This window comes from Oryx dammah, unplaced genomic scaffold (genome assembly GCF_014754425.2).
Source record: "Oryx dammah isolate SB20612 unplaced genomic scaffold, SCBI_Odam_1.1 HiC_scaffold_12, whole genome shotgun sequence".
Lineage (NCBI taxonomy): Eukaryota > Metazoa > Chordata > Mammalia > Artiodactyla > Bovidae > Oryx > Oryx dammah.
Window position 1 is genome coordinate 66,505,325 of NW_024070196.1, and position 70,796 is coordinate 66,576,120.

At 52.9% G+C, this 70,796-nt stretch overlaps 1 protein-coding gene across 4 annotated transcripts; it reads right to left on the reverse strand.

The window, feature by feature from the left end:
* Window positions 1–2,653: 2,653 nt before the first annotated feature.
* MN1 (MN1 proto-oncogene, transcriptional regulator) lies at window positions 2,654–53,820 on the reverse strand. 4 transcript variants are annotated; one of them, XR_005723022.1, is made up of 3 exons: window positions 46,630–53,820; window positions 3,985–5,591; window positions 2,654–3,234 (listed from the first exon to the last, which is right to left on the reverse strand). XR_005723022.1 is itself a non-coding variant. In XM_040251362.1 (2 exons), exons 1-2 carry the CDS (start codon window positions 50,372–50,374, stop codon window positions 5,410–5,412), a joined length of 3,927 nt encoding a protein of 1,308 aa, XP_040107296.1. In that variant the 5' UTR covers window positions 50,375–53,820; the 3' UTR covers window positions 2,654–5,409. The 4 variants fall into 4 exon arrangements, 1 of the variants encoding a protein (XP_040107296.1); XR_005723020.1 differs by having other exon boundaries at window positions 2,654–3,647; XR_005723021.1 differs by having other exon boundaries at window positions 3,394–5,591.
* Window positions 53,821–70,796: the final 16,976 nt, after the last annotated feature.

A 70,796-nucleotide genomic window follows, 5' to 3' on the forward strand; every position in this document is an offset into this window, starting at 1 on the left:
TCTACGGCTTTGCCTTTTCTAGACATTTCATATAAATGGAATCATATGATCTGTGGACTTTTTGTGTCAGACTACTTAGTCTAATATTTTCAAAGTTCACACGTTTCTATGGCTAAATAATACTCCATTGTATGAATCTACCACATTTTGTTAATCCATTCATCATCCAGTTGATGGCAAGACAGTGTTTCTGTTAATATGGAAAGACCAACCTGCCAGATGCACCAGCCTGAAGCTTGAGTCCCACCCTGCCCTCCTCGGGGCCAACACACACCTCAGCGTGAAGCCCCATCTGTACCACATGACCCCATGCCTTCCCCTCAATACGCCAGTCGGTGGCCCTTTTGGTTCACGAATCCTCGGAGACGTGAACCCCTTCACTTTCTCATCCGAAGGCTCTCAAATGCCCACACCTGTCTTGTCATTCTCTCATCTTTCTTCCCTTCCTTGGGTACCAAACATGGTCACGTACCACTGCCACTTTGAACAGAAGATCTTTCAAGCTTGAAGAGATTTTTGAGCTCCTCCAGATTATAGTGAATAGAGAGGCCACCGTCTTAAGACTACATTCTGACAAAGACACTGTTGTGTAACAGTTGACCCCTGAACCACAAAGGATTTCGGGGTGCTGACTTGTCCTCAGTTGAAAATCTGCATGTCGTTGGTAGTCAGTTCTCCTTACATCTGGTTCCTCCAAATCTGTGGTTCTGCATCCATGGATTCAACCAGTTCCAATTGTGTAGGACTGTATGTAGTATTTACTATTGAAAAACATTTGCCTGTAAGTGGACCCACACACTTCAAACCCATGTTGCCCAAGGGTCAACTGTATAAGAAAACTTTTAAAACTGAAGGGAAAAAAAATACAACAAAATTTCTGCCAAATTAGGGTTCGTTGTATGCTGGGATGAATAAGGTGAACTCCTATTCATCCTTCAAAACCCTACCTGGGCATGACCGTTGGAGGAAGCCTTCCCTAAGCCTCCAATGTGGGGTTCATGGATCTCTGGGAGTGACATCCATCCCTCGTCCTACAGTTGGTGACTGGGCATATTCTCCTCACTGGTACCTGTCAATTTATTTGTCATCTGTCTCCTCCCCACCACATTTCCCCCTTTGGAGACTAAGGGTCTGCTGTGACCTCAAGTCCAAGGCTGTAGGTGCCAGAGTGAACCTGCTGCCCAAAGGGAAGCCCATGGGACAGCCAGAGCTTTACAGGGCCTGTGAGCTAGTGCTCCTGGTAACCTTCAAGCTAGATGTGATTTACTCCATTTTATTTAATATTTAAATTTTTTTAAATCTATTTTGGCCATGCCTTGCAGCTTGCAAGATCTTTATTCCCAGACCAGAGATTGAACCCGGGCAATGGCAGTGAAAGTGCAGAATCCTAAACACTAGGCCACCAAGGAATTCCCTCATTTGCTCCAGTTCAGACATAAGAAAGGGCTTCCCTGGTGGCCCAAACGGTAAAGAATCTTCCTGTACTGTGGGAGACCCGGGTTCGATTCTTGGGTTGGGAAGATCCCCTGGAGAAGAGAATGGTAACCCACTTCAGTATCTTGCCAGGAAAATCCCACGGACAGGGGAGCCTGGCGAGCTGCGGTCCACGGGCTGGCCAAGAGTTGGGCACAACTGAGCAGCTAACACCCACACATACACACAGATAAGAAAATGGAGGTGGGGTAAACCACTTGTCCATGGCCCAGGGCTGCCGAATAAGCAGCCCCCGAGGCAGAACCGCCCACCTCCAAAACACCATCAGCTGCAGGGTGAGCTGACCGACATGACGCTAGTTTCTGTATATGGAGCCCTCCCATGCGCTGCGTCCACACAGACCGTCTCCTAGAACGACTCCACGGGCGCTCACATCATGGATGAGGAAACGGAGGCGCCGAGCACCTGTGAAACCTGCCAGAGGTTGACGAAGCTTCCTGGGATCTGAACACTGGGACCCAGAAGAATAACCATCACCCAGCACAGCCCCGTGCCCCTGTCTCCCTCCTGCGCCAGTGGTTCTCAGCTCCAGGGGGTCACGTCCTGCACAGGACATTGAGCAATGCTTGGAGACATTTGGAGCTGTTGCAAGGGAAGTGGGGGGAGAAGAGATGCTGCCGGCGGTTAGTGGGTAGAGACCAGGGACGACGCTAACTACCCTACAGTGCACAGGACGGCTGCCCCTCCCCCGCCAGAGTCTGAGATGACCCAACTTAGAACAGCATCAAGGCACACATGGGCACGCGTGCACACTCGCACACACACACACACGCGCACACACACACACACACACACACACACACACACACACACACACACACATGCGCGCACGCGCGCGCGCGCTACAGCATCCAGACCCACATTCCCATCCCCCATCCTGAGTCATTCGCTGGTGACTCAGAGGGTGAAGAATCTGCCTGCAATGCAGGAAACCTGGGTTTGATCCCTGCGTCAGGAAGTTCCCTTGAAGAAGAGAACAGCAACCCATTCCAGTATTCTTACCTGCAGAATTCCATGCCTGGACAGAGGAGCCTGGCAGGCTACAGTCCATGGGGTCACACACACAAAAAAGAGTGGGACACGACTGAGTGACTAACACAAGGTAAAAGGGGAGGGGATGGGGAAAATAATGCAAGCCCCGCCCACAAATGTACCACAGTCACCATTAACGTCATATTTATTGTTATTTAGCTGCTCAGGAAAACATATACAGGTATATACAATATGCATGAATACAGAAGACTGCACTTTACATATTTTTTTAAAAAAAGAAAGAAAAAAATAACACTCAATTTCATGAGCTATTGTCACAGTCTTCCAACCAAGCATTTCAGAAATGAATTTCTTTTAAGAGTCAAAAAAGATTACAGGATTGCCTAACACACAGCAGAGTTAAGTTTCCATATTTTACATGTGCAATAACGTTTTCATATTCTTTCCCGAAGAGTTTTGCTATGCAGTACCGATTACCAGTGTTTGTGGAGTCTTGTGGGTTGGGTGTGTTTTTAATTTGCTTTTATTCTTTCCATTAAACCAAATCTAGTGAAATAACATCCTTTTGCTTAAGGCTATTTTTAAAGCTGTTCCATTCTGGGGTCGTGGGGAGCGAGAAAGTTGAAAACTTCAGGGGTTTCCGAGGTTGCCAGGACCATGAGCTGATGGCCTCAACGCAGGGAAAGTCAAAGACAGAAGTCAAGACACTTGGCTCCCCGGCCTTAAGCAATTAAGGAGAAATCATTCCTGTTTAAGAAATAAAAGGATGAAGCTCTCAAACAGCTGTACATTGCAGAATCAGAGGGGGCGTGGAGTTTCGCTCAGACTACGGCTGGCCCTCCTGCAGCCCACTGCGGGAGGGGAGATTCCCTGCCCCTTTCCCTCCTTTACTGGGTGAGCTCCCACCTTCTTCTCTTTGATCAGTCCACACCACCTGCTTCTGCAGGGGCCGGGGTCAACCCAGGTCAAACTGCCCATGCAGGAACTTCGGACGGTCCAGACTCAGACCCCGAGCCAAAAGGGCCAGCAGGAGGAAAGATGAGGAGGGGGAAGTGGAAAGAGCCAGATTTTTCTGGATGCTCTTCTCCCTTTGCTAAAAAGTTCTTTGAAATAAACAATGTGGGTGTTGTATGGTGAGCTCAAAGCCTTCAGGTCACTTGCTTAAAAAAAAAAAAGCCGGGTCTGCAAATTCTGGGGACATGGGGCGGAGGTGGGGGGAAGGATGGAGGGGGCGTGAAGCTCAAAATGGAGCATTTAGCAAGATGCTCAGAAATTGAAATTGAGCAGAAGAGTTACAGATTTGGGTGACGTGGTGTCAGTCACTCCTTGTCTGGCCCACCCTGGAATCTGGGCCACCTCCACCACCCCCGTGAATCACACAAGCCCTTTGCGGTCATCAGCAGCACCCAAAGAAAGCCTCCCCTGCCAGTGCCGGGCCTCCACTGACCGCTGCTCTGGGAATACCAGGTAAGAGGCCTCAGCTGGGTCCCTGCTCACCCAGCTTCTCCTTCACCTCTGCTCAAAGAAGTCATTCCTTCAGGAGATGCTCAGGACACGGCTCTGGTTTTGCAGCAGGCTGAGATTACACCAAAAGCAGGAGGGGGGATTCAGGGGTTTAAAAAAAGAAAAAGGCCCAAGAATCAAAGTCACTAGTTGCAGCCCCTTTCTCTCCTCTCTAGCCCTTGGGAGTCTGCAAACTCCTCCTTAGAAGACACACAGGCTGGAGGCGGAAAGGGGGCTTGGCCGAGAGAGCCTGAGGGCTCCTTTACTCAACAAGCTCCTCCAAAAAGTGCTGGTCCCTCCCAGGGATGTGGGGGCGGCCCAGAACGGGGAGAAGTGGGGGATGACCCAGAAACCACTCTTTCTTGCCCTGATGCCTGGTTGGCAACAGATGCTGGGAAAGGTCAAGGCTGAGACCTGACCCTTAAGCTCCAACACGCCAGACCCAGCCGACCTGGCCCAGAGCAGAGCAGGAGCCTGCCACCATCCCCGTACAGACCAGGGATGCTCCGCACAGCGTGAAAATTCAGGGCCTGGGCGTTGGTGCAGAGGCCCAGAAAAGGAGAGAAAACACCACAGTCGAATATTCCAACTGCTTCCCACAGAAGCGGGCTGGACACGTCATCACCTCCATTGCAGTGAAAGGCAGCTCCCAGCAAAAAAGAGAACGGAGCTGAAGGCTGAGCGTGTGTTTGTAGGAACGAAAATATATATGTCTATTTTCTTAGGGAACAGACAAAACAAAATCTCAGGCGGAATACCTAAGGGGGGCATTAATTGTTTGGCTCCTGCCTGACTGATGACAGTTGGGTGTCAATATATAATATTGTGATGACAATTTGACTCTCACCCGGCAATATTCCAGAACTACTATTCTCCAGGATTTCCATTTTAATAAGCAGTGAACAAAGCAAAAGGAAAAAGGAAAAAAAAAAAAAAAGGAGGTGGGGAGGAACAAGACTAAAAGAGAATTAAAAAGGAAAGCAACTCTTGTCTTATTATGAAATAACAATACTTGGACATACAGCAGCACGAAAATAAAACAAGGAAATAGGTCATCTAAAAAAATGTATGCCAAGATTACAGAAAAAAAAATGGGAATTATCTAGCAGGAAGAAAATGCTTCAGCAAAAGTTTGCTAACTGCAGAAGGGTTAACACTGGTAACATACCGTGGCAGACGAATTTCTTTTAAAAAAAATTTTTTTTGAGGTTTTTTTTTTTCCCCTTTAAATTAACCCCTTCCGGTCCATATGCCACTAAGCAGGTACCAACCTAGAAAAAAAAATCACCCACTCAGCAATAGTGGCCCTTTCGAATTCACGTGGTGGGGGCAGGTAGGGGTGGGGTCAGGTGAAGGGGGGAGAGGAGAGAGAAAGGGGGAAGGGAGGGCCTGGTGGGGGAGGGGGTATTTCTTGTCACTTCAAGTCAGGGCGGCCACGAATGTCCCGAATCTGTTGGAAATGTCGGAGTGCAGGGACCGCCAGGTGGGCACAGAGGCTCGGGCCTTGGCGTCACCCACATCGTCTGTGCAGTGGACAGACAGGCACTGCAAGTGGCTGCCGGGCTGGGGTGCCGAGGCCTTGTTCGCAGGGAGGTCGTGGGCTGCAGAGAAAGAAGGAAGAGAGAATGTTAGCTGCTTGCTTGACTCTACAAGAGGCCCTGATGGGGACAGAGTGGCAGAGGCAGGAGAAGAGAGGACAAGTCCAGGCCCTTTTTTTTTCATGCCTAAAGATAGCCTAAGGAGATCGAAAGTCGCTTGGTTTGAATCTCATGCTGTTGCCTTTGACTTGGGCTGTCATGCTTTAGCCAAGGGAAGACCCCTCCCTCTTGGGTCTGTTTTTCCCCACCACCTTGGAAAATAGAAGAGTTAGGCAGGATAAACTCAGTGTTTGCCCATCTCTGATGGACTAGAGTTCCCAAAAGATTAACTGCTCCTGTAGTAAGTTAGGAAGGCTTTCTGGAGGAGGCATATCTCAACTGGGTGTTGAGGGATATGTAGGAGTTCATCAGATGCAGTGAATTAAATGAGAGTGGGGAGGATCATCCAGGTCTAGAATATAACCCATTCTCTTGTCATCCGCTAGACAAACATTTGCTAAGGGGCTGCTATGTGCTGGGAACCCCCTTATGAAGTGCCAAACTGCTCAGAGCAGTAGAGACTAAGAGTGTGGACTCCCCAGCCACATGAGTGCCTTTGCCCATCCCCAGCTGCTGCAGGAAAGGACTTTCGGTAATAGAGGTAAGGGAGTCTACTCCTCTCCTACACCCTCAGTGAAAACCCCCTCAAGTTCCTTCTCATTCAGCCATACAGCACCAGAAACAGCACAGACCATAGCCATGCTTTGATTAGACATCCTTGAGGGGAAAGAAATTTGACAACCGTTCACACCTGGTTTAAATTATATTAGAAGACAACAGGAATTGGGAGTCCTAGGGCAGGGAAGGAAGAGAGCACTCAGTTCAGAGGACTTCTAATTTACTGTTGCCCAGTGACCCATAGTTCTGTTCTGAGGCCTATTAAATCATGATTATTCTCATTGTTCCATTTTCAGAGCCTGACTCTCAGAGAGGCAAGGTGACCTGCCCAAGGTCACACAGCCAGCCAGGAGCAGAGTGGGGTTTGAAGATAGACTGATAGTGAACTTCTGACTCAGCAAAAGTGAGAAGAGCCGGAATTGGGGGTGGGGGCCCAGCTCCGTCCCAGGGAGCACACCCAGATACTGAACTCCATGACCGGCCCGCCCTCTTCAGCACACTGTGCAGGCCCAGCCTGGGCCCTGCGCCAGGCAGGGGTCACCCCACCCATCCCGCCCTCTGGGATCTGGGGGGGTGGAGGGGGGGAGGCTTCCCCCGAGAGCTGAGCCACGGCCTGCAGAGAACAATCCTCCCAGAGGGACGGGCCCAGGCAGCCAAGGCCAGGCGTGACTAACTGGGTTTGGGGTCCCCACCCCGAAGCCCCAAAGACATCCCGCCTGGGGACCTGCGTTCTTGGGAGGAGCTGGGGCTGGGAGGGAAGACTCTCTCCCTCTTCTTTCCTTCATTCAATCACGAAGCCTTCACTGCCACCCTACTCTGTGCCAGGCGTGGTGGTGAGCCTGCAGACTCCAGCAGGAGACAAGGCACTTTCTTGCCCCTCCTCCTCCTTCTGCATCTGACAGTGAGGCTGGGAAAACGGCGCCAGAGCCCAGTCACTCTGGAGTCAGAGACTGCAGCCTGAATCCCAGCCCCACCGCTGTGTGCACAGGGCCTGACACTTTTCCCTCTCTGACCCTCAGTTCTGTTCACTGCTCAAGTGGGGGTGATGCCATCTCCCTCGGGGCCTTGTCACAGGTGTCCTGGCACACAGACACATCTCCAGGCGGGGCGGCCGAGACTGTCACTCATGTCTGGGGTTGGGGAGGCAGCCCTTGCAAGCATCTAGAAGCCTTCAAGCCTGGTCCCCTCCTTCAGACTGGCCAGCTGGGCGTGTCCCTGACCATGAAACGGGAGTCTTTGCCCATTTCGTGGGCAGGGAAGCTGAGCCTAAGGTTTCAATGTCAGTTAGAGCTGTGATGCTGTGACCCCAGGAAGCTAGAGACACCAGATTCGGGGTTCCCTCACCCCCAGCAGGCCCTGGATTCCAGCCACGCTGATGCACAGCCCTCACGTCTCCGCTCCTGAGCCCACACTCGCCTTGCTTCCAGTGACACCCTGCTGCTTAACACCGTTGCGGGTATTTTGTTCTGAGCATTGCAAGATCTGGATTTGGGAGAAGTAGCATCTATCAGAGGGTGGGGAGAGAGAGAAATTCTGAAAGGGGTTCCTTATTTCACTTTACACATTATTTCAAACAGCCAACACAGCAAAGCTTGTGCCCATTTTACAGGTAGGAAACGGAGACCCCTGCCAAAACTTGCAACAGCTAAAGACAGACAAGACCCAGACGTGAGCTCCGAACACCTGGCTTCCTGGCTCTGTGGCTGACGCGCCAGAAAGGCAGACATAGGAGGGCTGGGACTCTCACAGGAGCTGGGTTGGCTCAGCGGTGGTTCCAGATTGCCCCAAATGGCCATGTTTCCTAAAGATGCTCTCTTCCCAAGATAACAGACAACTCAAACGCACGCCATGCGCCAAAACCAGAGACAGCTGCTCTTTTTACTTGAGGTGGATTTAATGAGGGCGTGGCAGGCACACAGCTGAACACGTCCGTGTATTATCTAATTCCATCCCCCAGCAAACCCAGCAGTGGGGGGACCCTTCTCCCCACTTGAGAGGGGGCACCTGTGGCTCAGAGAGGGTGAGGGGCTTGCCTGGCATCACAGAGCATGGGCGTGGGAGGAGGTCTCCCGGCCCCTCTGCCTGGGACAAGTGAGCAAGTCTGGTATCCACGGGGAACGTTTCTGGCAGAGAATATGACTCTTCAGTTCTCGACAACCCAAGCATGACCAAACTCATCCTCCCGCCGGGTCCATTCCAGCTGGGGGGACCCAACACGCCCTCAGACCGCGGCTCCCCTGGGCTGCCGATAAATCAGTCCTGCAGGAGCCGCCTCAAGTCAGGGCCTGCCCCGGCCTGGGGCAGGGAGGGGCCCTCTGTCCACCCTCCTCGGGGGCAGCAGATGGGCCAGCCCCCACGCCAGGACCCAGAGATAAAAGCCGGCCCCCTCGCCCAGCTCCCAGAGTTGGGAGAGACCCTGGGGTTACTCAGCGCCCGGCACTGGCAGACACTGCAGAATCCGCTGGGTGTTGTCCGGTTGGCTGTCAGCCTCCCCCAACAGACTCTGGCTGCGTGGGGGAGGGGCGGGTCTGGCCTGTTCTGCTCAGCTGGGCCCCCGGCATGCTGACTGTGAAGGGACTTTCAGCCCTATTTGACAGGTGGGAAGACTGAGGCCCCAAGGGACAAGGAGCTGCCCAAGGCTCACCCGAGGCCAGGTCGCCAGCTCTGGGACCCAGCTCTCCTTTCAGCCTCGGATTCCTCGAAGGGTCGAGTTGAGATGGAACCCCAGATCCTCCAACCTGGGCCACTGGCCCCCTCCTGCAGGGCCTCAGTTTCCTCATCTATAGCTTAGGGGAGTGGGGGTGATTCCCATAGGCCTGGCTCTAGGCTGCTGGAGGAGGCCATGCAAGAGAAAGAGCTGGGCTTCCCTGGTGGCTCAGTGGTAAAGAGTCTACCTGCCGATGTAGGAGACACTGGTTCGATCCCTGGTCCAGGAAGGTCCCACGTGCTGCGGAGCAACTAAGTCCACGCCCCACTACTGAGCCTGTGCTCCTGAGCTCAGGAGCCTGTGCTCCCGAGCCCAGGTGCAGCGACTGCTGCAGCCTGAGAGCCCTAGAATCTGAGCTCCACAAGAGAAGCCACCGCAATGAGAGGCCTGCGCACCACAACTAGAAAACCCCCCGCCCGCTGCAGCTGGAGACAAGCCCACACGGCCACGAAGAGCCAGCACAGACAAAACTAGCTACAGAAATAAAATCGTGTGTGTGTGGGGAACTTACTAAACATTCTTATATAAAAGAGAAAGAGCTGATGACGCCCTGCCTGTGGGGGTCAGCTCCTGAGGCAAGGGTGGCATCGACTCGAAATTATAACCACGAGGTGCCTCACCCTGGGCAGCCACAGGGGCTGAGATGAGGGGCTTTCCGGCTCACAGGACAGGATGGCGTACCTGCCCAGCAAGGAAGGACCGAGGGGCAGTTTTTAAGGCCATCCCCCTAATTGGCCAGGCTTCCCAGGTGGTGCAGTGGTTAAGAATCTGCCTAGCCAATGCAGGAGACACAAGAGATATGGGTTAGATCCCCAGGTAGGAAAGATCCCCTGGAGGAGGAAATGGCAACCCACTCCAGTATTCTTGCCTGGGCAGAGGAGCCCAGTGAGATACAGTCCATGGAGTCACACAGTCAGACATGACTAAGTGAGCACGCAGGCACTCTAACATTCGTAAGGTACCACCTGAGTCCGTGCGCACGGGGCAGGGCCTGAAGCTGGGTCGCCTCGCTTCTCCTCTCCCTAAAGGTTCTCCCCACCCCTTCCCCTGTGCACAAGCCCTGGCTGAACTATCCAGCCCCTTCCCAGCCATCCCTCCCTAAACGCCACTGACCTGGTATCACCCTACCCAGATACCAGCTGCTTCGGGCTCGCCCTGACGCCAACACAAGGCCACGTCAGATTTTGTCTTCGGCGCTTCCCCATCCCGTAAATTCCACAAAGGGAAGAAGGAGAGAACCTTGAGCCAGTGCCCAGAAAGTGACCACGTGAATAATGGGTGGAATTCCACTCCTCCGGTGGGTTCTGCAACCGTTGTAGCCTGCCAACTGCAGAACGTGGGACTTTCGGGCACATCACCCCTCCAGCTCTCAGAACCTCAGTCCCAGGAAATGGGGGAAATAATAGGACTGGCCGTCACGGAGGCAGGGACGCGGATTAAGTGAAATGATCCATGTAAAGTGCTTAGCACACAGCATTCCCGCCATCGCCAGGAGGACTGCCCTGTATGGTTGTGGACCGGCCCTGCAGGGACCGGCAGGGCTGGGATGGCTGGTCGGAGCGCTAACGGGGACGGCTGGGTGACCCTTGGGCTGGCCGGCCGCAGCTGGGGTGAAAGGGAGAAGGGAAAAGATGCTCCTGTCTTCGAAGTCTGGTTGTTAATTTCACTTCCGGAGGTACCGCCCATGTAAGGGGGACGGGTGTTTCTTTTTTTAACGTCAGCAAAGCAGGCCTTGTCACTGCTTTGCTCTGCACTCACTATCCTCGGGAATGGGTTCCAGTCTGGGTCAGCCATGTGCTCAGGCATCCAGAACTCTGGAGGGTGGTAGCTGCCTCCCACCTCCCACCAACCCCCCTCAAATCCCCCATGGCAACTTAACTGCTGCCTCGGCAGTACCCACAGCCACCACTTTGTTCTTGAACCCTCAAAGAGGGGACTTTTGACTGGTCACCTCCTGTTCTTCAGCACCCCCTCCCCAGAAGGAAGACCAGATTATGGGGATCAAGGGTGGGCTCTAGATAGCACCCGGGTCAGGGGCCCCACTGGATGCTAATTCAGGGTGTGGCCTAAGCAAGGTGTTAACCTGGGCTGTAAAACGGGAAACTATTCACGGGCTTGGAGGACGAGAAAGTGTAATCCCACGGTGAAGACTTCAGCACGCCATGCGCTCTCAGAAAAGGTTAGCTGCTCTTAGAATTTTTATAATACTCAACATTTCAACAGCCCAGGGCTTTGGAGGCAGGCAGAGCTAGTACGGCCAGGCGCCAGCCCTGTGCCGTGGGGCAGTTTCTTTGTCTCCTTGGGGGCCAGGGGCCTGCCCTGCCCCCTGCCCGCCAGAGGCTGGGGGTTGGGGTGCCCCTCCAGGGTACAATCCCAGGCAGAGAGGCGAATTAGAATTCCATGCGTATTTTTAACTCGAAGCTTATGTAAGGAGCAGTGTGGGCCCCAGAGCACAATAGCGAATGACTCTCCCCGGCTCACCAGCTCACCCTCGCCGGATTCCGACAAAGGGAAATGTATTTTGGTTTTTCCTTTATTTGGACCTGGAAGGGATGGGGGGGGCGGGTGGAGGGGGTGAGATGCCGGTGTCTGTGACAGCTGTCACTCAGCTAGGGACTGGGGCCGCTGGGCCTTGAAGCAGAGCCAGCAGGCCTGGAAGGCACAGGGCTGAGCCGCTGAGCCACCTGTTCTCAGCACCTTTGTCCTGAAGCCTGGGAGTCCCTTAGGGCCCCTAGACACATCCACGTCCCCCCACAGACGCTCCTAGCTCCTAGTCCGAAAGGTGAGGCCATTGCACCCAGGCTAATGCTGGGCATCAGCTTCTCCAAGCTTAAAGTACAGCACCAGGGAAGGAAGAGCCTGCCTCCAAACTTCACCACCCACTTCTCTCCCTCCCTGCTGCTCCCACCCCAGTCCAGGGCCCCTACACCTGCCTGCAGGGACCACCTTGCCACTGTCTGCTTCCACACGGGCACACACACTCCTCTTCCTCGAGAGTCAGGTGAGAAATTCTAGAACACTAACCAGAACAGCCCCTCCCCGCCTGCTGAAACCTTCCATGGCTCCCCAGTGCCCCCAAGATAAAATCTCCAGCGTCCCATGACCTCGCCTGCTGCCTTCTTGGGCCTCCAGCCTCATCTCTCAGCTATAAAGCCTCTCAGAGAAGCCCGATCTTTCCCACCGCCACCCCTCTGCTCCTGATATTTCTTTTGCCTTGAACACCCCCTCTCCCCCACCGCGCTCCTCACCTCTGCTGACTCCTACCATCGACCTGGCTTGTCAGCCTCATGGTGATGTGGCCCCAACTCCCCCTGCTTGCAGACAGCACCCCTGCCACCAGCCACAGTAACAGGAATGATGCCACCGGCGACCGCCCCACCAGCTACAGTGAAGTGGCGACACACCTCCCCCAGCAGAGAGGGAATCCTGAGTTCCCAGCTCCTTATCAATAGGTCACCAAAGATGGAAAACACCATGCAGAGACTTGGGAATCAGACGACCTGATGTCTGCATCTCAGCTCCTGGCACTTTCCCAGGCCTCCACTTTCCCATTTGTAGAAGGGGTAACATTCCCACCAGTAAAGTTCAGAGAAGCCTGGCCTGGACAGAGACCCCCCAGAGCCAACACACCCAAGGGGCTCCCCAAGGTCCCTCTGGGGGCTGGCATGCAGTAAGCACCTGACAAAGATTCGTGAAATATTTAAATGAATTACTCACATTCAGTGAAGGCAGAAGGGTGACGTAAGTGCCCTCCGAAAGCAAGGGACACCCTGCGTGCTGTGTGACCCTGGGCAAGTCACTCCCCCTCTCTGGGCCTACCTGGTACACTCAGAAATGGATAGTGGTGAGTAGATGTACTAGACAGCATATTAAAAAGCAGAGACGTTACTTTGCCAACAAAGGTCTGTCTAGTCAAAGCTATGGTTTTTCCAGTAGTCATGCATGGATGTGAGAGTTGGACTATAAAGAGAGCTGAGCGCCGAAGAATTGATGCTTTTGAACTGTGGCGTTGAAGAAGATTCTTGAGAGTCCCGTGGACTGCAAGGAGATCCAACCAATCAATCATAAAGGAAATCAGTCCTGAATATTCATTGGAAGGACTGATGCTAAAGCTGAAACTCCAATACTTTGGGCACCTGATGTGAATAACGGACTCATTGCAAAAAACCCTGATGCTGGGCAAGATTGAAGGCAGGAGGAGAAGGGGATGACAGAGGATGAGATAGGTTGGATAGCATCACCGACTCGATGGACATGAGTTTGAGCAAACTCTGGGAGCTGGTGATGGACAGGGAAGCCTGGCATGCTACAGTCCATGGGGTCGCAAAGAGTGAGCGACTGAACTGAACTGAGTAGATGTACAAGGCCCCAGATCTTTCTATCCCTTTGGGATGGTCAGATTTTACATTCAATGAAGGCAAGAGAGTGAGGTAGGTGGCCTCCTAAAGCAAGAGACACCCTGACATACACTGATCTTGGGCTCTGTTCGGACCGGGCCTCGGGCCAATCTCACTGGCCCAAGAGGAGGCATTTTACAGGGGAGGAAGCTGAGGTTCAGAGAGGGAACGTCACTGGCTCACAATCACACAGCTGGCCTGCGGCAGAGCCAAGGCCACTCTTGGGCCTGTCTGATGCCAGAGTCACAGGAGAAAGCAAGACCTCGCGGCCAAAGGGCGGGGACACCCTCTCCGTCTGCATCACTCTCTCGTTCCCACCCCTCTCCTTCTTGGTCTCTCTCTCGGCCACACCCTCCTCGCTCATCCTCGTCTCCTCTGCCCCCTCCCTCCCTCCCACTCTCTCTCTCTGGATCAACGCTCCCCCTTTCAAGGAGAGGACCCTGAAAGCACACAGACGGACTGAGAACAACCCCCAGTGAGTGATACAGCAGCCCCGGACAAGACCCGAGACCCCATTCAGTGACTTCTCCGTGGACGCTGACCAAGCGTTTCCACATCAGCCCCTTTGGACTGGGGGGGCAGGCAGGACACGGCCCTGCATGGGGGGCTCCTGAAGAGGAAGGAAGGGCCTCCTTCCAACAATCAGGAGGCCCCACGAGTGTGAGGAAGGGGCCTCACTCCAGCCGCTGGGGCGGCTCTGTCTGGGGAGAGGCTCAGCCAGGCCCCTGGAAGCCCTCGGAAATTAATTGGAGTTGACTTGGCTGAGGGCAGCTGTCATTTAGATTGAGAACTGGCCGAGGGCTCCACTGAGGCGAAGCAGAGAGGGCATCGCTGGGACCAGGCTGCTGAGAGCTGGCGGGGGGCAGGGGCTGGGACTGGGGTGGGGGGCTGAATTCCGGGGACCCTCCCCAGCCCCAAAGGAGGAGGCACCAGGGCGGTGTGTGAGCCCCAGAGCCCTCTCCCCAGCCTGAGCATCTCCTCCGGGTTCTTCCTCCCTGCATCTGTGGCCACGTGGCCAGTGACCTGTGACAGATGTAGCCCTGTGCACCCCGGGCCTCTCCCAGCCTGCCAGCTGCCAAGATGTGACAGGCTGGGGGGGCGCTGAGCCCACCCCTCAGCCTGCACCTTCCTTCTGACAGCATCCACGGGGGGCACACCAAGGCTGCTTGTGCATAGCCCATGCACAGCGCTTGTCTTCAGGGATGTTCACATCTCCCTGCCTCAGTTTCCTCATCCGTGGAATGGGGCGGGAGACAGGATTCTTCTCACAGGGCTGTTGGGAGAGTCCAATGATAATAACGAGCAAGGTGCTTCAAACACTGCCACTCACCAAGGGTTCCCAAGGAATAGTAGCTGCTGTTAGTATTTCAACTGTGATTATTCCCTTGTGGCTCAGCTGGTAAAGAATCCGCCTGCCATGAGGGAGACCTGGGTTCGATCCCTGGATTGGGAAGATCCCCTGGAGAAGGGAAAGGCTACCCACTCCAGTATTCTGGCCTGGAGAATTCCATGGACTGTAACGTCCATGGCGTCGCAGAGTCGGACACGCCTGAGCTACTTTCACTTTACTTCTTCACTATGGTTATTACACTGGAGATTCACTCCAGCCCTGTCTCCAACACAGCCCTTCCCACTCTGTTTTCTCACCTTCTCACCCACAATTCACCCCCCTCCCCATGACACTGGGCCCAGTGCTGTGTGCCCCTGGGCAGGACACTGTCTGTCTCTGAGCCCCAGTGTTCCACCCGTACACTGGGGGCAGCGTAACACCAGGGGCAACACCTCGCTGGGCTCCCCCACTCTGCCCGGTGTGCGGTAAGCCATTCAACCATTATCTTTAGAAAACAAGACAAATCTACACCCATGCTTCTAAAGCATTAGAACCACGATGCTGTCAGCCCATGGGAAGAGAAACCAGATTCAGTGACAGGTCTCAATTTTTAAAAATAAGCTTTTGAAATGAGGTTGCTTTGGGTAGAGGATCTTGGGGGCCTCTGCCCTGGTCACCCATCCACCGGAGAAGCTCTGAAATCTTCCCATTTTGGGTCAGCGGGGCAGCAAGCGGCCCGCATGGCCAGGAAACTTCCCATAGCGCTGCTGTGTCCCGCAAGAGGGCTCTGCTTGGGGGTCAGTCAAGGGACAGTCATGCCCTTTGGAGACAGAAGCTTAGGTTCAAACACCAAACCTGTCAGTGCCGGGCTGTGTGGCCCACGATCAGCTGCCTTGACTCCCCAAGTCTCCTAAAAACTGTCTTCCTCACCTAAAAACAGTCTGGTCATTGCTGCCTTGCAGAGAGGGGATGAAATGCCTGGTACCCAGGGTATGCTCCATATCTGGTTACCACGATCATTTCCCCAAACCGGGCCGGGGGCAGCCAGTAAGAGGGAGTCCTTGAGATGGTGACAAGCTAAAACATCACAAGCAAATGCATGTTCCCAGCTGTGTGCTGAGTGCTGGGCTCAGAGAGCCCCCGGAGATGTGCTGGAAAACACGTAACTGCAGAGCAGAGACGATCCCTGCGGGACGGATAGGGACCCGGCAAGACTTTGCAGAGCAGGGACACGCTGGGGGGCTTGAGGATGAGCATAAAGCTCTGCCTGAGGGGAAGCAAGAGGGGAGCTCCAACCCCGCCATGATGGCTTCAGAAGAGTAAGAGGTCAGCCCGGGGACCCTGGTTTAGGGCCTGGGAGACACAGAGGAAGAGGAGGCTGCAAAGCTCAACTGGACTCAGTTGTGGAGGGCTGGAGACTCCGAGAGAGGAGCCTGGCTTTGTTCCTACAAAGGAGACCCGAGGAAAGCTTCCATGCAGAGGAGGAACTTCGAGAATTAATAAGAGGCTTGCACCTTCTCCATCCCAGCCCTGACACAGGACACCCAACTAAGAAACTCTTTCCCTCGTTGGAGACGAGGTCCCTTGCTCCCCAACTCTAAGCAAGCATGTGGATCGGATGGCAGCCCCATGAGAACGATACTCCAAGAGAGCGCTGGTCCAATTGGACCTGCCATTCCTCCTCGGCGTCTTTTGAGTCAGACACCTGTAACCCAAGTCCGGCAAGGAGCCCAGCTCGGGTCCTAATGCCAACCCTGCCATGCCTCAGCTGGTGGACCCCCACGAGACTCCACCTCTCTGTGCTTCCACATCCCCTCGGCACAATGGACGTGATCATTGTGCCTGTGCTTTTACATCACTGAATTCACCTCTCTGAGGATACAGGTTGGGAAACTGCACAAAGGGGCAGATTGCACCCCGGGTTATCCACTGATGAACAGAAGGGTTGAGGGCAAGTTACCTGATCCGTCCGCTTCCCAGTTTCCCTATCTGTGAAATGAGAGCCTATACCAACTGGGCGGTGCTGCCGGGTGACTGACCTCTGATAGAAGCAACTCACAGACAAGAGCTAGTTGGCACCCATCATGTGTTTGTTCTTTTAAACTGACTCCTTCCTCAGCGGAACCCTGGAGGGCAGCTTCTATTCTCGTAGCCCAGTGCACAGATGAAGAACCAGCCAGCGTTAGCATGTTGCAACCCCTGGGGTGAGTCCGGCCCACTGTCTGTTTTTATAAATAAAGTTTTATTGGCACATAATAATGCACACATGTCTACATCTTGTCCATAGATGCTTTCATGCTATAGTATCAGAGCTGAGTCATTGTGACAGAAGTCGTACAACCCACAACCTAAAATATTTACCATCAGGCCCTTTACAGAGAAAGTGTGCCAGTCCTTGGATCTAAGGCTTAGAGGGGTGATATCACCTGTCCAGGTTCACACAAGTGGGAAGGAACAGCCAGCTACCCAGTAGGCGCTCAATACATGCTCCCAAGAAAAGTATTTGTGTACCAGCAACACTGCTGATCTGTGAAAACGCATATGGTGACCCGTAGGGAGTCAGAAATGCCGTCCCCATTCATGTGGTCTTGGTTTACCTTCTCTGGCCATGGAAGAAACTGATTTAAAAATTAAAGAAACAGTAAAAATGCTGCTTGTAGGGGAGAGGAGCTGTTGTTAAAAAAAAAAAAAAAATTTTTGTGGGAAGTTGCTGTATAGCACAGGGAGCTCAACCCAGTGCTCTGTGACAACCTAGAAAGGTGGGATGAGGGGGTGGGAGGGAGGTTCAAGAAGGAGGGCACATGTGTATACGCGTGGCTGATTCACACATGGTTCATACATGGTCCATTCACGGTTGTTGGATGGCGGAAACCAACACAACACTGTAAAGCAATTATCCTCTAATTAAAAAAAAAATCTAGAACAGAAAAAAGAGATTTCTTTCTTTTTTTGATAAAGACATTCTCAAGAGCATCCACAAACGCAATGAGAGAAGAGAGAGGCGGGCTTTCCGAGGAAAGGTGGGTCGTCCACATCAGACCGGAGGTGACAGGCAGCCACCCAGCACTCACGGCCCACTGAGGACCCGTCTCAGCTCAGCCTTGACTCGGGGAAGGACTGAGGGACAGGCTGGGCGGGCGGGGCCTGATGGCTCTGGTCGGCAGAGCTTCTGCCCCGGGGCTGGGCCGGGACCTTCTCTCTGGCCGATCCCTTTTGTCTCCGAGACAGCCCCGTGAGGACCGAGGTCACACCGCTAGACAGTGGAGAGCTGGAACCTGAACCCGCGTCCATATCCCTTCGGCCACCCCGGGGCAACTGCTTGGCCCAGGGAGGGAGGCAGGTGGAGCGGTAGAAGCTGGTCAGGGCCTAGGAGAAGCTGGCTGGTCACCCTCATTCCCATGCAAACAACAGGGACCAGAGCTCCTGGGATGCCTGGGCTGGCAGGCCCACCTCCCAGGGAGGGGTCCGGCACGTCCAGGCTTGGCTTCCTGGGAAGAGGTGTTTCCACTGAAAACAAACCCCGACCTGCTTTTCCCTGCTTGCTGGGCTCTCCTCCAGCTGTGTGACTTCAGGGGCATCACTGGCCCTCTCTAGGCTGCCATCCCCATGGTACGTATCAGGAGTCCCCGCTGCCAGACCTGCGACCCTGTGACTTGTGACCCGGTGACCCTGGCTTCTTAAAGAAGCCACCCAAGTGTGTGTTCCTCACTTCACATTGCGCTACAGGCTGATGGGAAATGTTAGCCAATCTCTGCCTCGGAGTGATGGAGGGGACTGGCTTGGCCCTGAGCATTCTCACAGGGCCTGCAACGCCCACAGCGTGCCTCTGGGGTTGACCTGCCAGGTGGGGGCCGCCGCATTCCTTCCAGGCAAGGAGCGTGGGACGCGGCAGGCACAAGGGTGGGGGCTAGGTGACTAAGCCGACCCCAGTCTCGCCTTCTGTCACATTTTCCCTGGTCTGGACGCATTTCGCAACACTCACACTCCACCTCTTGGAAGCCTTTTCTGGATCTGGTTTATGTCTCAGGTATGGAGAAGCAGGATTAAGACTCACTGCCTCAATTCCCGTGGCAGAGGTCACAGACCCTCGTCCCTGTGACCTTCGGGGGAAAGCAGAACGGGATTCTAGGAAGACCGGACTGACTGGCGCCGGGCACTGGAGAAGCTGAGGCCAGAGAGGGCAGGTCCAGGGCAGCAGTGTGGCCCCGGGTCCGGGCCTGCCTGCCTAAGCCGGCACGTGGTCCTCCTTTTATGCAGAAGGTTCCAGTCACGTCTGCAGCACGCGGTCACCAAGTGTGCCAACACTATCATGCCAGCTCTCCCCTCCTCCTGGACCCCTCCTTCCTTCACTTAAGTAATAATTCCACATTCTCCTTACTCACGAAGGTCTCTCCCAGCCCCTCAGGGGGCTCCAATACCCCCCAGACTGTAGCATCTGGGGCTAACCATGACTTCTCAGAATTGTCCTGTTCTGGGCTACTGCCTCCAGAAGGGGAGTTCCATGAAATCAGAAGTCCTGACTCTCCTATTTACCCCTGTGGCCCTGGCACCGGGTACATGGTTGACTCTCAAACCATATGTGCCGACTGCAACAAACTCTAAAAAACAAATCATTAAAATAAGGAAGACTCGAATCACATCACCTGGGCCTCCAGACAGACCTGAATAAGGGCTTTTCAAGGTTTCCTGGATGACAGAGGAGTGAGGCTTTGTTAGGAGGTCTGCCCACTGCCCTTCCCCAAAAATCTATTGAGAAGGACCACTCCCTCCAGACTCTCCAGAAATGGAGGGGTGGCATCCATTTAACTCTCCAGACTCCCAACCCAGTCAACAGACTTCCTTCAAAGAGGAAGTTAGAAATCTCACCATTTATTTTAGGCCCCGCTGGTGTCTGAGAAAGGCACAAGATGCAGGTGACTTTAACGGAGAGAAAAACTCAAGGGTCAGTGGACAAACACCAGCAATCTCCTGCCGGAGGAAGATGACCCAGGGAGGTCCCCTCTCCTGACCCACGCCCCCACCAGACACCCTTCCTGCCTGTGGATCCTGAGCCTGGACCCACTGGAATAACCTCTGAGATACGCTTTAAGTTCACACCAGGCATGGGAATCAATTAGGTTACCTGCCAACACTTTAACACCATTTCTTTTTTTTTTTCCTTTTCCAGGGAAAGGAACCACATCCCAGACACCATTCTATGCGTTTCTTGCACGTCTCTGTATTGGGTCCTCTTGTTAACCTTTGGAGGGCAGGGCTGTTATTCCTTTACTTTTCCTTTTTTTCAGCATTTGCCCTTGAGTTTGGCTCATTGTGTGCAGGTGTTATTCTTTTAATGGATGTTAGGAACAGGTTCAGGGAGGTAGGGAGACTTGCCCAACATCACACAGCTAGGGAGTGACCAAGTAGGATGAAGTCAAGTCATTTTCCAAAGGCTTGCTACTTTTACCCCACGCCAGAAAGAGAGGGAGAGGAAGGAAGGAAGAGAGAAGAAGGGAAGGAAGGAATAAAAAATGATTCTCAGTCTGCTAAAGGCTGTCGCCTGGCCTTTGGTCTTGGCCCATCCACTCTGTTCATTAGAAAGACTGATGCTAAAGTGGAAGCTCCAATAGTCTGGGCACCTGATGCGAAGAGCTGACTCATTGGAAAAGACCCTGATGCTGGGAAAAACTGAGGGCAGGAGAAGAAGGGAGCGACAGAGGACGAGATGATTGGATGACATCAAAGACTCAATGGACATGAGTTTGAGCAAACTCCGGGAGACAGTGAAGGACAGGAGAGTCTGGAGTGCTGTAGTCTGTGGGATCACAAAGAGTCAGACACAACTGAGCAACTGAACAACAACAACCCACTCTGTGTCTGGGAACACCTGCCTGTTTCCTGGGGTGCCATGGGATGAGAAGAAGGTGGCCTTCATGTCATGGCCTGAGGGGGACAACTGATCCAGGCCAGGCCTTGCCCACTGCAAAGTCTGAGCCCTGGGGAACCAGGACCCCTGGGGAAGGCAAAGTGGAGCGGAAGGGAAGAGCATTTATCATCCTGTACAGAGCTCACCCACCTGAGCAAAGCTCTTGCAGAGGTGGTTTCCAGCTGCCCGGGGGCAGGTACTGTTGCTAAGCAACAGGCTTTCACCCGACGACCTAGCCGAAGTTCACGGCATGCTTGGGGTATAACAAGTTGATGACCTTGGGGGGCCTCTCTAGGAGTCTAGAAGCAGGCTGGCCTACATAGTAGCCATGATACGTGTGATGTTTTAAATTTAAATAGAACATAAACATCAATTCCTCATTCAAAAGTAACCACAGCCATCTGTACAGTACAGACACAGGAATCCCCAGAAATCCCCATCACTGCAGAAGGTTCTACTGGACACAGCGGATCCAGAAGTATAATCTACCAAGTCTCTCCCGATCTGTGCCAGTGGCCGCTGTGACCACTAGCTTTCTTACAAAAGGAAATTCCTATCGCCTCTCACACAGGAAGCTCCCATAGATGGAGGCAAATTCTGAGCCAGAAGGAGCCACAGGGGTCATCTTTTCCAGGACTATCAACCACCTGGGACTCACACCGAAACATATTTCCTCTTGAGCTCACAGCAGACATCGCTTGTCAGCCTTGGCACTCCGTCCTGTGGAAGCCGGACCCAGCCTCAGAGTCTTTCTCAACACAGTGCTCTAGGCAGCCAGAACTAACCCATCCAGAGTAGCACTGACACTGAATCGGTAAGTCTGACCCAGTCCAATCACAGTCACGAAGGCACTGAGGCTCCGTAAAATAAAGTGACTTCCCTGGGGTTAGACGATGGGTCAAGGTCACGTTAGGATTAAAACTCACATCTCCGGCTTCCTGTTCTCCCCACCACATCCCCACCCCCACCCCATGAAAGCTCGGGAGAGTCCAAGTTCAAAATCTTCAAAAAAAGAGGCCAGGAAATGCAGTGACCAAAGCCTAAGAAGAGTGAGGTAATATTAGCAATAATAACAATAACAATGTCAGGTTATTGATCACCTGCTCTGTGGCTGACCCCAAGCCTCACTTTTCACCAGGACCTTCCATTATTCTCATGACAACCTGTAAGGAACACAATCACTCTTCCTGTTATCCAGAACAATAGCAAAAGGAGACTGGAAGACCTATGGGGACCCGCCCAAGGACTCATCATCACTAAGTGACAATCACACTCTGATATTGGTAACTGGCATTCAGAGCGCCTAGCGCTGATCGTGTGCACTGCCACAGTCCTCACTCCAACCCAAGATAAGCCCTGATCTCCTTTCACAAGACTCTCCCCCTAGTCCTCTCTGGCCAGCACAGCAGATGGATCCCACAACCCCCTGCCTTAATTCATGGAATGATCAAAACTGCCCCCATTTTACAGATGAGAAAAACTGAGGTTCAGAAAAAGGAGGTGTTCTGGGTCAAAGTCCCACAGTTGGGAAGTGGCATTGCTGGGACCCGAACCCTGGGGAGAGAATACTAAACCTCCTCGGGTTCTGTTTCTGGAGGTCCACTGTTGGGATCTTCCAGGCAGATTACAGGACAGGATGGATGCAGGGCCACCTGCTGGAAAAATCAAGCCTGGTACTGCTTGCTGAAGCTGCTCAAACATAAAGTATGCAGAAGGGGCTGTGTATGTCCAACTGCTTGGACCTCAGCAGGGCTCACTACCTTGGGAGAAATCACACTGCGGGTTTAAGTCCTGGTGATGGGGACACTCGGGCAGTTCACATCTAGCCACCGACAAGCCAGTAGAACCCGGCCTAGCGAGCACCAACCCAGCCTGCTCTCCCTCCCGTGCTTCACCACCTCCCAGTACAGAAATTGCCCAAGACTAATTGTAAGTAATATTTAATTTTATCAGGGATAATTACCTGAAATTAACTCAGCTTCTACCTGGAAGCATTTTGTTACCATTGGCTTTCCCAGGGAGCTGGGGTGAACACTGAGCCCCACCTCCCACAAGCAACCAGGGGAGGAGAGAAGGGAGAGGGCACTGGGAATAGGCAGTGGGCACCACCAAGTCATCAAGCAGAGATAACAGCTAGCACTAAAGTGAGCGCCTACTATATGCTTGACTGAAACGCTCCTTGGATGATATCACTGAGCTCCCCACAATCCTGGAGGTGGGCATGTTAGACCACACCCTCCCCAGGGCCCCCATTTACAGAAGAGGATCCCAAATGGAATAGGAGCAGACACCTATGAGCTGTCAGAGAGGGAGCCGGACTCTGGCTGAAGCCCTGCCCGGCCACCTCCTAGCCGTGTGATCTTGGACAAGCCAGCTTGGGCCTCAGTTTCCTCATCTGTCAAATGGGAATAAGGAGAGTAAACTGCCCCAGTGGTTTTGAAGAGTCCATAAGACAGTGCAGACAAGACTTGTGGCACAAGTGGGCGCTTGATGGGGGCTCCAAGGATGCTGCCGGCACGTTCACCATCACCTTCACCTGCAGCACAGCTTTCAGGCTGGGCCTCCTGCCTCCACTGGCCCCCGTTTGAGGCCGGGTTGGGGGAGGATCAGGAGAAGAATTTGAAGAAGGAAGGCCTGGCTTTTTCGGCCTCCCCAAGGAGGCCTCACACACAGAACCTCTGAGCCAAGAAGTACAAATGGGCCCCCGAACAGACTGAGAAACCCAGGCCGCCCCTCCCCAGGCTCCAGCCCCCCAACCCAGCCCTCCAGGAGCCCCATTTAGGGGCACAGGCTCCCCCGGGGCACCAGGAAGAAAAGGGGGCCCCTCTCCCACAGCTGCTACCCTCGCCAGCCTCCCCAAGGCCTGAGGGGGGTCTGGAGCGGCTCTGAAAGGCCGCCGGGCGCCGGGGGTTCATTCCGCTGTTTTCGGGTGGCTCCAATGAGTTCATTTTACCACGGCAGAATATTAAACAGCTCCTGGGGAAACAGATGCTGGGCTTTGGTTTCAGAGGGAGGGAGGAAGGGAGGCCACGGGCCGGCAAGGGGAGAATTCAAGTTCCGCTTCAGGTGGTTCCAAGGACGTTTTCAGGCTTAGCTCAGCCTGAGTCTTTGTCACGGTGACTGGGGCTTGGGGACCAAGTGCATGGCATCGTGTGGGGCGGGGCGGGGGAGCAAACTGGCACCTTGAATGCCTCACTCAGGTTTCACAGCCACCCAAGGAAGCGAGAGCTCTACTATGCCCATTTCACAGATGAGAAAACTGAGGCACAGGGCGGCAGCATGACGCACTCAAGACCACGCAACACAAGAGGGCACCAAGACTGGAACTCAGGCCCCCAGACATCACTTTGGTCCTTTTAGCTATGTCACTATCACTCACTGCCCCCATGGTACCCGCCCAAGGGCAGATACTGAGCAAACGGACCCCTGGACAGACATGGAGATGCTGGGTGCCATGCATCCCTTGTGCTCCGATTTCCTTCCACTTCCTATCATTTTAATAATAATAATTTCCCACATCTGAGCAGCTCTCTCAGAGGCTGCCAAACACATCTGGGAGGATCATTTCCTCCAAGCTTCATAGCAGCTTCCCCATTCCAGATGGGGAAACTGAGGCCCAGCCAGAAGGGCGAAACACAAAGCTGCTGCCGAATTAAAGGCAACATGATGGAGCCCACCCTCCTCTGCTCCCCCTGCAGTGTCAAGGTCCAGATTCATCCCACTGCCCATTGAGGAGGCTGGCATTCTCTCCCCACCGCCAGAGCACAGAGAGGGGAGCAGGCTTGCCCAGAGCCACATAGCCGGGTTCAGAGGTCCACCCTTGAACCAGGCTGGGGCGGAGCCCCTCGGTCCCAGCTCTTGCTGGCCCCCAGCTCTCTGCAGAGGTGCTGGTCATAATATGAAGCTTCTTCCCTTTGAGACTTCATTGATGCCTACATTTTTTCCCCCTCTGTGATTAGGAATAAATAATAATGACAGTTCCCTGGAGAAGGGATTGGCAACCCACTCCAGTATTCTTGCCTGGAAAGTCCCCGGGACAGAGGAGCCTGACGGGCTACAGTCCATGGGGTTGTAAAGAGTCGGACGTGACTGAGCAACTAACACACAGTGTGTATTGAAGCTTACCAGGTACGAATCACTGATCATAAAGCTTAATGTATACGAACCGGTGTAGCCCCCAGCTACACTGGACCCCCACAAGGTGGACACTGCCATCATCCTCACTTGAGAGATGAGGAACCGAGGCTTGGGGATCAACACTGTATGGTCTCCCAGTTGCCCTTGGGCAACTCCATGGGTGATGGAGGCCAGGTGGTCCCAAGGCATGAGCTCGGTACTGTTTTTCCTTTTTCCATGAACTGGCAGTGTCCCCGTGCTTAGGGCAGCCTGGCCCAGTGGGCAGAAAGATGAGTTAGGAGGTGGGAGCAGATCTGGCTACACCACCTGCCGGCCACATCCACAAGCAGGTCCTTCACCGCTCTGCACCTCACCCTTCTCATCTGTAAAATGGGTCAACAGAAGGAGCTGCTTCATAGTAGGGTGAGGGTGACTCAGAAACTGGCACAAGCTCAGCTCTCAAACTGGCCCCCTGCCCTTTCCATGGCTGTAGAGTGGTTAAGGAGTCCAGATACCATCCTAGAGCCAGGACTTTTCTCTTACTGGACCATAGAGACGGAGGGGGGGACTGGCAGGGCTGGGCAGTCTCCAGTAAATAGGAATCAAAGGTTCAGAACAAGAAGCGCTGAGCCTCCATCGCATCCCTACCTGCTATCACCAGGCCTCCTGGGCCTCAGGCTTCCCATCTGTGAAGTAGGAAGCCTTCTGGGATGCTGACCGGGTTGCTGTTCAGTCCCTCAGTCATGTCCGACTCTTTGCAACCCTACCGACTGCGGCACACCAGGCTTCTCTATCCTTCACCATCTACCGTAGCTTGCTCAAACTCACGTCCTTTGAGTTGACGATGCCATCCAACCATCTCATCCCCTCTCTTGCCCCCTTTTCCTCCTGCCTTCAAACTTTCCCAGCATCAGACTTTTCCATCAGAGTCACACTGATGGAGTCAGAGCGATGAACGTGACCAGACCTGCCCCACCAACCCCGTTTCCAAACGGGCACCATCTTGAGTCCAGTTTCCAGCACAACACAGGGGCTCATTACGTGCTCCGGGGACCCCAGACCCAACCTGCATTCTTCCAAGGGCTGCTGATGTGACTCATCTGCTCCCCTGCCCCCACCAACACCATGGTGGGTGGGCGGCGGGGGTAGTTTTCAGCATGCTAGGTGCCTGCATGCTCAGTCATATCCACCTTTTTGCGACCCCGAGGACTCTAGCCCGCTGGACAGGCTCCTCCGTCCACGGGATTTCCAGCAAGAATAGTAGAGTGGGTTGCCATTTCCTCCTCCAGGGTAATCTTCCCAACCCGGGGATCAAACCCGTGTCTCCTGCATTGCAGGCGGATTCTTTACTGCTGAGCCACCGAGGAAACCCCTGTTTTCAGCTCGAAACCCTAAAAAAGAAGTCCTGGTGACAAAACTCCCCTGACTCCAGTGAAAAGAGTAAGAAGAGGCGCCTGGAACCCGCAGGCAGGGGCTGGGCTCCAAAGGGTTAAGCTGAGCTCTGATTTCTCCGGATGGCAGAGACAGCCACAGGCTGCCCCCTGCTCCCCGCTGCCTGAAGCCTGACCCCTGACATTTCCACTCCCAGCCGCACTTGCATTTAAAAAAGGGAAGGAAAAAAATTTAACCATCCACACAGACAAACAGTTTGGGTAGAAATGTGGGGGGCGGGGGGTGGGTGGGTATCGGGGTGTGGGCAAGGAAGGAGGGAGACTGCTGCAGACTTCCTTTAACAGAGTTCAGTTCACCAAAAAAAAAAAAAAAAAAAAACACATTTTTTTTTTTAAAGAAAGACCTAGAAGGGAGGCAGAAGGGGGGAAACAGAAGAATGAAAAGGTGGCAGACAAGTTCTCCGGAATCACCGGGCACCACTACATTTTCTGATTAATTAACCCTGAAAGGGCCTCTCTCTCCCAGCCCTTCCTGGGGGAGGCTCTGGCTGGCGGAGCCCCTCTCTGGGGGGGATTCACTTAGAGGTCCCCGGGGCAGGGGGGTGGGTGCTCAATACCCTCTTGCGGCCGCATTGCAGCTAAAGCCAAGGATGATAAGGAATTTATCAAATGAGATTTACACAGGGAAACCCTAATTAAGAGGTTGGTCTCCAGTTTAATTGCCTTCAAACCTAGGCAGGCGGGCCCAGGCAGATGGATTTTCAGTCTGACCTCATTAAAAAATAATAATAACCAAATAGAATACAGAGGAAAATCCGAAGTCTACAATGTGGCTAGCAAGTAGAGGGGGGCAAGGGGTGTGAAGGGCCGGGGTCGGCCTGACCCAGAATCTGCTAGCTGGCGCCCCCACCTCCTTCTGGCTCCTGGGCAGGCCTCACACCCCGAGCTTGTGGTTCTTCTCTCTCCTCTCTGGAAGTCTGATGGTTTGGGCACCCTCTCCCCAGCTCCTTGAAGTCTCTTCTCCCCTAACCCTTGCTCCCCTGGAAGCTGGCACACCGAATATAAATTGGAAGCATGCATTTCCTCCCGCCAAACCCAGGCGCACGCCACACACCAGACAAAACGACTACAGCCTGGTCATCTGGGGTTAAGAATGGTTTTTGTTTTTGGCAGGGAAGGCGGAGGAGCCCAAAGGAACTGGCCTGGACAACTGTTCCAGGCATGAAAGACAGAAAGGAAAGATGGGGGCGGTGGGGAGAGGGAGATGGGCAAACACCTGGGGAACCACAGCCAGAGGCGGTTTCCTGTTCCCCAGGGGATGACATGCAAAGTTTTTAAAACACAAGGGGGGACGTGGACGTACCCCAACTCTGGGCAGATAGAACCTTGCTCTCTACGTGTACGCTTTTCACCGCCCCACCCCCAGCTTTGTTTGATTAAACCATAAATTAATACATGAAGTAGAAAATCAGAAAAGATTTCTTTCCAAAAGCAAAATCTAGGGAAAAAAGTCTCCAGCAAACCGGCTTGCTTGCTGTCACATGGATCGGGGAGAAACACAAGCAAGATGCAGACTCCTAGAAGGTGTCCGTCTTTTCTGCTCCAAGTAGTTGCCCCAGGCCAATGACAATGTAGCAAGTCACAGCTAAGGGTGCTGCCTTCCAGCCAGGCACAGTTATTTAGTTTCGTTTTTTAACATTCCACTCAAGTGTTTATTTTAAAAAAATTTTTTTCGGCTGCTCCACGGAGCTTTTGAAACCTTAGCTCCCCGACCAGGGATCGAACCTGCACTCCCAACAATGAAAGCAAACAGTCTAACTCCTGGACCACCAGGAAGTCCCCAGGCACAGTTTTGAAGGGCAAGTCGCAGTTTGTTTCATAACTGCCCATGGAGAACACATCGCTGCCATCCATACACAGTGTGATTAACGTGCTTTACACATTATTAGCATCGCTGCTATGATTTTTTTTTTGGAAAGTTCCCTAACGTTAGCAAGCAACTGATTTTCAAAACCCTACATAAACAGAGACGCTCAGATGTGGGTATGCGGGGCGGGGGTATTGAAAACTCTAAGGGGCTTTGGAAAAGGCACAGTTTTTGCCTCTGAGCTGTTTCTCACCGACTTGCCTTCCAAAACATCTAGCTGGCTGTCTGGGGAGTTTCTGCCAGCTGCCACCATGGCTACCATCCACAGCACCCAAGATCACCTCCAAAACTCTACAGGTGGATTTTTCAGGGCCCACAGGAAAGAAGTGATGCTGTCTAGGGGCACCCCACTGCCCACTTTTCTGTGGCATGCCACTTCTTCCCCTTGTAGGTCCCCGACTCGTCCCGCCCAGAAGGTGGAAAGCACTGTATTTATGTCAGGGTTTTGTGACCACTATGATGCTGAGAGCTTCCCTTATCTCCCCTGATCCTCACCAAGGCCCTTGTTTAACCCAAAACCAGTCGAGGAGACTGAGACCCAGGGCGTGAAGGGATGGACGAGGGGGTGGGGCCACTGCAGCCGCTGCCTCCTGCACTGTCCTTCCCGAGGCCTGGGATGCAAACGCCATCGGTCCACGGTCAGGGCACTAACAGAGGAAGCTCCGGCCTCCTCTCCAGGGTCAGGCGAACCCTGATGTCTGTCCCAAGCCTTGGGTGGGACAGAGGCTGTGTCCTGGGCCCCTGGGCCTCAGGCAAGCACAGCCCATGGAAGAGAAGTGCTGGTGAGGACCAGTGTCCGGGCGGGAGGGGGGGGGGCGAGTGAAGTTGGGACAAGGAATTTCGATGCCCAAGGCTCCCTCCCTTTCCCACTCAGCCCTGCAGAGATGAGGGCTGGGACTCCTGAGCCTGGAGCAGCCCCACCCAGCTCCTCTGCAGGACACCACCATCACTCCTGCTAGGCGTCAGGAGTTTTGGGGTGGTACTGACCCCCAGCACTGGGACCAGACAAGGATGCACCCCAACAGCTGACAAAGCCCCCTGCTTTCATTCATCCAATCTCTGGGCACCCACTGGCCATCGGCCAATGCGAGGTGCTGCGGAAAAACTGCCTCTTCATCTTCATTCTCCATTTACACAGCAGAGCCCCTGCTGTCCTGGCCAGCGGGCACGCCCCAGGTCCCCTCTCCTCACACTGGCCAGTGTTGTGTGAATTATTAATGCAAGTGTCCCTTGTTTCTATATATTTACTGGGTATTTCCCTCTCTTAACAAGCACGATGCCTGTTTTACTCACAGCACCGATTCTGGCACGGTGCGGGACACAGGCCATATGCTCCCCACTCACAGGGCTCCTAGGAGATACCAGAATTGACCCACCTGACAGACAGGCAGACTGAGGCTCAGCAAGGGTGCCAAGCCTCACCCAAGTCACACCAAGCCACCTCCTGGCCCCCAAGCCTGGGGCTCTGCCTGCTGCCCCTTCATCCCCAGGGAACAGACGGCGAAGATCTGGACAGTCAATGACATGACTGACAATTGTCAGGAGGGGTGGTGCAAGACTGGGAGCTGATTTTTGTTTGAGGTTCTCTTTTTTTGCTAATCTCTATTTTTACTTTTCTTTTTTAATTGAAGCATAGTTGATTTATGGTATTGTTAGTTTCTGATGCACAGCAAAGTGATTATTTCAAGCACCTGTCAGTGAGAAATCAGCTTCCTGGTTCATCCTTACGGGTTCTGAGCACGGACTCCCAAGTCAGATAGGCCCAGGTGTGAATCCACTCTCTGCTCCCCACTTCCCAGCTGGGTGACCTCAGGCAGGTCTCTTGCCCTCTCTGAGCCTCAGTTTTCTCAATGGTAAAACAGGGTTTGGTGTGATTGGTGCTCAGTGACGACGGCCTGTTACGACTCCTTTGCAACTCAGAGAGTCAGGGAGGAAAGCAAAAGAAAGGCTTCCAGAAGGTGGACGCCAGGCCCGGGTCACCCGGAGGCTCAGTCCGGCTGGTCCTACGCCTTCCTGTCCTGTGACCTCTGGAGAACAATGCCTGGGAGAAGAAGGAAACAGTCTCCCTGGGCTAGGACGTGAGCCATGCCCCGCCCAGATCAGGGAGAGGACAGTCACTCCCCCGACGGCCCCCCACCTTCGGCAGGCTGAGTGCTCCCTGGGGCCTGAGGGCCGTCTCCTGGGGGAGGGTGGGGACACCCCTGTCCCAACCTATGGCGCGGGTGCTACCACGCTACTGGAAGAGAGTTTCTGCCCCCTTGGAAGGGACCAGACAGGAAGAAAGAGAAGGGAAACAGACATTTCTCAGCTACTCTAGGCTCAGATGCAACCAGCATTAATCACTCACCTGCTCTGTGCCCTGAGCTTCCATCCTCTTGTGCCCAAGGCCCTTCCCTGGCCCCTCACTCCATTATTCTCAGAATCAAACCCATCCTCCTGACTTGAGTGTGATGACAGTCCTCAGCGGTCCGGCCCCTCTTGCCTGGACAGGCTTCACACACACACACACACACACACACACACACACACACACACACACACAGCCCCTCCCTGTTCCTGGAACTTGCCGGCTCAGGCCTGCCTCGGGGCTCCTGCTCTCCAGCTGCCTGGAACACCCTTCCTGCAGAGCTGGACCGGGCTGGCTCCGGGGTGTGGGAACCTATTGTTAAATACTCAGGAATTCTGCAAGCTGGCTGACAGCTGACGTTACAGCTTGACATGGGTCATGGTGGGAGTATTTACACCACGGGAATCGGCAAATGCTCTAAGCAGAACTTTTCCCTTCCTGGAGAGCAGGCTGTTAAACAGTTACCAGCACACCACGGGCTGAGTCCTTCTCATCACTCAGGGCCTGCCTTAACCATCACCAGCTCACAGAGGCCTCCCCAGTAGCCCCGTCTAGAACCTCTCATGCCCGTTGCCTTCTGATTCTCTGCTCCTGGCCCTGCTCACTCTGTGAACTTCTTATTTGTTGTTTGTCTGTTGGTCTGTCCCCTCCCTTAGGATGTAAACTCCTCGAGGGCAGGAGCTTCTGTCTATCTGCTTCCCCACTGAATCTCAGCGCCTAGCACAGCGTTGCCGTGTGCTAAGCATTTGACACACGTTTTGTGAGGCAGTGCTGTGAGTTCAGACCTTACTATCATGTATCCAGTTTTGAAGCTCACCTCAATCCTTCAGTGTAGTTCAGGGGGTCTCAATCTCGGCATTTTGGGCATCTAGGGCTGGTTAATTCTTTGTCAGGGAGGAAATGGGGTGAGGACAACGGTCCCTGAGTGTTGTAGGTTGTTGAGCAGCATCCTAAAGGAAATCAACCCTGAATATTCATCGGAAGGACTGATGCTGAAGCTGAAGCTCCAATACTTTAGCCACTTGAGGCAAAGAGCCGACTTATGGGAAAAGACCCTGATGCTGGGAAAGATTGAGGGCAAGAGGAGTAAGGGGCAGCAGAGGATGAGATGGCTGGATGGCAACACTGACTCAGTGGACATGAGTTTGAGCAAACTCTGGGAGATGGTGAAGAACAGGGAAGCCTGGCGTGCTGCAGTCCATGGGGTTGCAAAGAGACACAACTTAGTGACTGAACAGCAACTAGACTCTACCCTTCAGATGCCAGGAGTGGCCTCCTTTCCTGTAGTTGTGACGAGTGGACACTGGCAGGCATCCCGGAGGGAGGGGAGGGGTTCTATCACTCCAGGGTATGGACCACGGCCAGGGCCCCTCAGGGGACTGTGTCACTTGCCTCAGTTTGCCGCTGACAACACTGAGGCTGGGAGAGGGGCTGGGATATGGCCCAGGGCCCCCTGGGGGAACAGAGGATGAGTCCCCTCCAGTGGATCCTAAAGTCCTTGCTTTCACAACCTTCCCCTCACTGCTGCTCACTGCCGCCACCGCCCAGGGCTCAGCGACCCTCTGAGAGAGGTCCAGGGATCCTACCTGTGTTACGCGTCCTGGAACCTATGAGTCACTGGTCCAGGGTCACGCAGCACACAAGAGGCAGCGCTGGGATTCGAACCTGGGCCTGTGTGACAGCTAAGCCCTCCCACCCTTACCAGGGGCAAGGGGTTGCCCACTCCCTCCCAGGCACGCTCGCTCTCTATTCAGCCCGAGCCTATCAGGTTCCCAGGGCCCCACCTGAGGTGCCAGACAGCAGGGAGTGGGTGGGGAGGGGTCTAACTTCTTCATTGCCAGCACCCAGACTGTTTATGGCTGGCACAGGCTCCTGGCAAGGCGCTCAGGGGCCAGGGGCCTGCTCATTTCACAAATTCCTTCTGCGAGGAGGCTGACCATTCTTCACACTCATCAGAAAGCTGTTCCTTCGGAGCCCAGGAGGGCTGTCAGGTGAAAAGAAAATAGCGGAGTGTTGGCATCCCAACGCCAAGGACCTGGGCCTGAAACCGCAGCTGCCCACACCAGGCCAGGGCCAGCCCACCGAGGTGTGCACGCGGTCTGACTGCCCCTCGGCAAGGACAGGGTCTGACAGCGAGGCCTGAGATGGCTGCTGCAGGAGCAGCGGGTTCCAGCCTTGCCCAGCCCTTGGCCACATAACAGGTACTAAGATGTGCCTGGGTGCCAGGCCCCATGCTCAGGGCCCGACCTACAGCCTGGCAAGGCTGCCCTCCAGCCGGCATGACCCCATAGCCCACGACAAGTCACGTGGGCTCTCTGTGACTCATTTCCTCACCCCCTAAGACGGGACAAACACTAGCAGCTATACCATCCTGCACTCTGAGGGGTCATACGACAGGACGATGGAAACCCCAGGCATAGAGGAGGGGGGTTGCATAAAAGCTGGGACTGGTATAGTGCTTCCTCAGTGTTGGGCAGGCTTCTAAGCATCTACTCATGTGTGTGTTAACTCAGTGAATCCTCCCTGCCCCACGAGGTACACACTGTTATCCTCTTTTCCTGATAAGGAGATGAAACCATGGAGAGGTTAAGAGACCTGCCCAAGGGCACACAGCTAGGAAGTGGGGTTGCTTGGGTCTGAACCCAAGTGGTCTGGCTGTAGAGCCTGTACTCTTAACCACATTATTATAGAATCATAGTCCCGTTTAGCTAAAATTGTCCTATTTAATCTTCACAATATTTCCATGAGATAAGCACTATTTTTTTTTCCCCCTTTTTTCAACTTTATGAGGAAATCAAGCTGGGAGCCCTGAAGAGGTGATGGTCACAAAGCTCAGAAGAGTCAAAGAGCCAGGCCTGAAATCTAGACCACCCATCTGGTAGGATCCAGAGCCACTGCGGTTTATCCAAGGTCAAGAATTGTCTCCCATTACAACCTATACCTCCTATAGCTCCGAAAGAGGAAGGGGGACGGTGCTGCCAACAATATGTGTCACGGTGCTTCCTACAAAAGGTGTGGAAATGTCAGACTTGGAGCCTGGTTTGCAGATCCTCAGCATCCAAGCGCAGGCTCAAGAGGTAGTAAGGCAAGATGGAAGCCGAAATTTAGCTTGTTGTGCAACTATGCTGTGTGACTTTGGCTGAGTTGCTTGCCCTCTCTGGGCCTTAGAGCTCTCAGCTGGAAAATGTTGTGGCGAAGAGGCACAAAAAGAGAGAAGCTTTTTTCTCACTCTTTAATTTTACCTATGCTTTCACCTTTGTGGTGTGTCACTGGCAAAAATTACAAGCATGTTTTCCAGGATACCCATCTACCATGGCACTACAGCTTCAATCTCCGTCACGTCTGGACATCTGAGTTGCCAGCACAAGTCTACCCAATATCTCCACATACGCATACCCTGGCAGGAAAAATTGGGTCAGCAGACAGTGGCCCATAGCAGCCAGCAAAATAAACTCTCAAAGACTTTCCACAACGATGCCGCCGCAAAGTTCTGCTGGAATGCACAAAGTAGGCCTTCTAAGAAGTTCTGAATTTCCACTCCTCCCAAAATGGCCACAGAAGCCCTGGCAGAAAGGCAGAAAGCTGACCCACAGAACCGCCCCTCACTAGGCACCCCAGAGCTAAAAGCATCCTTTTTCACAGCTGTCACCAAAAGGGGAGCGGGCAGTGGGCACCTAGGACTCCTAGGAAGTAATGAAAAAGTCAGGGATCAAGGGACACACCAAGAGGATGATGGGAAATTCCCTGGGGCAAGAGAGGTTAAGCCTCCTACCCAGGGAAGGTAAGGGGGGGAGGGGCACCAAGCACAAAGAGTTCAAATCTCAAGACCAGTTTCTCTGTTTGTGGAAACCATCCAACACCTCCAAGCCCACCCCAGGAAGAAGAAAGAAAAAAAACACGTGGGTACACCCATCCCCTCTCCCTGTTCTCAGCCTTAACGTGGGCAGAGAAGTTACCATTCCATCCTCTGCAGTACCTAACTTCAAAAATCTTGGGTGCAGAACAGAGAAAGAAGGGGCCAACCAAAAACTGAGGCACCAGTTTTTTGCAGGCTTAAAAACAGATCAATTTTACTCTAAAGTTTAAAATGAAACATGCTCCTGTTTGGGAAAAGAATTTCATTAGGAGGAAAATATAATATAAAAATACCCATTTAGAAAGAATGTGCTATTAATTCTTAGCACTCTATGCAGAAGGGAAAATTGCATTTTTATCTAAATGGTTTTTCTGCATAAGCCATTTACAATATTCTTTGCCTCTCTATAATAGGCCCTGCTACCATTAGTAGTGGGACGACCAGGCTGAGGGCTGAAATCGCCCTCAAACACATTTAATACATAACCCCTGAAAATCTATTCCAACAGGGACCTCAGCAAACAGGCCCAGCATTCCTTTTTTAAGGAAGAAATAAATATTGCTGAGGGGGGTTGGGAGTGGTGTGCTGATGGGGGAGGAAGGGACAAGATGGTTTAAGTTAAAAGCAAGCGCTTTGGGTCCCTTTAGCAGCGTTAAAATTGCAACTGATTCTGGCTGCATGATTGCAACCATTTGACTGCCTGTGTGTGTGTGCAGTTGTGTGTGCTGGTATCCACCCCCCACACACATACAAACACACACACACTCATGGGTTTCCATCAAACAAGCAAACAAGCAAGGGATGAAATTCAGGATATGAAAACAAACTATTTTTAAACACTAAAACAAACACACCAAGATAGCAATACTGTTATTTTCCCATTAAACTAAGTTTCTCTCAATTTGAAAAGTGAGAAAAATCTAAACAATACTTCCAAACAAACTGCATTGAGCTTGGGTGTTGTGGCCTCCACCAGCTTTAACAACGGAAAAATCGCCTCTGTAGAGAAGCAAAAACAGGCGGGGATGGGGCCAGGCAGCTTCGCCCATGGCCTGCCACGTCCCACCCAGCGGGTGCCCCCTGGATGCCCAGTCGTCTGCAACTTCAGAAAGCAATACTTTTTCTTTTTTCAAAAAAAAGTTGTTTTTTTAAAAGTCTTCCAGCTCTTTCTCTCTTGGATTCCCCAAATAACTACTTACTTAATACCAAATGTGGGGGGAGCTGAATTAATTCATTAAGGAAACGCAAGGGATGTGATGGACACCAAGCGTGGGGGCCCCTGTGATTTTGCTGCCATGAGCCAGAACGCTTTGGGCCGCTCTCTTCCGGCAAAACTCGGTCCATAAATTCCTCCTCTCAAACCAGGAGCCCAGAAATGTCATAATTATAGCTGATACAGGTAACAGGTGTGCCCCTCTGTCCCTCCCACCCCCCGCCACCCGCCTTCCAGACAAGCTGCTGGAAGATTTAGTGGTCTAGCCAGGGGTGTCGTAATTACCGGAAACGACTCTGGTTTTAAGGGTTAGATAAAGACCCTCTCCAAATTTAAGGCCAGACACCGATGTCCATTAGACTTTAACGGGCCCACATAAAAAAAGAAATTGTATCCTCATCTCTCCGAATGCCTGCTTCCCTAGCGCCTCAAGTTCATTTCAGGCTGGCTCAGCGCCCAAAATACTCCTGTCGGGCCCTTGCTCTACAAAGGCAAGGACTTGGTAGAAACTGATGTGCCAGGCATTAAGCAACTGGGGAGGGGGGCTCAGGAAACCCCTTTGCTCTATAATTGTTACCGCCAAAACCTCTCTTTAAAAAAATAATAATAAAAGTGGAATTTTAACCTACCATCTAGAATCAGAGAGACAGGGAGGCTATAGGGCGGCCGAGGAGAGAGAGGTGTGGGTGGCTGGTACCCAGAGATGCCCGGCTGAAGAGCCCAGCACCATCAAGTATGACACATGCTCCCCTCTGAGACTCAGTGTTCAGAAAGGCCAAAGCTGTGGGCTGTTTTGCTCTGTTTTTCTTTTTCCCAGCTTTCGAGACTTAACGCATGCTTTTTCTTCCTTCTTTGGAAGTCAAGCCAGGCGTTCCTCTAAAAGTTACACACACACACAGACTCCAGCACTACTGTCTGTCCAGGGGCAGCGTGGAAGGAGCCCCCAAAGAGGTTTACGATCCCTCACTCTCCTCCACGTCTGCGCTCAGCTCCCAGTCAATTAAGAATTAATGCTCAGAAACTTTCCGGGGACCAAGACACCAGTAGGAAGCGGATGTTCTCTGGCCGTCTCTGAGGCGCTAGGAGGCTGAGTTTACTGGCTTGGGCTTTTTCTCCCTCCTTCCAGACAAGTGATGCTTGGAGGGGCCTCACCCTCCCTTTCTGCCCTGGGAAGGTGGTGGGAACCTCGACTGGGGGCCTTTATTCCGTGACGGGCGAGCGGGCCCATTAGTGCATATACACACACTCTCACACACACACACATACATACACGCACACATGCTTCTAATCCCAGCAAAATGCTTCACACACTGAGCACAAAATAAATGCTTATTAACTAAACTGACCCAAAATAGTGAAATGTACAAGTAAATTAATCATGCCTCTGCCGGAGGCCTAACAGGATTACAAACTCGGCAAAAATTGACCACACGGAGATCAATGAGCTTCTACTTAAAACTCAAAGGGGCCAAAACTTTGTAGGAGCTGCTTCTTGGAGAAAAAAATAAATGTATTTTTTCATCTCTTATCAAGACCCCTAAGGCCTGTACGTGTGCATGTGGGTGTATGTGTACGTGGTTGTGTGTGTACTCGAGTTGGGGGGGTGCACGGCGGTATGGGCGTGCATGCCTGCACAACAAGCAGAAACCAGCAAAAGGCAACCAGAGCTTTATGCCCAGACAATTTAGAAATAGTCACGGCATAAAGATCGTGAAATTGCTCCGATTTAAAAAAAAACAAAAACAAATTTTGGTCCACAGCCTCCCTTTCTTTTCCCTCAAATATCAAACAGCCACTAAAAGTTACATCACAGGGGATGAAAGTGATCAATTTGTTTTCAGCCAATTAGGTCTCACTTGCTACAGAAGTTTTAAGGGCTGCTGATGGCTGGACCGTGGGTCCCCCCGACCAAATAGGAGGAAGACAAACCTCTACTATGTCCAGCTCCTTTCCACACTAAGCTTATCTCAAGTCAGGGAAATCTTTCTCTTGCTGAATTTGTCACTTACTTGCATTTCCCTTTTCGCCTACCATTCAGAAAAAAAGGGGGAAAAAACATATACACACACATATATATATACACACACATATTGTGGGGGGGGCACTGTGTGCATTTTAAGACGGTGGAACCTGCCTGCGAGGTCTGTCACAGACAAGAATATCCCTAAAGAGGTTCAGTGCTGGAAGAGACGCATCAGTGGTCACTTTATGGGGTCACCAGGGAAAAGGTCACTCCTTTTTCCCACCCCCATCATCCCCCCAGGAAAGACCTGGGGGCATCTGTGAAACTTGATGCTTTGCAACAGGCCCCCTGGGACCAGCTCCTCTGTAGGACAAGCTGGCCACAGCCACGATACAAGGGCTCAGCCTGCCCAGGGCCCGTCCCGGTCATCACCTCCACTCTCCCCCTGCCCCACGTGTCTAGCCTGGCCTCTAACTGCACAGAAAGGGGGTCTGATTGCCAATAGACCCACAATGGGGTCATCAGCCCCAAGCTGAGTCCCCTACATCTATTTCCCCCATATAGCTGCGGTCATGTGGAAGCCCCAGGCCCAGCAGGGGGGAGCTGAACCAAGAACGTTCTGTCCTCTGTGAGGTCTGACACCAGCCTGCAAGCCATGCCCTCAACCCCCAGCCTCGACCAGGAGATGGTATTATAAATGACTTCGACACTTATACATAATTTTCCATTCCTAAACCCCGTGTTGGTAAATAACATTTCAACTCTGAGGGGCACACTTCTCCCTTCTCCATCCATCCCTCAATCACTGTCCCCCACAAAGAAAATAAGCTACACCCCAGTCTGGACCCAGTGTTTCTAACTGCAGCTGGCATTTTCTTCCTCTGCCTTCCAGCTCATAGGAAAGAACGGAGTGTCCACATCAGGACTCAGGCCCTTGAATTTCAAGGACTTTCCCAACAGCCCACGCGATCCGGGTAGAACCTTCTCTCTTCCCTGTGAATTCTCAACCAAGCCAGGCTTTCTCTGGAAGACTGAGCTCTGGGGATTTCAAAGCAGGCTATGTTTTCTGCCGACTCCCCTGGCCCCTCTCTGATCGTAAGATGGTCCCTCAGAAGTATTTTATTCCTGGTGGTCGTTGCCAATCACTCGACAATGCTTGTGTTCCCAGATCCAAGGGCGCCTGAAAACACTGCTTCACGGTAACTTTAAAGGGTCCTATCTTTTTCACATCACACCCTGCCCTAGACTGGATGAACAGGGAGCTGGGTGTGTGTATGTGTATCTGTGTGTGTGTGTGTGTGTGTGTACAAGTGCGTGCACATGTGTGCGCATCCCCTCTCATTGCAGGAGCTCCCAAATACAACCAGGAACATTGTCACTGGGACCCTCACCTCTGGGGCAGACAGATTTCTTTCCCCAGTCACGCACCACACGAAGTCACCTAGGCCAAAAAGGCCCAAGCTTGCCCAACTCCAGTCAAAGCGTTGACCTGAGCTCTAAGAGCAAAGGAAACCTCCACGCCCAAACTCTCTTTAAATTATCATCAACAATGAGAAGGGAAAACTCATTTTAAATCCTCAGATCGCATCTCCGGGCCACTTAGGTCTCACAAGAGAGACAGGGCTTCTGGAGGAGGGAGGGGGAGGCCCGGAAGGGTCTCAGGACCCAAGTTAGCCCACATCTCCTGCAAAGGCATGACAATGTTGTCTATTTCTGAGTCGCCGTGGACAGGGTTTTTGAGACATGCGGGATAAAAACAAGAGATGGTTCCCTCCAACTTTCCAAAGGCCATCCGAGTCAGTGGGCCCCAAAGATGCCTCCACAGAATGGTCTCTTTGGGTCCTTAATCCATCTTCCAACATACCTGACTCACCTAAACTGAACACTAGCACAGGTAAGTCAGACTGAGGCCCAGAAAACCAGAGATTCTCCCCCTAAGAATGGGAATCCCAGGGCCAATTGCCAAAGGGTCCAAGGTTTTCCAGAGACATCAAAGATGGGAAGAAGACAGAGCCTTGGGGTCACACGGTCCATCCTACCAGCTACAGGGGAGGTGGGGCAGGCTGAGTCTGCTGGACCCCTGAGCTTTAATGATCAGAACATAAAACCCTGCTTTCCCTCTAGCGTGTGAGTTTGCGTGGGGATGTTTATTGGAGGTTCTCCCTCTTTGGGGAAAAGTCTATCCCACGTATGATGTTCCTTCTGGGATACTCAGAGAACCAATTTGTTATCGTGAATGAGCTAAGGCCTCCAAACTGTTAAATTCAACTGCCGTTATGTTTAAAGGGCATTTGGGTCCTTACAGTGATGTACATAAATCGTGAAAAGTTCCACGCACGACCGCCATAAAGTATTCCCTCTGATCCCGCTTTGCAGGAAGTGGAGGTGATGAAACCCTGCCGACTTTCTCAGCCGAGAAGAAAAAACGAGAATGTGGATGTTGGGGCTATGATGGACCCCCTCTCCAGGAGGAGGCACCCAGGATGGCAGTCCAAAGGGGACTTGTGGGACCAAAACCGAAAGCCACTGGGGCCCAGCAAAGAGCTCCTTGGATTTCTCGAGTCTGCGCAGCCTCTCCATAGCGCCCCACCCCGCCCCCGCAACCCCTGTCCTTCCTGGACAAACACCATGTTGGGAGCAGACCCTCCTCTTGCTTCCCAAACCTCAGAGGCCGCTGATTAAAATGCAAGCCAGCAAACAAAGCAAGCCTCGGCGTCCTGCAATAATTACACCCCGTGAGAATGATGGCTCGCAAACGTCCCTTCTCTGTGCAAGTATAAGAAACTGAATTCTGCTTTTCGATCCCGGTCACAAAGTGAAGTTAGGATTTCGGGACCCCAGATGTGGACACCCACGGGGTAGCTTCTGACCCACACCCTAAAGCCACCAATGGGCCCACGAGACTACGTGAGGATGCCTGCTGTCGTGTCACTGGAAGATGGCAAAAAATGATCAAGGCTGCCACAGCCCTGGACAACCCCATCCTGCAAAACGTGATGGGCCAGGGTTCTGGAACCATCTCTCCCTTCTGGTCCGGTTTGTGAGTTGGGGGGACCGATGGCTGAGCTGCTGTACACCAGGACACTGAAGGCAAAGCTGTGACTAATTCAAAAGCCCAGCGTCCTGTCCGCCAAGGCGTTGGTACCAAAAGATTACAATAAAGGAGAGGAATTTCCATAAATGAGAAGCAGCGTCCGCTTCCCACCACTGGGAGGGGGTGTGGGGGAGGGGGTGGTGGTGGTGGTGGGCCCTGATTCAAAAGATTCCTCTCCCCGGCTGGAGAGAGTTCAGTTAGCTGAACTCAGCCAGAGACACCTCCACGCGCGGAGCCCAGCGAGGGACGACGTGCGTCTGCTACCGAAATACTCTCAGATCAAAGTCACCCACAGCCTGGGAGGCCCGGGAGGCCGAGATTTCGTAATTAGGATCTTCAAAATCCTCCTCTATTTTTAGGACGTGCGCTCATTCAGTCCTTTAGAGAATCAGAACCTGTCAGCTAAGGCCAAAGAGACTGAAGGTTTGGTTTCTCTCCCTGCTTTCCTCATTCCCACCGCCCCCACCAAACCCTACTCTGCTTTCGGAAAGCAGATTAAGAGGAAACTAAAGGAGTAACTGGATGATTTGATGGAAATATACTTGGCCATGCATATGTATATGTGCATATGCTGGGGAGGGGTTCCTTCCCACGAGAAGGCCAAGGGCCCTGCTCGCCCCCCATGAGCTGCAGACAGACCCCGACCAGACATCGCATGTCCGTCACACTCTTTCAAGCCAGCCCCCAGACCACTTTGCCGGGCTCCAAGATGTACCAGAAGGCGAGGAAACTTGAAAAATGTCCCCCAAATGTCTCTTTTCTCAATCATGCACTCGTGTACATATCAACATCTCTGCCACTAGCAATCAAAACCCACACTAGAATCTGTCCACCCAAGATGCGCCTAAAAATAGGCATCGTCCGAAAACAAACACATTGCCTGGGCAAGTCAAAATCCTGACTTGAGTCAAAACGATGAAGCTGGGGTTCTTCCAGCCCCTCCAGACTGAAGACGTGGGTGGAACAAGCAGGGGGGCATTGAGGGAAGGATGTAAAGTGACCCCACTAGTTACGGGGGACCCCCCCATAGATTCGGGGGCCCCCCATAGATTCAGGCCCCCTCTGATCTAAGATGTTTGGCGCTTTCATGTCACAGTGTGCTTGGGCGGCCTTCTTGCCCTCACATATTGCCTGGACATTTGATCCTATTACATAAAGCTATAGTTTTTTAATCTCTAAAATTAACCAAACATAGGTAAATACAGTATTTCTTACTTGGAGTATTTATCTCTTAACAGCTTTCGGTAAAGCAGATCACTCCCTGGGCAAAGAACAAGACTCAACATTACTGTCACTCAAGTGGAGAGAAAGGTGATTTTTGCTAAATTTTCCAGCATATGGTGGGTTCAGGAGATTCTGTGAAATTCCAAAGATAGGCTCATGTTTGCCCTTCCAGAGTGGGAAGAATGCCCCTCCTCTAATTTCACCTGGTCCTCCCAGACTGTTTATTAAAGATGTATATTTTATATCAGCCAGAGAATCTCAAGTAACTTCTTGGCAAGGACAGCTGTATTTTCAGGACCCATTAAGATTCTTTGTGGAAATTTAAATACCTCTGTCAGGCAAACAAAATCATATCAGGAATCATAGAATTTCATTGCTAGAAAGAGAAATTAGATTAACTAACCCTCACTCCTTTCCTAGAAATCTCAATAAAATAGAAGTACATTTCAATAGTCTCTTCCGGTCTGAGGGGCCTCACCAGAAATCTAAATGAATTTTGGTTTAAACTAAGAAAGCTAAAGAAAGCTATCCTGAGAAAAAGCCTTCCATCTACAAATACTGTAAACATCAATACAGATGATAACATATAAGTGTATATTCCATATTAGAAAGCAGAACCTATTTAAAATCAAAACAGAAAAAAACCCAGTGGCAGAAACCACAAGTTCAATGCCGATAAGCTTCAGCCCCTTGGAAATCCTTGTCCTTTATTAATATTTAGTAGAAATGTATAATTGCAGATGTGCGCTAGGTTGGGGTTTTATGTCGGGAGGCGGGCAGAGAAGACAGGTTTATTACAACCATGAAATATTAAACAAGCACCAAAGAAGAGTAGCTGTGTGTCCCGGACTAGCCAGGGAGCAGGCAGGCCCAGACCGTCAGCTGCACAAAGGGGGCTCCTATCTGTTTACATTACCCCTGATTAACACCTGCGAAGTTTTGGGTTACATCTTCCGGAGGCTGCAAAAGTCACTTGAAGGCATGCAACCCGTGCTGGGTGATTTCTTGGGGAAATAGGACTGCAAGGCTTCGCCATTCCAAAACCAGTTGGAAGGAGCCTTAAAAATTCTCTCCACAGTATGAGGAGTGGGGAAAACGACTTAGGAAAAAAAAAAAAAGCACTAGGAGTGTTCCCCCTTGCCTGCCCCCACGACTAAGGAAATTCAGCATTCAAATCCTGCCTGCCTAGTACTACTCAGCACCGCTTTACTGGGCTCTGACTGGAACATTGAGAGAAGCATGAAATTCCAAAAATTTCTCCCGCATCACTGTAAAAATATCATACTTCCAAAAAGGGCCGGATTGCATGCAGAGCGTAGACGGAGACCCCTCCCGTTTCCATGTGTGTGAAACAGTGTTTCTAGACATCTCTGGATTTCATGATAGAGAACAGCTAACAGAATGGAAGTTTGGCAAGGATAAACTTATTAGGGAATAGACTTAACTCAAGTTTTGAAACCTATAAGGGACCTGTGGGCAGGGGCGGAGGGACATACTTTTTTTAAGCTTAATACCCTTTATCTACAATCTATTAAGATTTCCCCTTCTCTCTGGGTTTTGAAATTCCTCCATAGCCAGACACCTATTACAAAGATGGGTGGATGATTTTGCAAACTAATTTCAAATTCAGGTAATCCTCACTGATTTAATAGATGTCTGAATAGGCCCAAACTCAGGCTGGTTTTTCTTTTTCCCCCTCTTTGCACAACCTCACCCTTCCGCCACCCCAACTCTGTGCAAACAGAATCTCATGAGGAAACCTAGAGTTTCATGATATAAAAGTTGTTTGGCGGGTTGATTAAGAAGTCAGAGGAAGCATAATTTGCAGAGGCTCACTTTCCTGTTTTTTTTTTTTTTTTTAAAGAGCATCATCACATGTGATTCTGGCCTAGACTTTGTGAGAAGCGTAACTTGCCAGTCAAGTTCCCTCCCCTCCGAAGGACATCTAAACTCCGCAAGACAATATGGGCACGTCCTCTCTTAATCTGAGCAGGATCATTTTTGTTAAAGACCGACTAGTGTTTTGTCATCGGAGCGAAGAAATTTCAGAAACGGTGTTAATATTTAATCACATTAGTACTGGCGTGTTTTATGGCGTGACAAAATAAAATATCATTACAAAAAAATGGGCTTTGCCTGATGTGGGGGGGATGGGGGCGGGTGGTGAAAGAGTGCTCGCTGGGGTTGGAACTTAGAGAAGGCACATTCACAGCTGTTTCGTGGCTGATGGGACCCTGGGCTTGTGTTTACAGAAAAGCAGGATGCTTTCCTTTCAATTCTTTTTTTTTCTTCCTCTCTCTCTACTCTGTTTTGAAGGGGTACACTTCATTCTGATTTTCAACCAGGGCACCGGGGGGCCCGTTGAAGGCTCTGTATACCTATTTATACAACGTGCAGATGGAGCTGCGGGGTGTTATCATAATGAAAAGTTTAATCGTCCTTATTTACTACCAGTAAGGGAGCAGGAATCAGATGCAGATATCTTACAAAGCCTTAACTAGCAGTCCCAAGGCTGCAGAAGCTGTGAGTGACCTCAATTCGGGGGCTTTATCTAGGAAACTGTCCTTCCTACATCACAGAGTGGAAAACAAAGGAGGTCAAGTGGGTGTCCCTGCCGAGGCTTCTAAGGCAGCCAGCCCCGAAGCCGGTCCCTGGAGGAAGTTTCCCATCTCCTGTGTGCAGGGGAGGGTTGTGTTTAGCGTACAGGGGGACATCAACCCCGAAACTGACTAGCATCTGTTTCCAAAAAAATATTTTCCTTCGCCTGACGGTGATAATGAAACAAACAAAACAAAACATTTCTTTAATGACATTTCTTCATTCTCAGTCTGCATTTTTTTTTTTTTCTACAGAGGAAGATTAGTGGGCTGAGAAGGGAACAGTGCAACACCTTGAAAAAAAAAATCTCATTACAGCCACCCAATTCCTCTGCACCTAAGGCCCTTCAAAAGACTTGCAGGCCAAGTGCTATTGGTTTTTCTTTATTAATTCTCTGAATCGGGTTTTTTTTTTCTTTTTGACTCTTCTCACACCATTTTGGCCAATGTGGTCTTAATTATGGGTTCGGGGGAGGGAAGGGAGAAGGGGGAGGGGGAGGGGCAGCCAGGCCTAGCCAGGTAGAAGTGACAGGGGCTGGCATTTGTACTAACCAGCTATCGATCGCAGGACCAAGATGTTGTGTACAAGAAAATAAAAGAGAAGGGAGGCAAAGCGACCAGGCTGCTAAATCCAACTCCATTTTAAAAAAAAGGGGGGGGCAGGGAGAAGCAGCGGAGGGTCCCAAACTAACCAATTTATGGCCTTGCCTGGGAGAAGCCTGGAGAATGCTGATGCTGGCCGCAGCGTCTGCTGTGCATGCTAAACACCCAGCTTCAAATGAGAGAGCGGCATCCCGGGCTGGGCAGTCGGCGAACAAAGAGAAAAGCAGCAAGGCCGTATTCATGAATTAGAAAACCCAAGCGGGAAAGCTACCCGGGACGGGCGGTGAAAGCCCGGAGTTCTGAGCCACCCAACTCCTGCCACACGTCCCCTCCCCCTCTCCCTCCGCCCCCATCCCCTGGTCCTAAAACCAACCCGCACCTTAAACCCTGGGTCAAAAGACGGCAGGATGCAGGATGTGGGCTGAAACTGAAGGTAGAAACTGAAGGCAGAGGAGGACCACCATAAGAGAACGCAAGGATCAGTGGACGAATTTTTTTTTCTTAAGACACAGTTAAATCGCCAGCTACAGACTCCAAGGTAATAGCCTGGTGAGACCAAGGGGATTCAGGGAGGTTTAAAAGCAAAAGGTAGGAATGGGGTGGGGGTAGAAAATGATGCTACCTAAAAAGGCCCCATAAAAAAATAAAACAGATTTCTACTGCAGCCCAGGTCACCTTTAGGTTTAAAAAAAAAAAAAAACAACTATTATTACTTTAACGGCAGTGGTGGTCCATTTTACTAACCCCCACCCCACCCACCTTAAAGGCCTCCTGGCCCGACAGGGAGGGAGTGCTTAGAATGCAAAGGAGAACTGGAAGCCGACATCTGTCACCAAAGCCAGGCGAGATATTGACAAACTCGGGTCCTTTGTGTCTTAAGAATATATATCCATATCCCCATGCACAAATGATGCCCTGGTCGACTGGTCTGCTCTCTGCCAAGTAGACCCCACCCTGACTCCCGCCCGCCACTCTCCCCGCCCCAACCAAATGTCAAGGAGGTGCACTCTGAAAAGGCTGCCTGCCTCCTACAACCCTGACAGGTCTCCAGTTTTTCAATGAAACTCTAATCGTTAAGAAGAGACAAAACAGCTATTCATTAGGAACGAATGTCAAATTAGGCGTTGCCTCTGAATGATGCTGCGGACACCAGAACTGGTAACTTTTTCCCCCAAAGATGCTGGCACAGGCGAGGGAGCTCAAGTTGCAGGCTGGCTGACTAGGAAAAGATGGGGAGGCGTTAACACAGCTTCCCAGGTGTCCTGCCAGGAAATGGAGGCTGGAGGGGGGCGGGAGGATGGTAGGAAACTCCTGAAAAGTGGAACAGGCCTGAATGCTGAGGGGTGAGGAGGGGTCTGAGTGTGAAAGGGAAGAGGCCTAGTCCTCAGGGCACCCAGAAACTCAGCTAAAACTTGACAGGGGGTACTCTATAATAATCCCCAAATGGGTGCCACTTTAAGTTGTTACTACTACAGCTGTGAAACTAGAATCTGCCTGGCAGCACCTAGGGGGAGGGAAGGGGGTCTGTCCACGGAGCCCCTTGGGTAACCAAAGGAAGGGTACCAGCTCTGAGCTGGGCGTCAGGAAGGCCCTGTGCCCTGCCGACCCTGGACCCTCCCCTTTCCTGGAGCCTTCAAGGCAGACGCCAAGGCCAGCGATGGGGGTGGGGCGCGTATCCGCCAGGTGAGAAAGGAACCGGGACGAGCGCATATACCTTCTTTGCTGTTGGGATTCTGGGGTTTGGCCTTCTCCCAGGGCGCCAGCGTCTTGTCCTCCTCTGTGCCGTCCACCAAAGCCTTGTCAGCCGGCATGTACCAGGTGGCGCCGTGCTCTGCCATCAGCGAGTCCAGATCAATGGTGCTCATGGCGCTCTTGACCGCCTCGGAGCAGCAGCTGCCCAGCTCGCTGTCGCCATTCTGCGCGCCCGAGGCCCCGACGGCACACTCACCCTTCTTGCCACCCTTGAGCCCCAGGGGCTGGTCCTCAGAGATGCTGAACTGCTGCCTCTGCAGCTGGATCTGTGCCTGGAGGATCTCCAGGGGGTGGATCTCGTCAGGTGGAGGGGCACCGCCGCTGCTCGTCGGGGTCCGAACCTGATCCAGGCCCGGCGTGCCGGGATGGCCCGTGCCCCCTCCGCCGTAGCTGTCAGGGGTCGAGGTAGAGGTAGACAAGATGCCCAGGCCAAGCGGGGGCGGGGGTGCCTTCGGTCCGTGTTCCCCGGCGCCCACCCCACGGGGAGGGAGTTTGGGCGAGCCTGTCACCAGAGGGCTCCTACTCGCTTTGGCCAGGGCTGGGGGGTTGTCGGAGCTGGAAGACACCTCGTCCTCGTTGGCGTAACTCGTGCTCACCTCGTCGGAGGCGAACTCGCCCACGTGCGGGGAACTACCGTCCGACTTGGCCCCACCGTCCAGGGACGCCATGAGGTCTGGCTGGTCCCCCAGGAGCAGCTCGGCCCCCTTCCCCCACGACGGCGACGTGAGTGCTTTCTCGTGAGGCGTAGGCGCCCCGCGCGCCTCTCCCGAGTTTCCCCCGACGGCTGCGCCCGGCGCCTGCTGTTGCCCTGGGCTCACACCAGGCGCGCCCCCGCTGTCCGGCGCCGCCGCCGCCGAGTACTTGTCGAAGAAGGTCCCGGGGCTCACGTGACCACTGTCCCTTTTTCTGCGCCCCCGTCCCCGGCCGCCGCCCCCGGGGACCGGCTTGCCGTCGTTCCCCGACGTCGATTCCAGGGTGTAGTTGGGGGAAAGGCTAGTGCCGTCCCCCTGGGCGGGCGGATTGGGCGGCCCAGAGGCTTTAGAGCCGCTGCTACTGGTCCCCGACTGGCCTCCGGGCCCTGGAGCCCCAGGAGCAGTCCCTCCTGGGAAGTAATCCGAGCCCGGGTTGCCGGCCACGGCCGCGCCGTCGGTCTCGTTCTGGCTCAGTTTCCTCTTGCCCTCGGGCGGGTTCTTCTTGTTGAAGGTCACGTTGAGGTTGGGGGCCCCGAGGCTGGCGATCATGTTCTGGCAGGCGGTGGAGAGCGCAGCCAGGCAACTCTGGCCGAACAGGTTGTCCTTGGAGCTGGGCTTGTTGAAGGAGCCCAGCGAGAGCGCGCCCAGCTTACTGGCCGAGGTGCGCTGGCTGGGCTGGAAGTCAGGCTGCGGCGGGTATGCGCCCCCGCCGCCGCCGCCGCCGCCCCCGCCCGTGCTGCCACCGCCCCCGCCCGTGCTCGGGGGCGAGTTCACGCCTGGGCCGCTGTGCGGCGTGGCCTGCCGGTTCGCTGCGCCGAACGGGAAGCCAGGCTGGCCCCCGAGCGCGGGCGCCGTGAAATCAGGTGGCTGGGGCCGGCGCTCGGAGGGAGCGCTGGGCAGCCCCACCCCAGCCCCGGGCGACTGCAGCTGGCCCAGACTGGCCAGGCTGCCCCCGAACTGCAGACCAGGGGAGGGCAGCCCGGGCACGTGGCCCTCTCCGGGCATCCTCAGCGGTTCCTGCAGAGAGCCCCGGAACAGCACCCCCGAGCCACCTGGCGGAGGGGGCGGCGCCAGTCCTGGGTCGTGCGGGCCGCAGTCGGAGGGCAAGCCTGAACCTCCCATCCTGCGGGGTAGCAGGTCGCCGGGCGGCGGATGCGGACCTGGGAACCACGCGCTCTCCTGCGCCAAGTGCTGCGCCTGCGGCTCGAACGTGCCCAGGCGCCCGGCGCCCGCGCCGCCGCTGTCGCGCTCAAAGTTCGGCTGGGCCAAGCCGCCCACTGGGCCGCTGTGTACCAGGCCGCCCTGGCCCACGTCCCCGGGGTGGCCTAGCTGGGCCAGGTTGGGCTGGCGCAGCCGCTGCTGCTGATTCCGCGACGCCATCTGCTTGATCATGAGGGCCGCGTTTTGGCGTTGCTGCTGCTGCTGTTGCTGCTGCTGCTGCTGCTGTAGGGACGGGTGGTCCGGGGCCGGATGCTGCAGAGGTGGCCCCGAGGGGAAGCTGTCGGGCACAGGCGGCGTGAACTCGCCGGGCAGGCCGGAATAGGCAGAGGGCGAGAGGTGGTTGTCCAGAGCGCCATTGTGCATGCTGCCGTTCCACGAAGCGCAGCGATCCACTCCCGCGCTGCCCGGGAAGTCAAAGCGCGGCCTCTTGGCCACGTTCATGTAGGGGGGTGCGTCGAAATGCTGCAGCCGCTGGTTGGGCGCCTGCTGCATGTTGAATACAGGCTCGGAATAAGGGTGCATGCTGCGGTTCTCCAGCCGGTGGATGGGGTACTCGAACTGCGCGTGTTGGTTGGGCAGCATGGGCCCCCCGTCCTGCAGGCCGCCGCTGGGCGTGCCCGCCTCGCCCTGCTGGGGACGCGGGAGCGCGGGCGGACACGAATTTTGTCGGACTAGAAGCCCAGGCGGTGGCGGCGGCGGCTGCTGCGGGGGCGGCTGCTGCGGGGGCGGCGGGGCCTGCTGCGGGGGCGGCTGCTGCGGGGGCGGCGGGGCCTGCTGGGGAGGCTGCATCAACGGGTGCCTGGAGCCGACTCCAGGCTCCAGCCCCACAGGCATCTTGCGGGTCCCGCCGAACCTCTCGAAGAACACGCCGTGCTGCTGCTGTTGCTGTTGCTGCTGCTGCTGCTGCTGTTGTTGCTGTTGCTGGGCGTGCATTTTCGACAAGCCCACCATGCCTGCAGCTCTGGGCATGGCCGAGGCACCCGGGAAAGAGCCCCCGGGAACCTGACGACCCGCTGCATAATGAGGCAGCTGCCCCTCGGAATCAGAGGGGGAAAACAAGTCGAAATGTCCCGAGGGCGGCTCGCCCGGGTAATTGTATTCCAGCGAGTCGACGGCTCCTTGGTTCGCCACCCTCCTGGGCTCCAGACTATGGGAATCGGAGCCACCGGAGGCGGGCAGGCCATGGAAGGAGGCGGCTCGGTTAGGACTCTGGTCCAGCGGCAAGCATGGGGCAGGCACGGCATGGCCCGAGGCGCCCGAACTGTGGAAGTCCGGCAGGTTCCCGGGTCGCTGCGGGCCGAAGCTCTCCGGCCCCTGGCTCTCAGCCATATGATCGTAACCCTCGGTGAAGGGCGGCTGGCTGCCCAAGCCGCCGGCCGCGCCGCCGTAGCCGAGCAGGCGACCCCCGTGCAGGCACGAGGCCCCAGGATCCGGTCCGCCAAAGTTGCCCCCAAAGTGGGGGTGATGCTGGTGGGGGTGGTGGCCTCCCGGGTGGCCGTGGTGCGGCTGTTGGCCTCCAAAGAATCCGTGCACCGGCTGCGCCTGCAGCCCCCCCGCGTGCAACTCCGAGTGGCTGCGCGCGTGAAAGCCGTAAGGCTCCATGTTCATGCCCAAGATCGGGGGTTCGCCCAGCCCGCTCATGGCAGGGTCCACGGGGCCAGGGGGTCCCCCCGCGTGGAAAGCCGGGGCCTTAAAGTGGGCGTTCATGCTTAGTCCGGCCTCGTTAAAGTTCCTCTCGCCCTGGCCAGCGTTCCTGCTGTTGATCTGGGGCTCGAATTGGTCCAGCCCAAACATACTTGGCGGGGGGCGGGGGGATCAATAGGGCATGACAGCTTGCTCTCCGCGGCGCGCCTCCGGCCAGCTACTCGTTCCGGCCCTGGCTTGGGCGCTCCCGGACGCTCAGCACCGCCGGGGCGCAGCGCGGACCGCCACCTCGCCTGGCTTGTGAAGGCTTGGGGCTATCAGCTCCTCTCCCGAAGCTCTCGTTCTGCCCGACGCGGGCTTCTCACATCTTGCGGCGCCTCGGGGCCTCCAGGAGCCGTGTTGGGGGGGCCATGCCCCGGGCGGTTGGTACAGCCGCGAGTGGGTTTGCGGGGAGGGGACGGAGCTGCGGGTGACTGAAGACAAAAAGTTAAGTGGGGGGAAGGAGGCGGGAAGGAGGGAGGGAAAGCAGAGCAATCACCTTCTTAAGTCCGATCGGGTTGGTTGGGGATCCCCTGGACGCTGCCTGAAGCCTGCCGGAGTCCGTGGCGGAGCTGCTAAAGGGCCAGGCAGGGAGACCCTTCAAAACCGTGGCTGGCGCCGGGGCACAGACCGAGCGGTCCCTCCCCCCTCCCCCCGGAGTCCCCGCGCTCCGCAGCCGGAGCCTCAGCCAAGCACGATCGGCTCGCACAGTCCCCGTCGGCCCCAGCAAGCGGCTACTGCTTCTTCACCGGGTCGGAGGACTGGAAGCTCCGCTCGGCATCACTGGTGCCCGCCCCCGAGCCGGGAGCTCAGCGGGGCTGAGGAGGAGCGGCGGGCGCCCGAGGTTGAAACCGAGGGTTGGTGGAAGGCGCGGCTCCCCTATTCCGCGGCGGGTGCGCTGCACCTCGGCGCGCCGCTTCGCGGCCACGTCCGCTGCCTGCCGCTTCTGTCCTCTGCTGTTCGGTCTCTGAGTTCGCGGGGATCTCCGAGCCCCGTTCCAGGCGCGGGGGGGCAGCAGACGATGAGTTGGGGCGCTCCAAGGCTAGGGTTCCCTGCCTCCGCGCCGAGGTGCTTCGCAAGTCGCCCTCGGACCCGGGGAGGGGGGCGTATGCGGGTTGGGGGGCCACGCTGGGCTAGCAGGCTAAGGCGTTCCGGGTGCGCTTTCGGAGCCCGGAACGGGAGGGGGCGGGGGCAGCTCTGGGGGGTCCGCGCACCCCTCTCCTGGCTGGCGGGGGGGCCCTGCGTGGGGCGTTCCGAGGGTCTCGGCTCCCCTCTCTGTGTCTGCCTCTCGCCTAGAGCCGGGAGAAGCAGCAACAAGTTTTGCATTTCAGCAATCAATTTCAGCCATTACATTTGCACCAATCAGCGCAGCCCGAGCTCCGGGCCCGGGGCGGGGCTCGCTCTTAAGGTGGTCCTGGGTGCTGACTGCTGAGGCCCCCGCCACGAACCCTCACTTCGCCTGCTCCCGGGTCCCCCGCACCGGTTAACCTCGGGGTCCGGTGCCAGCGCGTTGCGGGCGCGCCCTGGCCTCCCCGCGCACCCGGCTAGAGAGGGCGCAGGCGGAGAATGGCGGGAGCTTGGCTTTGTTCACCCCGCTTCCCATTCACCACAGTTCCCAACTCCCCACCCCCAGCTGAAGCGAGACCTGCGGGATGGCTAGGGGGCGGGGAGGCCGGCGGTTAGCGGTGCGGGGCGCTCAGACAATGGGGTCGCCAGGCAAAGATCCTGGACTCACCGCGGAAAGTCGCTTGGTGTCGACTGCACTTCAGCACTGGAGCGAACCTTCGGCTCTCCACCGCTGTCTGCTTACTTGTGGCACCCAAGTTAACCGGCCCTTGGATTTTCCTGGAGGTGAAAACAGACAGGGAACGCCGAAGTTAGGGATCTCCTCGAGAGATAGGGGTGCTTGACTCGCTCCTCCCTCATAGGGCGCGCACAGTTGTTCCCTATCCTCGCTGTCCAGGGTTCCCGGTTCCCAGTGACCGGCTTCCATAACCACACTGCCACTTTATGGGGGCGCGTTTCGGATGAGCTCAGCGCCGGAGCGGCGAGGCAGCTAGGAGCCCCCGAGAAGACCAACGCGCCGAGGGCCACCCTGGCCGGCCAGCGCACCCTAGTTCAGGCACTCTGGTCAAGGCCCAGGCCCTCTTCCGGCGCGAGGTTGGCCTCCTTAAGAGATCAATTAAACTGAAGAGGCCAAGGAACGGAATTGGGTTGTGATACTAAAATCAATGGGAGTAATTTAATATCTGCCCTGCTCTTTATGAAATATTTATCCCAATAATCTTAGTTAAAATGTTTAGATCTTCCTGATCCCCACTGAGGCTGCAATCTATCTTGCAATTAGAAGTTGGGAGTTAGAGGCGATGGAGGGTAGAGGAAGTGTTTATTCTGTGTGCCTGCGTGTGTTTGTGTGTGTGTGTGTGTGTGTGTTTTTCCTCCCTAAAACGTTTGTAGGGGAGGAAAGGGGAGAAGGCCTTCAATTTTCCTTGCCATAAAATAGCACGAGGTGATTTTGCTAGCAGGCCAGCATTCTTAGGAGAAGGGGGTGTGGGGGGGGGGAACTTCTTTGAAGTGCCCCTGAAATCGCTATTAAATCTAAATAAAATTAAGCATGGTGTATAAAAATGCCTTTTCCCCCCACAAAAGAAAGTGTTTATCGCCCAAGTCTGTCTAGCGTTTGCTAAATTGCGCATGAAATCTGAAATGAAATAAACGTTATAATAAAACCAACCCCTGAGCCCTTTTTATTTAAAAACCTCAGATTAAGCACTCCACTGTCGCAGGCGGGGAGTTAAAAAGTTACCAGGAGGAGCTGAGGAGATTCATTGCTCCCCGGAGTTACTGGTGGGAAGTCTGGGTGTTCCAGAACTAAAAATGCCAAGAAAATGGGCTCAATTTAGGGCGAGGGGAGTCAGGAAGCAGGGTCTTCACAGACTCTGGAAGAAAATAACACCTTCCCCCCACCACCCAATAAGAATAAAAAATAAAAGCAAATGATAAAAACGTGCAACTTTAAAAGTCAGAGAGCAGAAGCCAGCTCAGATCCCAGGCCCTTCGTGGGACCTCCCTGTAGTGGATGTCTGCAGATTTGTTTTTTCCTATTGAAATTAAAAATGAAAATTACCCCCACCAAAAAAATGGGGTCCATAAATAAGCATCCAGGAAGAAGTATTTGTACAGGGTGGTGGAGTTTTAAAAGGATTTTTCTGCAGGATCAGGTTGTTGGTCTGTGATTAAATATTGATTTTGTGTAATTAGTTTTCATGTGAACTATCCTCTTGCTGATAGCTTAGAGGTTTCAGAACTAGAAAAGAAATGGAATTGGACATGGAAATTATTACTTAGCAAAGTGACAGGAAAGTGAGGGCCGGAGAAAAGACTGAGGCTTGGCTGATTTCGGCACAAAGAAATAAAGGGCCTGGGTAGGCCTCCAGGGACCACCCCCAGAATCCCCACCCTGGGGCCCCAGGCCAGATCAGAGGAAGGGCCCCCTGAGCAAGGAAGGGAAACTGAAGAAGGAATGGCTGCCAGAAAGAGGACCCTGGGCAAAGACCTGTGCAAAACCCATGACACCTGGCCACATACCCTGGGCTCTGGGTGCCTCAGGAAGCCCTTTGTGAGGACCCTTACATCTCAGGATGTCTGGAGGGAATATAGAGAGTCAGGGCCTGTCGGGAGCCCTGGGTGGGCAGGGCGGGCAGTGGGAAGAATGGCCCGAAGACGTGCACTCTGGGGAGACCCTGCTTGGACTGTGCTCTCTGCTGAGGCATGACTTCACGCAGGGCTGGGCGGGGGTCCCCTGAACACCTGGGCAGGTTTCCTGTGGAATAATTCTGTGCGTTCCAGGGAGGAGGGGGCGGTGGTGTGGGAGTATTTATCTGGGGCTGTTTCCAAGAGTTAAGTCCACAAGGTGTGTGAGTGTCTGAAAGCAGGGTATGTTTGGGCCCGGCTGTGTTTCTGTGCAGGATGTGTGTCTGGGTCACCTTTTCTTAACACTGAAGAATGTTGTGCGGGTGTGCAGGCATGTGCCTGCGTTCGTGTCTCCGCCCAGGTGCGGGTGCCCGGCATCCGAGCGTGTCTGTGTCCACATCTGCGTGTGCCCGCGTTGCTGTGGCTCTGTGAGGGGCCCTGTCTGTCCCCCAGCCCCTTGCTTCTCTCTGTGGATGCCTCTGGGTTTGTATACCTGTGTGTATGTCCATGGCTGTGGGCCTTGCATCTTGTGTGCCTGTATCTCTGCTCACGTGGGTCTTGTTTTCCCCACTAGTGTGAGAGCCTGTGCCCCTTTCTGTGCCTATCTGTGCCCGTGGATGTGCTGGTGCGTACGCCTCCGCGGTGTGGGCTCCCCTGCGCGGGTCTGTCTGTGTGTGCGCTTAGCCTGCACCGGCCCGGCGGCTTCTTTGGAACAGACACACTGCCCCCTAGCGCTCAGATGAATTCCAAGTCTCCGCCCGCAGGCGGCACACAGCCCCAAGCAACAAGAGCGGCAGGATCCAACCTCCTCGGGCTCTTTCCCTCCTCTTCCCCTTCTTTCAGTCTTTCCCTGGAGAGGGGCACTGGGTCAGAGGGGGCCTCCCGGGCAAGGAAAGGAGGAGAGACAGCTGGACGGCGGGCCCCAGATCTGAAGACGGATGCTCTCTGCTGCTGACAAGTGGGGAGCTGCTCAGAATGGCCCCCAGGAACTCTAGTCCCAAACTAGTGAGCGCCCCCACTCCATGAAAACACAAAGCAATCGACCCTCAACACCCTTTCTCCAGTAGACACACAACCATCACCCTCGCCAAAACCAGGCAGGCCGCCCAAAACTAATACAAACACACACACTCTCACAGTCACAGACATGCACACCTCCACGGGGGACGCATCTGCATGCTGGCTGCAGGCTACTGACGGCTCCTGTGTGTGGGGCCCGGGGCTTTTTCATCCAGGGTCCCATTTCATCCTTTGTAGCAACTCCTCAAAGTTAGGATTCTGAACCCGTTTTACAGATGAGGTCATGGAGCCTCAGACTAATCAAATGGCTGTCAACAGAGTGGCAGAGCTGGGATTCCAAATCCATCTGCCCTACCCTGAGGCCTGGCTCTTAACCACTACCTGCTCTACCTGTCTGTACTCGTTCAGGTAAAGTGATCAGCACAGCACAGAAAACGCAGTAAGTGCCAAGAAATATTGACTACTTTTATCACTATTGCCATTGTGATCATCATTAATATTATTGTGACTATGATTAGTACCATTCTCAAATTAGTGTGTATACGCACACACACACATTGTTTTAACCTCCATGCCCTTTAGAGCTGGAAACTCACAAGGATCAGAGTGGACCTGGTCTCTCTTGCAGACAAAGTCCCCCAGGACACCTGGAGGGCAGGTCTTTCTTTCTCCTGAGGGCGGTCACCTCTTTCTCCTGAGTTAGTGGCAGAATATATGTGGGCCTTGGCATTGCACACCCAAATTCAGATCTTGATTTCACCACTGCTGATCTGTGTGACCTTGGACAAAATACTTTCCTCCTCTGAGCCTCAGTTTCCCCTGTTGGGAGGGGGACTCATCGCCAGTACATATGGAGCATAAGGATTGGAGACAATGTTTCCAAAGTGGCACAGAGGGTGGCAGATGGCAGGCATTCATTAGAAGGTAGCCTCTTATTACCATTAGTAACATTATCATTTCTTCTGTATTTGGGTCCAGGGACATAGAAAGCAGTACAAGGATGCCAGAGAAACTGGGTTTATTTGACAAATCAGTTCTGCCTCAACAGCCTGTCTGTGAGAAAAAGGATGACTCTCTTAGGTACTCACATCAAACTCTTACACCCCCAACTGTGCTGGTGTAAAGGGAGTGCAGGCCCAGCTTCTGTTCAAGGAGCACCCAGGGCTGAAGTCTTTGGGGAAGGTCTGGCTATGGCTGGAACCCAGGATACAGTAGCTGGCTAGAGGTTGGAAGGGATGAGACCTCCATGTAACCATGGGCTGCCAGTTGCTAAGCAACAGCATTCCCCCTCCCTCTCTCTATTTTTGACGCCTGCTATCTTTGGGGGTCTCTTTTCCATTGAATAAATACATATTGAGTGCCTACTGAATATCAGGGTTCAGCCTAGGAACTCAGAAGAAAACAGTGGAAGATCTAGCCCCAACCCTCAAGCCAGATCAAAGGGAACCTAGTATTCTATGCAAAAGGGACTATGTCACACACTATAAGGAATAAAATAGCTGTCCTAAGAGAGAGGGATAATCCAGAAGTGTTCCCAGAGATGGGTTTTGAAGGTAGAATAGGAGTTTAACAATCCAACCAGGGTGCAAAGACTTCCCAAGCAGAGGAATTAGATTAGAAGGCATGTGGAAAGTTTCAGGCAGCACTTTGTTGAGAGCAGACGAGGGAGGGGCAGGATCTGAAGCTCAAGGGGTCAGCAGGACCCAAGATCAGGAGGGCCACATAAGCAGATGGGGAATTTTGGACATTGTTCTGGGGAACCAGCCATGAAAGGGTTTTAAGCAAAGCCAAGTGACATAGAGGTGAGTTTTAAAAGGACCTTGGAGACCTCAGGGTCTCCCTCTTCTTTGCCTTTCAAGGTGACTCCAGAAGCCATCTTCACTGGTTTCCCTGGAAACAAGGTCTGGGAGATGGAAAGTTCCAAGTTTGTCCCCAAGAACAGCACAGATCAAGGCAACACAGGCTGACTCTCCCACTCCAGGGTTGGTTGAGTGAACAAGGGTCTCCTTGGGCACCAGCATCGAGGAGAGATAGATGTTGCTTCCCAGTGAGTAAGACTTCCCACCCTCAGCAGCGGAGGGGAGGCGAGGGAACATTTACAAAAGAGGCATCCTAGGTTCAAAGCCCAGCTCACCACACCTTAAGCACATGACTGTGAGCAAGACCTGGACTGGAGCTCCTCTTTCTGGATTTACCAGTTTCCTGGGGTGTCTGGGGGCTAAAAGTGTGGGAACATACCCAGCCTACATTCTATAACCTTTTTTATATAGACTAGATATTACCACAGTCTATCATATATTCTATTATTGTGTTAATATTGTGTATTATTGTATATTATTGTATATTGTATATTATTCTATTATTGTATCTATTATTGTATAGGCTTCCCTGGTGGCTCAGACAGTAAAGAATCTGCCTGCAATGCAGGAGACCCAGGTTTGATCCCTGCATCAGGAAGATCGCCTGGAGAAAGGAATGGCGACCCACTCCAGTATTCTTGCTTGGAGAATTCCGTGGACAAAGGAGCCTGGTGGGCTATAGTCCATGGGGCTGCGAAAGAGTCGGACATGACCGAGCGACTAACACACATGCACACTCACACCCTGTGAGGTAGGTTCTGTTGTTTAGTCGCTAAGTTGTGTCTGACTCTTTTGCAGCCCATGGACTATAGCCCCACCAGGTTCCTCTGTCCATGGGATTTCCAGGCAATAATCCTACAGTGGGTTAACATTTCCTCCTCCAGGGGATCTTCCTGACCCAGGGATCGAACCACATCTCCTGCTTGGCAGGCAGGTTCTTTACCATCTGAGCCTCCAGGGAAGCAGGTTCTGTTAGTTTTCCCGTTTTATAAAGCAGGAAACTAAAGTACAGAGAGATGAAGGGACTTGACCGGGGGTCATCTGGCAAACGAGAGGCAGAGTGGGACTCACATCAGACCTGCAGTGACCCCCACCGTTGGCCTGCAAACCAGTCCACAGTCTGTACAAATGTGGACCAGGTCTGAATCTCAGAGGCAGGGGCTGGGGAGGGGCCCGGGCAGGGCCTGCCTGAGAAACTCCCCCGGACACACCCAGCCTAAGGTGGGGTCTCCTCCCTCTCTGCTCCTTCCTGCACCTTCCTGCTTCCAGGAGGCCCCCCCAGAACCTGACACAGGGTCTCAGTATGGCAAAGCCATTGCCCTTTCCCATGAACAATAGCTGGATCGAAAGTGGCTGTTTCCCAGCTCACCTGGCCGGGAAAGGCCGCGGGCACAGGAAAAGAGCTCTGGCCACCATGAGGCATTTTGGCTTCCCAGCATCGAACCCTCCCTGGCAACCCGGTCTTCCCTCTGGCACACTCTTTTTTCAGGATCTAGCTCAGAACCAGTTCGGACATCCAAATACCAGGGCAACATCCTGGCTGATCAGAGATTGGGACCACTGCCTGGAAGTGTGAACAGCAACTTCGATAAGAGTTTCCCCTTTTTCTGAGCATGGAACTTCTCTGAGATCTTGTTTCATCTCGAAAACACTCCCAGGAAGATGGTGTCACCTTCACCCTTGGGAACTTGCTGGCAGCCACGAGGCTTGTCCGTGGCAAGGACCAGGCCCAAGCCCGGGTCCATAGGGTCCTGAGGCTATTCAGCAAACTTCTCCATCTATGACGATTTCTCTTCCGCAGACAGCATCCAGCTATGAGCTTCTATTTTCCATTCTCTAAGCGGAGTGCACTGAACCCAGGCCCCGGTCCCAAAATAACTCAAACCAGCCCCACGAGCTGGAACTGAGGCCCCGGCGACTCCAGAGCCCAGTCCAGCCTCCCCTTGAAAAAGTTCCCATTCAGCAAAAAAAAAAAAAAAGGGCATCATACATCACGCGTCACGCACCACACAATTAGTCAGAAAATGGGAAAGTTCGGGAGCGTTCATAATTATTCAACAAACCTATTTAGCATGATCCCCCCCACCCCCACCTCTTCAGTTTTCTCTCCCTGCAGCAATCAGCTATGCGGGCTCATTACCACAGAGAATCTATCTGGCAAAGCAGCTTCATAAACGGAACCAAACAAGCATGCATGATGGGAAAACTCTGGACCAGCCAGTCATTAGCCAAAGCTTTTCAAGTCACATCTCTGTGGCTCCCCCCATCCCCACTCCTCCCCTGCTGGGGAAGACTGCTGTTCAGTGGTGTCTCCATGGGGCAGGGATGGGGGCTAGTAGCATCACCCCCAAGGCAAGGGGAAGGTCACCGAGACTTGGTCCCACAGTGCCTGGGGTCACAGACTTGTCTCCCAGGAGGGAACCTCTCCGGGTATCAATCAGCAGCAGCTGCAGGGGCAAGGGTGATCAAGTAGGTCCCTGTTTGCTCAACTCTAACCCATCCCTCTTTGCTTTCCATCACAGAGGAGTGGGCTGGTGTGACTCAGAGCACCACACAGATCTGAGGTCTGTGACCAGGTCATCCCCTTCCCTGTGCCTCACTTTCCTCATCGGGCACCTGTGAGGATGGATTAAGTGTAACAGGCTCACACTTCTCCTAGGAGGTAAGTGGAGGGGGGTTATAAGGACACAGAGGCATCTTCTATAGGACTTTCTGGAAATGTGAACTCCTGTGTAGGAAATGCAACCCTCCCCCAGCAACTCACAGTAAGAGGGAAGCAGTCTCCAGCCTTGAGGCATCACGGTGTGCTGGGCTCCATCTGGGTCTTTGTCATGGGCTATTTCTCCTATAACATTTGCCACAGCAACCCTGCAACAGGGGTCCTAGGCGTGTGCCCATTTTGCAGAAGGGAATGTAGAGGACTGCATATCACTTTGGGAAAGAGCATGGGGAGAGTTCCTCTGAAGCCAGAGCCCATGCAGTTCGCCCAAAGCATCCTGGTAGGAGTCATACAGAACTTCCCCAGGGAAGGCTCAGACTCCCCCGACTCCAACCGCCCCCCACCACGCCTCACACTCAGGCTGTGTAGTGGGCTTGGGGCTTTTGGGCTTTGAATGCCCTCCCACTCTGACAAGGAGATAGAGCCCAGGGAGAGTAATGTGCTTATTTGAGTCAGATCCTTGGAAACATTCACAAATTATCACTGTTTGGCCTATGACAGTATGAACAGATCTTCCTCTGAACGTTGCTTCCGTTGTTTGTAACGTGCAGGACAGTGTGGCCTAGGGGTGAATGCGGACAGCGGCCTCAGGCTTGGCTGCTTAGAGCGGCTTTCCCGCTCATAGCCTCAGTCTCCCCATCTGTTCAATGGGGAGAATGATATTTCCGAGGGTTGTCTGTGAGGGGGCACCTGGCACAGAGCACTTAGCACATAATTAACACTCAATAAACAGCAGTGCTACTGCTGCGGGAACAGGCCCCTGCAGGGCGGGCCCAGCTCCCACAGGGCTGCCCAAAAAGGATTGATGAGGTGGCTGTGTCACACCTTTGCTCCCTCCCCGACCCCAGCTGTGAGGTCCTGAGGCTCGCAGCTTGCATCCAGAGTCCTCACGATGCCAACGCTCTGCCAGCTCCCAGGAGGGGCGACACCCCCTCTACCTCACCCACCCCGGGTTCTCCCGGCCAGGCCCCAGCTGTGCGAGGCCCACCCTCCCGGGAGCCGCCGCCTTGCCAGTGGAGGCCCAGCAGCCTCTGACATTGGCCACCGGGCCACCTGGTGAGCTCCGGGTGGGCTCCAGGCGCCAGCTCCAACCCCCTCCCCCACCACCCCCCACTTCTGGCTCGGGTGAGCTCATCTGGGTTTGGTAACATCCGAAGCAGCCAGGAATGTTTGCTCAAATGTTCCAGGCCCAGCGAGCAGAAGAGCACAACGCTGCTCTCCGCCCCCCTCGAACATGCAGAAAGCAGTGTGCTATAACTCAGACAGGCGGGCTTCACCAGGCCCCAGGAGATGGATGCGGCATTTGGGAATCTATATCACCCAAAAGGAAAATGCCTCTTAAATCACAGGGAGCCGGCAGAGGACAGGGGCTCCGGGGCGGGGGTGGGTGGTGGTGGCTGAGACCCAGGGATGCTCCAGAGGCGGGCTGAGAGGGAGGGACGGCACACTGGGCGCTGGACCTCCTCCTCTCGTTGGTCACAGCTTCTCCCCCTCGAGGAGTCTCCAGGGGAGGCAGGGAAGCCGGAGGTGTTTGCCCGATGTGGGCACTCATGGGAGAATGTGTGGACCTGCACACACACACACACACACACACACACATCCTGTCCCTCCCCAGGTCCTGTTGAAATCTCTCCTGGCTCCATCCCTTCCCTGGTCCTGCCCCGCCCCGCCCCAGCCCTGACAACAGCCAGGATCTAAATCTCATCAAATTCAGTCACTCTCAACCCTCCTCCTGTCCCGACACCTACATCCTTAAAATGTGCGAGTGGATCTCACCGTTTGAAAATACAGATCAAGTTTCTCCCCGTGCCCTCTGTGCCCGGGCCGTGGAGACCTCACTGTGCCCACCCCAGTCTCCCCAGTGGAGCCCACACTGGCCCCAAGTCTGTCCTTGCTTTCCCCCTGCCGGGACTTGGCAGATGCTGTGCCCAAGGCTGAAGGGCTCCTTCCTGCCTGCGCCCCCTTCACCCAGTTGAGAAGGCACGGCCATCCCGCTGCTCGGCTGCCACATTCTTAGAGAAGTCTTCCCCAGCCCCTCCCAGGATGCTCTCCCAGCCCAAGGACCAGATAGTGTGACATCCAGTAAGTAGCATTACCTCTTTAATGAATTTCTGTCCACCCCACTCGAAAGCGAGCATCTGCCTGCTTCTGGGTCCTTGCTGTTTGCAGGTACCATGTAGGAACTCAGGACTTCCCAGGTGGAGTTAGTGGTAAAAAACCTACCTGCCAATGCAGGAAATGCAAGAGATATGGGTTCGATCCCTGGGTTGGAAAGATACCCAGGAGTAGGAAATGGCAACTCGCTCCAGTATTCTTGGCTGGAAAATTTCAAGGACAGAGGAACCTGGCGGGCTCCAGTCCGTGGGATCGCAAAGAGTCAGATGTGACTGGGGGACTGAGCACACATAGGAACTCGATGGAACTTTGCTGAATGAAGGCACTGTACCAGTTACGAGAAAGCGGCAAGGTTAGGGGTCCACAGCAACATTTCTAAGACTTATTAGAATCAAACCCAACAGTTTTGCTGGCCAATAAAGACCCTTGATGTTTAGATTTCCCTGTTCAGTCCCACCCACTCTGGGGCCTTTTTGTCTGGTCTCGCTGTTACTTGCCCATCCGGACCCAATAAACTCCTATTCACTCTGCAAGACCCAACTTAGTGTTTTTCAAACTGCAGACTGTGATCAATCCATAGATCATAAGTCATTTAGGAAGTGTGGTATATAAATGCAATGGAATATTAGCCATAAAAAAGTGAAATTCTGGTACCCAGCATCCTGGGAGGGACTGGGTATATTCACCGTGAATATACCTTGAAAACTATATGCTAAGTGAAATAAACCAGACACAAAAGGACAAATAGTGTGATTCCACTTACATGAGGTAATTAGACGAGGGAAACTGGTAGACAGAAAGTAGAACAGAGATTACCAGGGGTGGGAGGGCAGGGGCAATGGAGAGTTAGTTTGTAATGGGGACAGAGTTTCTGTTTGGGATGATGAAAAATTCTAGAAATGTACAGTTGGTGATAGTTTCACAACACTGTAAGTATACTTAATGCCATTGAACTGTACCCTTGCTGCTGCTGCTGCTGCTGCTGCTAAGTCGCTTCAGTCGTGTCCGACTCTGTGCGACCCTGTAGACGGCAGCCCACCAGGCTCCTCCATCCATGGGATTCTCCAGGCAAGAGTACTGGAGTGGGGTACCATTGCCTTCTCCGAAACTGTACCCTTAAAAGTGGTTAAAATGGTAAATTTCATGTTATATATGTTTTACCACAATTAAAAAAAAAAAAAAACAAACCTCTTAAGCTAACCAAGCAAGTACACAAGTAAGAATAATCTGGTGGAACTTTTTTGCATGTATGTGTGTTAGTGTGTTTGTGTAAAATATATTTCCAACACTGAGTCAAGGTCAACTGATTCTGAAAAACACTGCGCCCTGGGGTCACGGGTCATCAGAAGCCTTCCCTGACCTCGCAGAGTGGCATCCTGCCCGCTCTGTTCCCTGGCCCCTGTGTGCCAGCTCTCAGCACTCAGCAAGCTTCCCCCTGTGGTCTAACCTCACACCCACCTGTTGATTACCAGCACTGGGCCCCAAGCTCATTGGGCCCAAGGGCTGTGTCCATTCCTCTCTGTGCACTTGAGATGTCAGTTCCGTGCCTGGTGCATAGTAGGTGCTCAGCATTTTTTAGAAGTGAGCAAGGTGTCTGTGAGTCCAGCAGTCCCAGCTTTGGATTCACCTTGATGTCCACTCCTATTGATAGCTCTACCACTGATATGCTGTGTGAGCTCAGGCAAGTCACTTCACCTCTCTGGCCCTCCATTTCCCGTTAATAATAATAATATGACCTACTGCCAGGCTGAGTGTTTTATAAATGTTGACTCGTTCATTCAACAAATGCTTGAGCACTGACTATGGGCAGCTTTGCAGATTAAAAAGTCAGCAGGACATGCAGGTCCTGGATCTTTATCTCAGCAAAACCCTCCCAGCACCGATTATACAAACAAGAAGACTGAGGCCAGGGCATTTCATTTGACTCTGAGTCTGACCTCTTTGCTGCCTCTCATTGCCCTATGAGGGTCACGTGGTCACAGCCCCAGGACTTGAGAAGAATCGATTTCTTCTTCATCCCACAGAGACTTCATGAGCCCTACTTTGCACCAGATCAGTCCTGCACTGGCTGGGCATATAAACACAAGAATGGTCACTAATGCCTGTATGGGGGAAGGTCTGGGCCTGCAGGAGCATGTAGGAGATGCTGGAGGGGAAAATGAATCAGGGTAGGCCCCCTGGAGGAGGTGACACTCAAGCAGAGTGCTGTAGGCGAAGCAGGGAAGGGCATTGGAGCCCTGAAGACTCTGGAGGGGAACTAGATGAACCCATAGCAAAAGACTCTGACTAAACCTGGGCACAGAATAAGCAGATAAGAGTTAACCGGGTTAGAGAGAGAGAAAGGGAAACTGCTCCAGGCAGAGAAAATGCCACGTGCAAAGATCCTGTGGCAGGAAGCAGCAGGCAAAGTTCAAGAAATGAGGACGATCAGAGTGGCCAGAGACGATGGCAGGTTCCAAGCCTGCAGGACTCATTGACCAAAGGCACCCATGGAAGTTTAAGGGGCCGTGATATTCATTCATTCACTTAACAAATCAATCTGCAGTTAGCATCTGCTGTGGGCCCTTCTTTGCCCAGCTCAGTTCTAGGCTCTGGAGACACAACCCTGAGTAAAACTAAGGTCCCAGCACGCACAGAGCTCTTGAGGTCAGATTTGTGACATCACAGAAGCCTTCTTTGTCTCCCCTCTTCCCTCCCTCCCTTTCCGCTAATTTCTCCCTCCTCCCTCCCTCTCTCCCTTCTTTCCTTCCTCCCCTTTTCTTAACTTAAGCCATCCCTTCCTGTCAACCTCAATGTCCTTACTTATGTCAAGTCACCATTTGGAGAAAGAGCACCTTTCAGCAGCTAAAACAGGATGGGTAGTGACCCATGTGTTAGTGCCCTCGACCTGCCATAAACAGAGCACCATAAACTAGGTAGCTCCAAAGAGCAGGAAGTTATTGTCTGGCTGATCTAGAGGGAAGAAGCCCGAAACAAGGGGCTGGTGGGGCTGGGCTCTCTCCAAAGGCTGTAGGAGGGACTCTTCTTGCATCTTCTAGCTTCTGGTGGCTCCCGGAAACCCTTGGCACTCCTGGGCCTGTAGACGCATCACTTCAGTCTCTGCCTCCATCTTCACGTGAGTGTCTCCCTGTATCTCTGTCTTCCAGCGTCCCTCTCCTTATAAGGATACCAGTCCTACTGGCTGTAGGGGCCAGCCTAATCTAGTATGACCACATTCTAACTTGATGACATCTGCCAAGACCCTATTTCCAAATAAGGTCACATCCACAGGCTCTGGGTGGACATGAACTTGGGGGTACACTATTCAGATCAGTACACTCTGCTTCTTTTAAATCAACTAGAATGTCTTCCAGCGACACCAGCTTTTTTTCCAAGATACACGGGATAAAACCCATGGATAAAAATTTTATGCAATTTGGTCCAGATTCAGCATGTGTTATTCAATTAGGTGTTAATATATCTTTTGTCGAGTAATATCACAAAGCATTTCATTCCAGTTACAGTCAATCTGCGTTTCATCTCACACAACATTTAATAGGTTCAATTCCAATTAACAAAAAAAAATTTAATAGCTAATTGCAGACTGGTTAAATATGAGTATCCTTTACACTTACTGTTCACTCAAGGTAGAAGCAAGGTTTGATCTTGATTCCTCTCATTATGGGATACACTTCCCAAAATATATAGTTAATAATTATTTCATAATATAGCTATTTTATACTTAAAAACATGTATTATAGGAAATGTTGTCTAATATTTCCTATAATATATTTGATCCTTTTCTATTATTTTGATCAATTGAATGCCAATAATTGGGCTTCCCAGGTGGCTCAGTGGTTAAGAATCCACCTGCAAGGCAGGAGACGCTGATCCGATCCCTGGGTCAGGAAGACCCCCAGGAGAAGGAAATGGCAACCCACTCAAGTATTCTTGCCTGGGAAGTCCCATGGACAGAGGAGTCTGGAGGGCTACAGTCCATGGGGTCACAAAGAGTTGGATATGATTTAGCGACTGAACAACAACCATGCCGATAATTACTGAAATAACTATACAATCACAACTCGAGACAGAAGAAACACTGTAACCCTTAGAGCTTTACAGTCACAGAAAGATGACAAATGTTAAAAGTTTTTTAAAAATCTGTGTGCAATGCTTTGGCCTTGAGGGGATGAGGGCTGGGTTTGAACAGCGACGGTACTGTTTATTTCTATAGTACACGCAACGGGCTTAAAGAGCTGAATGGGACCCGCCTGCCTTTCTGGATCTTTCTCATGTTCTGGCCAGGACATGGCCCAGTGAGGAAGAGGCAGGACACCTGGGGAATCATCAGCATCTCAGAAACCACTCCCCACCTGGGCTAAGATCGGATCTCTTGAACCCTGATGGTGAAATTCTTTAGGCCCAGAAAATCAGACCCCCCTCCATCCCGCAACCCTCAGAAGGAGAAATGTCAGCACAACTCCTCCAACCAAAGACAACCACCCAAGACGTACTTGCGATCCTGCAGACTCTAACTTGGACCCAGAGGCGACCAGAAGCACGAGGGTTAGTTCTGCACTAAGGTAGAGAAGCCAGAGTGGGAACAGTCAGAAGGGGCTGCTCTCCCCTGCACATCTCACGGTAGACGTGTGTTCCCTGCACCCTGAATGTCCAGAGAAACGTGAATTCCCAGGGCGCAGATGTTGGGGTGTCTCCTGGCAGCTTGAAACGTGTGAAGGCAGTCAATGAGCCTGATTCACCTGCCCCGTGGAAATATTAATATGTTTCAGTAACAGACCTTTCAACTTGGGTCAATAGGCTCTCCCCACAAGGGTCCTCATTGCTAAGACAGTTTCCTAACAGAACCCCTGTGTCACTCATCTGACCTTGGACCTTTGAGGGAACCTCCATAGAGGGCTTGACACAAGCCCAGGGTCGGGGAGGGGAGGGACACAATGCAAACCCGTTTCCAAGGCCACTGCAGGAGGCATGGAAAGCAGGGCTGGGCTCCCAGAAAACCATAGGCCAGCCTCTGCACAGCCAGCAAGCCCAGTATCTTCCCAGGGCCTCTACTTTCTGATCTGTTAAATGGAGCTGCAGAAATCCTATCCTTCCAGAGTCACTGTGAGGGTCATTTTTATTTTAAATGGGGGTGAAATTCCTGTAACAGGAAATTAACCATTTTAAAGAAGACAATTCAGTAGCGATTAGTATGTTCACAATTGTACAGCCACCACTTCTGTCTAGTTCCAAACGTTTCCATCACCTCGAAAGGAAATCCTGTATCCATATTAGTCCTCATTCCTTCTCCCTGCAACCTCTGGCAACCACTGGTCTATATTCTGTCTTTCTGAATTTGCTTATTGCGGACATTTCTTACAAATGGAATCATTCAATGTGCCAGGCTTTTTCCACTTCATATGATGTTGTTGAGGCCCATCCATGTTGTAGCCTAGGTCAGGACTTGATTCCTATTCGTGGCTGAATAATATTCCCCTGCCCAGACAGACCACTTTTGTGTATCCATTTCTCCACTCATGGACACCTGAGTTGTTTCTACCTCTTGGTTATTGTGAAGGATGCTGCTCTGAACATGCATGTACATAGCCTACTATGTGCCAGGCATGGTGATAGGATCTAGGAAAACAACAGGGAATAAGCTGGAAACACGTCTGCCCCTTTGAGCTCTTTGCAACACAGCATGGGATGAGATGTGTGAATGATAAAGTGGGTTACCTACAGGACAGTTCCTCTTTCGGTTCTCCAGCTCCTGATCCATAGTAGGAGCTCAATAAATATTAGCTGAATGAACGAATGAATGGATGGATGGATGGATGAACTTTTGTCTTTGTCTTGTTCATTACTGGATCCCTAGGGTCTGGAACTGAGGCTACGTGTAAGGTACTCAACAGCCAATTGCAAATGACTGGGCCTGAAACCTGAAGCCTGGTCCCACCGAGGCACTCAGGGCTTTGTGTTCAGAACCAAACAGAAATTCCAGCTGTGCCATTCACACGTTGGGTGACCTTGGCCGAGTCTTCCGCCAGCCCCTTGTCTGGAAAGCAGAGATGAAGCTAGTGCCCTTTTCCCTGGCTCCTGCTGGATCGCCAAGGCCAGAACACACCAGGGAGGGCTGTCAGCCCCTGCAGGGTTAAGGCCGTGCCGCGTCACGTGGCTGGTTGCCCTTCCTACCCGACAAAAGGCCAGTTTAATCCATTCGCCATCACGGCTGCTGAGGCTGGGGGTACAATGCAGCAGGTTTGCCGCCAGCGTCTGCCGATCAGGTTCCGAGTAATATCCCCGCCAGGCTGCCCAGCCCAGCAGACAAAGGCCTCTTTGTTGCGAATATATTTTTTAAATCCCTCAAGATATTAGCAGTGCAGGGGAACTCACACTGCAAAACAGTTCAGAAACTGTTTAAGGAATATGTTTCAAATTTGGGGGGTGATTGTTTAAATGGAAGCTGCCCTGGTGCTTTCTTATCAGGAACAAGATTAGCTCACGGCAGACTTGGCCCTTGGACCTGAGCTGGGACATCTCAGTGGTGAAATAATCCTAACAGGCGTCGTAATGACAAAGCCAGTTGTGATTTACAGAGTCCTAGACAGGTGCCAGCCCACCTATGTATGTTAATTCTGATCCTAAGCACTTGGATTTGGACTGGTGATACCATTTTATGGATGGGAAAACTGAGGCTTAGGGAAGTCTTGGCCCAGAAGGACAGCTGATGGCCACATGACCCCATGCACACCAACCTGGTTGAAGTTCACCAATTGGAGCGCCTTCCTCAAACCTCCCCTGCAAACCTCCTCAAGTAACTCCAGCGGTTCCAGACCACACCTACCCTTGTGTCTTTAATAAAGGACAGTGACAGTTCTTCAGGGCTGTGTAGTGGCCTAAAGCATGCAGACACTTCGTACCCCTCAGCCTCAAGAGAGCAGATGGGCAAAGTACTTGACCTTGGATCAGAAACATCAGCTCTACAGAGATTTTCACAAGCTGTGTGGCCAAAAGCAAGTTAAAAGTGAGTTCAGCATGGGAAAGAGTTAGTTGGGGAGTCTGGGTTCAATGTGTATGCTCTGTTATGTTTAAAATGGATAAGCAACAAGGTCCCAGTGATAAACAGCACAGGAAACTCTACTCAATGTTATGTAGCAACCTGGATGGAAGGGAAGTTTGGGGGAAAATGAGTACATGGATATGCATGGCTGAGTCCCTTTGCTGCCCACCTGGAACTATCACAACATTGTTAATCAGCTATACTCCAATATAAAACACAAAGTTTTACAAAATGAGTTCAGTCCCTCCACGGTTGAACTTAGAAACACCTTGCATGCGTGCGTGCATGCTCAATCGCTTCAGTTATGTCCGACTGTTTGTGACCCTATGGACTGTTGCCGGCCAGCCTCCTCTGTCCATGGGATTCTCCAGGCAGGAATACTGGAGTGGGTTGCCGTTCCCTCCTCCAGGGGATTTCCCGACCCAGGGTTCAAGCCTGAGTCTCCTGCATCGCTGGCAGATTCTTTACCACTAAGCTACCAGGGAAGCCCTAGAACCAGCTTATGACCCAGCAATTGCACTCTTAGGTAGACACCCAAGAGAACTGAAAACAAGTGTTCCAAGGAAACCTGGACGTGAATGCTCATAGCAAGGTTATTCATAACAGCCAAAAGGTAGAAACAAACCAATGCCCATCAACAGAAGAATGGATAAGTGAAAAGTGGTTCATTCATATAATGGAATATTATATAAACTAGAAAATAAAAAATGAGCAAAATACTAATACAAGTTACGATATGGATGAACATTGAAAAATGCTAAGCGAAAAAGCCAGACACAAAAGGTTGTTTGACTCCATCGATATGAAATGTTCAGAACAGGCAAACCCATAGGAACAGAAATCAGATTAATGATGGGCTGGTGCTCGGAGGAGGTGCAGGGGAAGGAGAGCAACAGCTCATGTGGATGGGGTTCCCTTTCGGGGTGATGAAGACACTTTGGAAATAAACAGAGGTGGTGTTTGTACACTGCTGCTAATGTTACTATTAAATGCCGTGAATCATTCCCTTTAAAATGGCTAAAATGGTGAAGCTTATGTTATGTGAATTTCACCACAGTTTTTGGTAATTTTACTTATTTATTTTTATTTTTGGCTGTGCTGGGTCTTCGCTGCTGTGCAGGCTTTTCTCTAGTTGCAGCGAGCAGGGGCTCCTCTCTAGTTGCAGTGCTCAGGCTTCTCACTGAATTGGCTCCTCTTTTTGTGGAGCACGGACTCCAGGGTGTGGGCTTCAGAAGTTGTGGTTCCGGGCTCTAGAGCACAGGCTCAGTAGTTGCGGTGCGGGGCTCAGTTGCTTCACGGCACGTAGCATCTTCCTGGATCAGGGATTGAACTCGTGTCTCTTGCATTGGCAGGCGGACTCTTCACCGCTGAGCCACCAGAGAAGCCTCAGTTTTACTGCTATTTTTAAAAAATGTATTTGCCATCTCTGTGCCTGCTTCTCTTACCGTCGCATATTATTGTGAGCTCTCGAGAAGATGACACATTTAAAGAACCTGACAGCAAGCAAGTGGCGACAGCTTGTTTATTTTACTTTAATTGTCAAAACCGCTCTTTGGTTCCCTTTATAGAGCAGGGAGCCAAGATTCAGGGGGTGAGGTGGCCTGGCCAGTTGCACAATTGGGCAAGGGCTGTGGTAGACCCCAAACACTGCTCTGCCTGGGCCTCTGCAGTGTCCACTATGCCCTGGTTACATCTCCAGGAAAGAGGATAGTCTGATTACAAGGTGCCTTCAACTCCCCACTCTGTGCTGGACACATTGGCAGTGATTAATCTTTTTAGTGCAAAGTCAAACCAGGACTCAGACCCTGTGCCCAGTCTGGCCCTCGAGTCTGACTTTCCTCATCAGATCAGGCCCTTTGCATTGCAAACATCTGAGAAGAGTCTCCAAGTATATACCACATATATATACTGAGATCTTTTACTCTGTGCCTGTCAGCTGGAGTCCAGCAAAAGCTGAGAATTGGGGCGGGGTGGGGGGAATGTGATGGACGTTTAATAGAAAACCATTCATGGGAGAAAGGGCCAGGGGACAGGCCTGCAGAGGAAGTGTGTGCACCAAGCACTTCACAAACACAGGCGTATGCACAC

Excerpts from the sequence above, each read along its gene's own strand:
- MN1 (XM_040251362.1), bottom strand. The coding sequence starts at position 50,374 with ATGTTTGGGCTGGACCAATTCGAGCCCCAGATCAACAGCAGGAACGCT. Across the intron at positions 5,592-46,629 it reads GAATCCCAACAGCAAAGAAG|CCCACGACCTCCCTGCGAAC; the intron begins GTATATGCGCTC and ends CTTTCTCTGCAG.